This window comes from Elephas maximus, chromosome 19, assembly GCF_024166365.1.
Source record: "Elephas maximus indicus isolate mEleMax1 chromosome 19, mEleMax1 primary haplotype, whole genome shotgun sequence".
Lineage (NCBI taxonomy): Eukaryota > Metazoa > Chordata > Mammalia > Proboscidea > Elephantidae > Elephas > Elephas maximus.
In genome coordinates, this window is record NC_064837.1 from 37,004,720 (window position 1) to 37,060,875 (window position 56,156).

A 56,156-nucleotide genomic window follows, 5' to 3' on the forward strand; every position below is an offset into this window, starting at 1 on the left:
GATTCATCTATGTTGTGAGATGTTTCTTGGATTCACCATTGTTGTTTATCTTTGTGTAGTATTCCACTGTGTGTATATATCATAATTCATTTATCCATTCATCTGTTGATGGGCACCTAGGTTGTTTTCATCTTTTTGCTGTTGGTGCTGCAGTAAATGTGGGTGTGCATGTATCTGTTGGTGTGAAGGCTCTTATTTCTCTAGGATATATTCCAAGCAGTAGGATTGCTGGATCATATGGTGCTTCTATTTCTAGCTTTTAAAGGAAACACCAAATCGATTTCCAAAGTGATTGAACCATTTTATATTCCCACCAGCAGTGTATAAGTGTTCCAGTCTCTCCACAACCTCTCCAAGATTTATTATTTTGTGTTATTTGGATTAGTACTAGCCTTATTGGGGTGGGATGGTATCTCACTGTAGTTTTGATTTACATTTCTCTTAATGGCTAATAATGATGACCATTTCCTCATGTATTGGTTAGTCACGTGAATGTCTTCTTTGGTGAAATGCCTGTTCATATCCTTTGCCTATTTTTTAATTGGGTTGTTTGTCTTTTTGTTATTGAGGTTTTGCAGTATCTTACAGATTTTAGAGATTAGACGCTGATCACCATCTGCACTTTTGAGGACCATTCTGACTATGGTTCTTCCAAGACAGAGTTAGTTGTTCATTCTTCTGGCAATCCATGGTATATTCAATATTCTTCACCAACACCATAATTCAATGGCATCAATTCTTCTTCAGTCTTCCTTATTCGTTACCCAGCTTTCACATGCATATATGAGTATCAGTAGCCCTGAGCATTCTTTGGTTCCTTGATGTTTCTTAGTTTGTAGACGATACTTACTTAGTGTCTTTCTTCCCAGTGTATGTGTCTCTGGGTCTATTTTGGTTTTTTTATAACTTAAAAGTGATTAGGTTTAGAATCCACCTTGTACTGGTTTGGCCTCATTACCATAACAAAAGAAAAAACCTATTTCCTAATGGGATCATACCCACAGGTACCGGAACCAGGACTTCGATACAGACATACCTCAGAAATATTGCAGGTTTAGTTCCAGACCACCAAAATAAAGCAAATATTGCAATAAAACGAGTCACAGAAATTTTGGGGGGTAACTATGAGTCAGCATCAACTCAACAGCAATTTTTTTTTTTTGGTAGTTTATTAAGTGTACAGTAGCATTATGTCTTAAAAAAAAAAGTACATACCTTAATTAAAAAATGCTTAATCATTTCTAGCTTTTGATTTAAAAGCTAGATGTGTGACTCTTCCTTACACTTGAACACTTAGAGGGCACTATAGAGTTATTAATTTCAATATTGTTGTGTCTCAGGGAATTGGGAGGCCCAAGAAAAGGGACAAAGATGGGGCAATGGCTGGTGGGTGGAGCAGTCAGAACACAGACATTTATCATTCAGTTTGCCGTCTTATATGGGTGCAGTTTGTAGCACCCCAAAACAATTACAATAGTAACATCAGAGATCACTGATCACACATAACTGTAACAGATATAATAATAATGAAAAAGTTTGAAATATTGGGAGAATTACCAAAATGTGACACAGACACGAAGTGAGCACATGCTGTTGGATATATGGTGCCGATAGACTTGCTCAATGCCGGGTTGCCACAAACCTTCAATTTGTAAAAAATACAATATCTGTGAAGTGCAGTAAAATGAGGTATGCCCGTATGCATTTTTGAGAGATTAGAATTCAAGCCATAACAGCATCCTTCCTCTGTCTCTTCTGTTTCATCTCTTTTATAGGATGCATACAGATTGGCTTAGAACCCACCCTACTCACATATGACCTCTTGTTAACTTAACTGATAACATTTTCAAAGCACCCTATTTAGGCAAGGCCATACTGAAAAAAACAAAATATTCTATCACCACTAGCCCATACAGTGCCTTTGTACAAATTAAGCCACACGTGTCCCTTACCCCAGGCAGACACAGCTTTGTGCTAGGCTCCATGGTGAGAGCAGTGCTATAGTGCAGCCTGGAGTTTAGCCCTACTTGCCCTTCGGCTGGATGCCCTTATGCGGGGCTCAACCCGCACATCCCTCCATAGCATTTCTGCACTTGGAAGTGAGCTCCAATAGAGCTAGTAATGTCTATCATGGCACAACCAACCAACCAACCACCCTCTCTGAGTTCCGTGAACCACGCTGGAATGGCTACCAAAACCTAAACTATTGCCTTGCTCCCCACAGGTACTTAAAAATACTTGTTTGGTGATAACCGTGGAACTGTTATCAGCACTAGTAAAGACTGTTTAAGAAAGTGGGCTCTAGGAGTGTAAATTAGTACAACCACTGTATTTGTTTCCTGGGGCTGTAGTAACAAAAGTACTGCAACTCAGTGGTTTAAAACATTGGAAATTTATTGTCTCAGTTCTGGAGGCTAGAAGTCTGAATTCAGGGTGTTCGTAGGGCCATGCTCTTTCCAAAGGCTGTAGGAGAAGTTCTTCCTTTTGCTCCCAGTTTCTAATAACCCCAGGCATTCCTTGGTTTGTGGCAACATAACTCCCATTTCTGCCTGAGTCTTTACTTGGCCATCTTTCCCATGTCTCCTCTCTTCTCTTCTTATCAGGACACCAGTCATAAAGAGATTAGAGCCCATCAAATAACCTCATCTTAACTAATTACATCTGCAGTGGCCCTATTTCCAAATAAGGTCACATTCACAGGTGCTGGGGGCTGAAAAATTCAACATTATCTTTTGGAAGGGCACAATTCAACCCATAACAACCACTTTGCACAGAAATTTAGTAAAATCTAGCACAGTTAAGTATGTACATATTCTATAATCCAACAATTTCATTCCTGTGTGGAAACTTTTGCATCTCTGCCTGAGGAGACATAAATATACAACTGTTTATAATTGTAAAAGGGTAGTAAATAGTGTCACCTGAACCTGTCCAACTTCTGGGATGGTAATGCAAATCAACACCAGCTCAAGGCTGATCCCTGTGAGGTGGAGGTCAGACATACCTCCACTCTCCAAACTTCTTCTGACACCAGCCATCCCACCCACGGCACTCTCTACTTCTCTTCTGGGTTTAATAATCCATTGCAATGGCCACACAGAACTCACAGACCATATTTACAGTTAAATGGTTTATTAAGGAACAGGGTACAACTCAGGATCAGGATTAACAAACTACATCACAGGATCGGGAAGCGTGTAGGCAAAGTCTCCCTTCTTCAGTGCAGGACAGCTTTCTCAGTTCTTCTTGACCATGCAGGCATCCTCTCAGCCCCTAGAGGACAGGCTCCTCTCAACCCCCCCCAGGACAGGCTCCTGTTGGCCTTGCTCTCTGTCACCACTGACTGTGACTCAGGGTGTCTTCTGGGCCTGTTGCTCCTGGCTCTCCCACTGGACACCTTCTGGGCCTCTTGCTGTCTTCAGCATTACAGCCCTTGACCCACATTACAGCTCTTTTAGGAGGTTCCTTGCTTCCTCTCTCTCTCGCTGCTTCTTCTCCCTTGTTTCTTCCTTTTGTGTCTTTCTGCTGTATCTCCTCTTGTTTCTTTCTGTCTGAAAAACCTCTGTGGGGCTAGCTGCTTAAATACATAACTCGTTGTCAGTTTCAAGGCATGGCCACTCCTAGAGAGGGGTGCACAAACTGACCAATCCTCTCTCAGTAAGCCACATACACTTCATTTGCATACTAGACTATAATCACGTCATTTTATAGTCCATTGACCAATCCCTGCAAGGTGCATACCAATCACAGGACAGGCTGCAGTCCAGGACCATTCAAAAAGTATCAAAACCAATTTATTTACAGCTTACCCAGGAAATGTAAATCAACCTGGACAAAAGTAACAAGTTCTTTGGGGTAGAAAACTAGGACAAAGGTAACTCCTCAGGGCTTTGGGGAAAATCTCTCAAGCTGTTTTCCCAAAGAACCAAGGCAAAAGGCCACATAAAGGAACTCATTTCACCACAGTGATAAGAGCAAAAAATGGAAACAACTTAGTGTCCATCAGTAGGTCACCACCACATGTTTCTTGGGAAGCAATGGAGTACTATATGGCAGTAAAAAGCTACATATATCAACACGATGAATCTCAAAAATGTACTTATTTAGTGAGACTGGGTACAGAAGTGTGCAAACAGTATGATTCCTTTTATGTAAAGATTTAAAACATACACAATACTTTATGTTGCTTTTGAATGCAATTTTTGTTGAAAAACATAAAAACAAACATGGGTTTATAAACACCAAATTCAGCATGGTAGTTATCTCAGGGTCAGGGATGAGGGATAAAGGGAGGAAAAAGATATCTAGAATTGAGAGGGTAGACAAGGGACCTCAACTGAATCTATAATATTTTATTTCTTTAAAAACATTGAAAATATTTGAAGCAAATATAAAAAGTTAAGACTTTGGGGACATAGGTTTTGCCATACTAGTCTTTATACTTATTTGTATAGTTGAAATATTTTATAATAAAAAAATTTTCTCTTTGCTAAATTCAACGTCTGACATCAGACTGCTCCTGCTTGGATCTGCGCTGCCCCACTTACCAGCAGTGTCACCTTGGGCAAGTTACTTAGCCTCTCAGTTTCTTCAGCTGTAAAATGAGGATAATAATAGAACCTACTTCATGGGGTTATTGTGAAGATTAAATCAGATAATCCATATAAAGCACTTTGCACAATGCTGAGCACAATAAGGAAAAGCTATTATTCTATTTCATGTGCTTTCATAAATCAATCAAGGGCAAATCATGAAGAATTCAACAAATGTTCATTGAATCACTATTCTGGGCCAGGCCTAGTACGAGGCGTTGTGGTTACCAAGGTGATTTGTACCCAGTTTGATAGAGGAGACAGACATGTACCTAGCAAAGGTGTTCAACAGTTCGGTGCTGTGACAGAGGTAAGAACGAGGTGGGGATGTTGTTGCGTGCCGTTGGGTAGATTCTGACACATAATGATCCTGTAGGACAGAACGGAACTGCCCCATAGGATTTCCTAGGCTGGAATCTTTACAGGAGCAAATCACCAGGTCTTTCTTCTGAGAAGTCACTGGGTAAGTTTGAACCTCTGACCTTTTAGTCAGCAGCCAGCTTTGTTAGGGTTAGGGAAGAGTGAAGGCATCAACCAAGGGGTAGTCTTCCTGCATTTGCCATTTGCCAAAATAAAACCTATTGCTTCGGTTATCTATTGCTGCATAACAAACCACTCCAAAACTTAATGGCTTAAGATAGCCATAACTGATGGTTAGTCCATCAGGGATGGTTTGTTTCTGCTCCACGTATTGGTGACTGGGTGACTTGACTGGGGCTGGAGGATCCAAGATGGCGACACTCACAAACCTGGTGCCTCAGTAGTGATGGCTACAACAGCTGGGACTGGCCAGGTGTTATTTCTCTCTCTGTGTGGTCTCTCAGCAGGTGAGCTAGGCCTCTTTACATAGTGGCTCAGCTCTGTGAAGGTGAAAGCTAAAGTTTCCGGTCTTCTTGAAGACTAGGCTGACCTAGCCAACATCACTTGTATTGCACTCCATGGGTCAGAAGAAGTCACAAAGCCAGTCCAGATTCAAGAGGAAGGGAAATAGATGCTACCTCCTGATGGGAGGAGCAGCAGCAGAGAATTTGTGGGCACCTTTTTTTTTTTAACCTACCAAATTTATTATATCATATTCAACTTTACAGCCAATTTATGATTTAGGCAAGATCCTGGGCTGATTTACAAATCAATGGTCTGAAACGCAGTGTGGTATAGCAGTGGTAAATCACGGGGTTCAAAGCCTCATTCCAGTACTTTCTCACTGCATAACCTTGTTTAATCTCTCCTACCACCATTTCCTCATCTGTAAAATGAGAGGCAATAAGGTCTAACTTCCCAGGGTTATTCTGAGAATTAGTAGAATGCATGGAAAGCTCTGGAGCATGGCAGGTGAGATCACTGAGCAGCGTTCTAATACCATTGCTGTTGTTGTTAGGTTTCTTGCCTTTCTTCTTAAATAAGGTAATATGATCTATACATTTGAAGTCAGTTCTTCTGTCTGTCATGGGAAAATCCAACAAGCCTCTGGTCTTGCCTGCCCTTCCCTGAAAATCTCAGCAACCATGCCATGGAGTTGTGCAGGGCTTTGCAAATTTATTCAACTTTTGGAAAGCAATTTAGTAATCATTAACAAGAGTCATAAAAAAAAGTTCATATCCTTTGACCCGCTAACCAGATTTCCAGACAATTATCCTGAGGAAAGTGATTCAAGAGAAGACTAATATCCATATACGCCAAGTTCTTTATTGCCATTTTCTCTAGAGCAACTAAATATAGAGGAACAGCTTAAATGTTCACTAGAAAGGGAATGGCTTGATAAATTATGGTACAATTAAATACTTGTTGGAATATTATGCAATTTCTAAAATGACAATTTTATCACAATGTGGTAGCATGAAAAGTTTTTTTTATGTAAAATGCTAAGTGACAGATTCAGAATTCAAAAATTTCTCTACATGAATAAAGACCAGAGCCAGAGAGGGGAGAAACATTCACTAGTGTTTAGGAGGTGAATTTGGAATTGATTTTTTTTTTTCTTTAAAAAATTTTCCTGATTGATGTCTTCAATCAAAATCGGAAGAAACAATTTAGGCAAGACCATATTGAAAAATGGTTTATTAAGCTGGTAATAGGGAAGCCAGGGTTGAGAAGAGAGAGTGTTCCTTATATATATATATATAGTGGGGTTGTTAACCTGTGTCCCAGAACAATGTGTGCACTATTTGATGAGAAACTAATTTGTTCTGTAAACCTTCATCTAAAGTACAATTAAAAAAAAAAAAGAAAAATGGTTTATTAAAAAAGAAAGACCACAACAAAAAAAGGACAGAAAGGCCAGAGAAAGAACTGCAAAGCTTTTTCAAAAAACATATTTTTTTATTTTTGTTGTTGTTGAAAATATACACAGCAGAACATACAACAATTCAACAATTTCTACATGCACAATTCAATGACATTGATTATATTCTTCAAGTTGTGCAACCATTCTCACCCTCCTTTTCTGAATTCTTCCTCTCCCATTAGCATAAACTCACTGCTCCCTAAGTTTCCTATCTAATCTTTTTTCTTTTTTTTAATGTTTTATTGTGTTTAAAGTGAAAGTTTGCACCGCCAGTTTAGGTTTCCATTTAACAATCTTTACACAAAGTGTTCAGTAATATTAGTTACATTTTCACAATGGGTCATGATTCTCATTCATTCCGTTCTGGTTGTACCATTTCCAGTACACTAGTTTCGCTGCCTCCTTACCTCCTCATCTTTGCTTTAGAGTAATTTTTGACCCTTTGGTCTCATATAAAAAAACTCTTTGCCATCGAATAGATTCTGACTCATAGTGACCCTACCAGGACAGAGTTAGAACTGCCCCATAGGGTTTCCAAGGAACAACTGCTGGATTCAAACTGCTGACCTTTTGATTAGCAGCTGAGCTCTTAACCACTACACCACCAGGGCTCCTGGTCGCCTATAGTTTCTTTTTTTTTTTAAAGAAGTTCATTGTTCATGGGTGATATTCTTTATTTTATGAGCCAATCTGTTATTCAGCTAAAAAGTGATCTCAAGCAGGGACAGATTACCCAATAAGTAAGGTAACCAAGTGCTTAGGGCATCAACAAAACAGGGGCACCAGTTGTCCAAAGCAAAGACCCATAGATACCAAGCAGACAGGACACAAGGAAAAGCAGGCACCACAGTGGAAGGGAACTGGTGGGGCGCTAAATGAAATTGATACCATTTTATAAATTCTGTATATGTAATTGTATTTTCCTTTTCATTTCAGACTGATTGGTATAACCTCACATTCAGTTCTCTCTCCTCAACCACATAAGAAGGTGCTGATGGCACTGTAATGGCGTGATTCGTGACGTATCTGGTCCTGTGCGAAGTCAACCAAAAAGCATCTTCAGATTGAGCATAGCCTTGTGTTTGTATCATATTCTTTGTTATCGCTCTCACCTCCGTCAGGTATCAGCAGTCGTCCAATGCACTGTGAAGATGCAGCATCGAAGGACGGAAAGTGAGTGCACAAGTTTTTAAGTGTTATTTCAAGACGAAAAACACCTGTGGAGATCTGAAAAGGGTCCACCAACAAACACCTGACGACAAAAGAATGAGATTATTTCCAAATGGCTTATAAGTACTATTTCTCTTGACTATCTCAGACCTGAAGAACTAAACGACATGTTGCCAATCAATTTTTTTTACTTACTAATTTTTAAATATAAATTTTTGTGTTAAGGTCCAAAATTCAAATGTCAATTTTATTTTGTAAATTTTACTTGTTTTATAAATTTTATTTATTTTCAATTATTCAAATTTATTTGCTATGGTGGGACCAAATTTTAAAAGTGACATAATTTTACATCCAGGTAAAATGAAATGGCAACAATTAAGTGGAATGTAAAAATGAAAGCTTGTAGAAGGTAAAAAGAAAAGGATTTGTGAATCCCTAAAGACAATTCCAAAATTAACTTCCTTTTTTAAAATGTAATGAAATCAGAAAAGATTTCTTTCATTGAATGCTTGAGTTTAATGCATGCAAATTGTTGTTCTAGTATAACTGTCCTGAAATTACTACCAGCAATACGAACCTAACATCCATTTCTTGCCGTCGTAAAAAAATTAGCAATGGTGTAGAAAGTGAAACTATTTTGGAATATGAAATTGTTACATCTGCAGACCCCATAAATAACAGAAATACAAATTCTGCTTGTGGAATAATTTCTCTTCTAATAATGTAAATTATTGGATCGAAAGAGGACCAAGTGATTGTCAACATCGCAGTGGACCATATTTGAAAATCTGTGTTGAAAATTTCTGGATGGTAAACAAACAAGGTTCTATAGCCAGAATATATTTCTAGGGTACAAAGCTAGTGGTGAAAATTATAAGAGGGTATCTTAGTCATTTAGTGCTGCTAGAACAGAAGTACCACAAGTGGATGGCTTTAACAAAGAGAAATTTATTTTCTCACAGTCTAGTATGCTAGAAGTACATAATCAGGGCATCAGCTAGAGGGGAAGGCTTTCTCTCCCTGTGGACTCTGGGGGAAGGTCCCTCTCATCAATCTTCCCTTGGACTCGGAGCTTCTCTGTGCAGGAACCCCAGGTCCAAAGGACACGCTCTGCTCCCGGTACCTCTTTCTTTGTGGCATGAGGTCCCCAACTCTGCTCGCTTCCCTTTCCTTTTATCTCTTGAGAGATAAAAATCCATGACAGAGGGAGTGGCTACTGTATTCTCCATCAGTCGGCTCTCTATATTGTTTTGTTTGCAAATGATTCTGTCCTAAATCATTTAATTCTCAATTTGCTACGGATGGATTTAGTGATTGGCACAACTTGAATATGATTGATAACCATGAGAGCAGTTCAATTCACAGAGATTGCATGTTGTCACATGAACTGGAAACACAAATTAATGAAGAACTTCAGTGTTAGAAAGTCGTTTTGCAATGCCTCGTTGCCGCCATTGTAACAATCGCTGAACGTGGACTATCTTTTCGATGAAGAAATTAAGTGTTCGGGTCCCCACAAAATGGAAATTTTGTGGCTTTACTTGAACTTGTTGCTCAGTTTGATACATTTTTAGCAAGTCACATCTCAAAATATGGTAACATAGGAAAGGGCAAGCCATCGTGTATGTCTACAACAATATGTGAAGAGTTAATGAACTTAGTAAGTGATAAAGTTTGATCAACTATTTTGATCAAGTATAATTTTATATTTCAGTTTGTCTGGGGATTACACTCCTGATCTTTCTCATATAGGTCAGCTAAGTATTGTTTTAAGATACATATCTCCAGCAGATGGAAAACCTGGTGAGCGATTTACCACATTTACTAGCTTCAAAATTCATATCAGTGAAGAAATTGCAGATCGAGTACTTCACTATTTATATGAAGTTTGCAAAATTGATTTTTCTGAGTGCAGAGGCCAGTCCTATGACAATGCTGCCAATATGTAAAGGTGTTATAAAGGCCTGTAACAGAAAATTTGAGAGAGTGATGAATATGCTATGTTCATACCATGTGCTGCTCTTTCACTTAAATCTCGTAGGACATAGCGTGGTAGATTGTTGCCCGGAAACAGTTGATTTTTTTTTCTACTGTTCAGTTACTCTACACATTTTTTGCCACCTCTTCTTACTGATGGGCAATTCTTAAAACATATTTAGGCAATGATTGAGTATTAAAGTGTCTTTCTAAGTGCATGCTGTAGCAACGAGTATAATTCTGGAATCATACACTCAGATTCTAGATCCCTTAGAAAATATTGCTAAAGACCAGACATAAGAAGGAGATGCCATAAAAGAAGCTGAAAACTTCGCCAACAAAATGCAAACACTAGAGTATTTATGTTGGTTCTATGGAATAATATATTATAGCATTTCATCAAATGAGTCAAGCTGTCTGAGATTCAGGAGTAAATTTAAAGACATGCACAGACCTCCACCAGTCATTAACAGGGTATTTACATAATTTAAGAGAAGATTTTGAACATACAACAAAATACTGCCATATACTATCAAGCACTTCAGCATCACAGAAGCATTAGAAAGAAACAAGTAAATGACAGAAGTGCTCAAGAACTATCACTGAGTGCCAGAGATCAATTTCACATAACCACATACTACACCATCGTTGAGAAACTTGAATCTTGCATGAAAAGAGGGGGAAAAGTGTTTGAAGTTCTTTCAAACAGATTTTCCTTCTACACAATACTGGGGATGTCAGCACAACTTAACCAGGGCAAAGTCATAGAAGCTTCACAGACATATTCAAATGCCCTGAGGGACCAAGCTATTGGGCTGAGTGCTGGAGGATCATAGTCTCAGGTGACCTCTAGCTCAATTGGCATAATAACATAGTCTATAAACATGTTCTACATCTGACTGTGGTGAATACCGACTAGGAGTCTTAAAAGCCTTTGAGCAGCCCTCTAAGATATACCTATTGGTCCTATCCTGGCTGGAGCAAAGGAGAATGAAGAAGACCAAAGACACAAGGGAAATATTAGTCAAAGACTAATGGATCACAACTATCACACTCTCCACCAGACTGAGCCCAGAACAACTATATCATGCCCAGTTACCACTACCAACTATTCTGACAGGGACCACACAATAGAGGGTCTTGGTGAGAGCTGGAGAAAAATGTAGAACAAAGTTCAAATTCACATACACACACACACACACACAAAGATCTGGCTTGCTGGTCTGACAGAGACTGGAGAGACCCCAAGAGTATGGTCCCCAGACACATTTTTAATTCAGTACTGAAGTCACTCTTGAGGTTCATCCTTCGACAGGGCCAACAATAATCCATGAGAGGGGCGAGACTAATGGACACAGCAGCCCAAAAGCAAAGATGAGAAAGCAGGAAAGCTGAAAGAATGAAAAGAAGGAAGCTGGGGTGGAGAGGCGGAGTGTCTTAGTCATCTGATGCTGCTGTAAGAGAAATACCACAAGTGGATGGTTTTAACAAATAGAAGTTTATTCTCTCACAGTCTAGTAGGTTAGAAGTCCAAACTCAGGGCATCAGCTCCAGGGGAAAGCTTTTTCTTTCTGTCGGCTCTGGAGGAAGGTCCTTGTCATCCATCTTCCCCTGGACTAGGAGCTTCTCAGCACAGGAACCCTGGGTCCAAAGGACAAGCTCTTCTCCTGGCACTATTTTCTTGGTGGTATGAAGTCCTCAACTCTCTGCTCTCTTCCTTTCCTTTTGTCACTTGTAAGATAAAGGGTGATACAGGCCACACCCCAAGGAAACTCCTTTTACGTTGGATCAGGGGTGTGACCTAAGTAAGGGTGTTACATCCCACCCAAATCCTCTTCAACATAATCTAATCTTGCCTCATTAACCACAGGCAGAGATTAGGATTTACAACACACAGGAAAATTACATCAATCACAAAATGGAGGACAACCACACAATAGTGGGAATCATAGCCTAACCAAGTTGACACATATTTTGGGGGGGACATAATTCAATCCATGACAGGAACAGTGTTAGTGTTGACACATGGAGGGGTTGGCAACCAATGTCACAAAACAATTTGTGTATTAAGTATTTAATGAGAAACTAATTTGTTCTGTAAACTTTCACCTAAATCGCAATTAAAAAAAAAAAAATAATAATAATAAAAGGATTTTCCTTCTTAAACAGTGTGGATATACTGGATGAAGAATGCATGAAGGCATCCAAGAAATTACTGCAGGTTTATCCCGATGGCTTCAATACAGAATTTACAGAGAAGTGCACAATTTTATTCCTACAAGAGAACAGAAAAGACGAATTTTACTCATGTAGGCATGTATGATTCCATAACAGAAGATATTTCCCCATGTTGAAATTGCTTTATTCATATATCTAACTTTAATAGTCACAAACTGCACAACAGAATGCTCATTTTTATCCCTTAAGAGACTCAAATACCATCAGTGCATGACAATGTTTCAAGAAAGACTCAATTCATTATCCTTATTATATATGGAAATAGATATTGCTTAGCAGCTTAGTTGTGATGAAATCATTGAAGAATTTGTAAGAGCAAAGAATAGAAATGTTTTTAATTATAACACATTAGAGATGAAAGATCTATCTAAAAATAAAGTATAGTAATTTGTTTAACATTTGTTTTCTGATCATTAAATTTTCTTTTATGACATCTTTCCATTTGTTCATTTATAATTATAGCATTTATTATGAAACTTTTTTTTTTTTTTTGAAACAAGCTTCAAAACTGGAGTATGAGCCATTTAAAGCAAAATTGGTGAAACTCAATTTTTTGTTGTGGGAGATGAACAGAATTTTACATTATTGTTGAAATAACTAAGTTCACTGACTCATTTTCTTTGTTGTTGAATATGTGGAATACTCTTTTCGTAGAAAATGTGATACATAGTAAAAATCTTAGTACCCCACATCCACTAAAACTTTTATAATCCAGTTCATCTCATTCCACTAAAATGGCATGTGCCACTTTTGTGTTCAATCACTAAAATTATAGTTGCATTTAAAAAGAAGTTACATCATGGATAGCTAAGACACACACACACACACACACACACACTTATCTATATATCACATATCCCTTTCCAGTGTGTGAGTAAGAGGAGGGGGCACACAGAATATCAGTGTTTAAGGCCCTCACATGCCTAAATACAGCCCTGACCTCAAGGGATAATTTCAGTTTAAAGTTTAAAGTATATCTCAGGGCAATAGTTTCGGGGAGCCCTCTAGTCTCAACCAGTCCAGTAAATCTGTTCTTTTTAAGAATTTGAGTTCTGTTCAACATTTTTCTCCCATTCTATAAGGATTCATCTAATGTGTCCCTGATCAGAAAGTCAGTAGTGGTAGCCAGACACCATCTAGTTCTTCTGGTCTCAAGGTGAGGCCATGGTTTGTGTAGACTATTAGTCCTGTAGACTACTTTCTCCCGAGTCTTTGGTTTCCTTCTTTCTCTTTTGTAGCAGATGAGTAGAGACCATTAGTTGTATCTTAGATGGCTGCTCGCCAGCTTTTAAGACCCTAGACACTACTCACCACATTGGGATGTAGAACATACACTTTATGAACTATATTGTGCCAATTAACTGAGTTATCCCTTGACACTACGGTCCTGTATCTTCAAATCCCAAAAACCAATCTCGTGAGGTGTTTGGTTACGTCTAAGAAGTATACATGCCTGTGTCCCCGATGTGGTTTATTATGTATATGGGTATACATGCATGCACACACATACCTATATATACATATGCCTATAGATTCTTCTATCTGTCCATACATATGCATCCACATATTCATATTCTTATACTTACATGTATATATATATATATATTTGTATAACCATACACATACTTTTGGTTGCTGTTGGTATTTTTGCCCAATTATGTTTGTCATATCCTTTACCAAGGACACCCTTTTCTCTTGTGCACTTTTTAGTGATCATTTACCTTGGTCAAGCAGTGCGCACTTTGAACTGCAAGGCTTTTATAAAACAAGTGCTCGAGCTTCTAATTTAGAGGGTGCCATGTGGGGCCCAACTATTTATGTATTTTTTTTCAAAGATGCACACGAAGGCGAGACCCATTGAGCTAGACACTCATATTACCCTTTCAAATAATCTAATAACCATGTTGTCTGGCCAGCAATACAAGGGGAACATATAATCAGAATTTTTTTTTCCCTAATAAAATGTGTTCCTACTTGTGGACCTTTTATATTTCCATTTATTTAGTTTGTACTCTGACAGACTTCTAGCCTTTGTACATAATCCAGAACACAGAAAGGACAGGTTTTGATAAACACTTGTGGTTCTGTACAATATAAGGAAAAAACATGGCAGAAGAGCTGATGGGCTGGGGTCTAGCAGGAAGAGTAATAGAAGCAGAAAACACACCCTCTCCGGATCAGTCACAAGATATTGATGGAAGTTACAAGGTGGGTCCCCCACTGTGACCAGCTGTGGCCTTTTCCTGAGGACAGACAAGGTGGATTCCCCACTGCGACCAGCTGTAGCCTTTTCCTGAAGACAGATGTAGTGGGTAGTCTCATGAGATTTACTGTGCTTATTTCTTTCTCTCTTTCTGCCTTTTTTTTTTTTTTTTTTAACAGTGCTGGCATTAATCCATAGGGAGCTGAAGAGAAGAAACAGAAAAAGCCAAATAGAACCGTCTTCTACCCAGCTTAGCTTGCATGGAATATGGTAAAGGAGACAACAGATTCTTTGAGAAAACTGGTTAGTTTTCATGATGACTACATTCCCTAATACCATCATTTCTCAAGTATGTTTGTAAAAAGTAGTTCCTTAGAAGGTTGGAAGGTATTGCTTGAAATGGTTTTCCATGATGAAGTAATTTCAGAATGCACAGTTTACCCAAGTTTAAAAGTTTTCTTTGCAGGATTTTTCAGGGCCTTTGTGAATCTCCAAAACAAGAGTATAGTATGAAATATGAAAACCTTCTCTTGGTCCATGGTACACACTTTGTAAAACACTTCCATAGACCAATTTGATTTCCAGTAAGAGCTAAATAAATATTAGTTGTTAAAGGGTGGAAAATTAATACTGGGGAGTATAATCCTAGGTTTACATCACTTAAATTGGATTCTAAAGAAGATTACATTTTTTGTTATGGTTAGGAGACGGTATATGGAAAATTCAAGGACTTCTCTAGACAAACCCTTATAACTAATGATAAAGTTCACCAAAGTTTCTGGACATATGATCCTTGACCAAGCAAACAAAGAAAAAACTTTTCATTTCCACAATAGCAAAGAATTAGAAAATTTAATTTTTAAAAACACCACTTGTAATAGAACCAAAATCTACAAGATATCTAGGAATGAGTCTGATCAAATATGATCAATACATTTATGGAGAAAAAATTTAAACCTTTATTGAAAGATAATAAAAGAATTCTTAAACAAATGGAGAGATTATATACCATGTTCGTGGATGGAGAGACTCAATGTGATAAAGATGTAATGTTGTTAGTGTTAGCCCCTGATTCATGGTGATTTCATGCACAACAGACAAAACAATGCTTGGTCCTGAGCCATCCCCATGATCAGTTGGGAATCAAATCATTGTGATGCATTGGGTTCTCATCAGCTGATTTTTGGAAGTAGTCACCAGTTCTTTCTTCCAAGTTCATCTTGGTCTGGAAGCTCTACTGAAACCTGTTCAGCATTGTAGAAATGTGCATGCCTCCACTGACAGGGTGGTAGCTATGTATAAAGAGCATTGGCCAGGAATTGAACCCAGGTCTCCCACATGGAAGGCAAGAATTCTACCACTGAACCACCAATGCCTCAAAGATAAATAGTCTCTTTCACTTCCTTTGCTTCCTAATTGACTTACAACTCTCTTCTTACCGTTTTATTCTCTTGTTTCTTGTAAATGTCCAAAATCAAAGATAGTATCAGCTCTTTCACTCTCAGAATGTCTTGTGCCTGTCTTAGTAAGGCTCTAGTGAAATGAATTTTGGAGGTCCATTTAAAGATTCCCAGTTATGACCTGGTAGTTATTTGTAAGATTTCTAGTAAAGTGAAAAAAGCTCTCAAAGCATATTAGTGTAATGTCAGATTCTATGAGGGACACATACTTATTTGTCTTCCAACTCCTAGATATTTCTTTGGATACCTTAGCTAGAAAGGGCTTTTGTTGTGCTCAGAATTGCCCAATTTTCATCTTACTCAATGAGATGTAGATATAAACTGTGTTGCTTCCTGGCTTACAACAGTTCGCCTAGTGGCCACATTCATGCTGCATCTTCTTCTGATAACAGACTCAACCCCAAGCCCAAGAGATGGGCAAGTGACCCAGGCAGGGCCAATCATAATGCTTTGCTCCTCTGACATGTGATTGGTTCACGTGGTGGACATATGACCCAAGCTGGGTTGGTTAGTCCTTCCCCAGGTTGGGAAGAACAAAGCTAACAGAAAATGAGCAGCAGAAATAAAAGACTTATCTACTTTCGTGGATTGAACATTTGAATCAATAAAGGTCATCTTTTTTGCTTAAATTAGTTCAGCATGGCTTTCTCTCTCTTGAAATTGAAGAATCTTTACAATATGTGAGGAGGGATCAAAGCAGGTGGAGGCTTCCATGTTTGGATTTCTCCGGAGTCTACACCTGCTTCCTAATAACATGTTGTTGTTGTTACCTGCCGTTGAGTTGGCCCCCTACTTTTGATGACCCCACGCACAATGGGATCAGACCATTGTGATCTATAGAATTTTCACTGGTTGATTTTTCACAAGCAGATCACCAGGCCTTTCTTCCTAATCTGTCTTAGTCTAGAAGTTCCACTGGAACCTGTTCAGCATCATAGCAACACGCAAGCCTCCACCGAAAGATGAGTGCATTGGCTGGGAATCAAACCTGGGCCTTCCACATGGAAGGTGAGAATTCTACCACTGAACTACCACTGCCCCTGCCTAGTAACATATTAGAGGTTATTCAGGGAAGCAGAACCACTATGAGTTATGGGAAAAAGGATTTACTATGGGAATTAGACCTTACGTAATTGTGAGAAGAGCTGCGGAAATATAAGTCTGGGAAGAAAGTTGGAGGATCAGAGAAGAGGTCACCATCTGGTCAATCTGAGAAGCTAGGCACATCCAGCCAACACAATGGGGTGGCAAAGGTAAGGCTCATGGGGAGGGCAGTGGGGGAGCTATGCCTGAGTAGCTACTATCTTTGTGGATCACTGTCAAGCTGCTATTGGTCAATAGGGTCAGCAGGTGGTAAGAAGAGGTAGATAAGGAGCAGAGGATAGCAAGGACAAGTTGGAACCCACAGACACTTCTGTGCCTGCCTGTCTCCACTTCTAATCACAGCAACCTTCAGAGGTGTCAAAAACCGAAATTGCTTAGAGAAACACAAAAATTAGTGTAACAGAAAGTATTTATTGTGAGTAGATACGATTTGAATAAGGCAGCGTCACTCAAATGTGAGGAAGGCACTGTGAAGAGGACAGTGAAAGTGGATTATATAGGTCATTGTTATGTTTATTTCTCAGAAGATAACTTCAAAGCATGAGCAGGGTTTCAGGATCCAGTTGGTCGGTTACAGAAACAGAATCACCAAGGACACGCCATAAATCCTAAAACACAAACTGTAATCAGGCCCTGGAGTTCCTGCTTCCAGAAGCTGGCTGCATACAGGTAATTTTCCAGAAGAACCCAATGCCTAAGGCAAAACACTCACCACTAAGCTGCCTTTTAAGCTATTGTTTGACCTGAAGGTGACTCCAGGGAACCAGTTCCTACAAGATTTGAAAGGACACCTAAGGGTAGATGGCCTGGGTGGGTCGCCCCAGTTCCAAGAACCCAGAAATCTGGATTCCAGGATAAGAAAAATGATTTTATCAGAGGTTAATAGCTGCTGCTTCATTTCCACCTTCCAAATCTCGAGCAAATTACTCTTTTGGCCAACTCTTATCCAGGAGCAGGTTATCCAATAGGCATGTGGTGAAAAACATGCAAATTTGTTCACTACAGATTAGGAAGTAAACACAAGTAAGCCCGTGCTTACCTTGCTTACCAGGTAATCTACTTCTGTTCCTACCCAGAACCACACAGAGAAGGGGATTCTGGGAAATGTAGTTCTCAAATTATTCCAGTTGCCACATTACAAACCACCACATGCCCAAGCAGTCACACACTGAGAATCTCATGACCTAGTTCTCCAGAAAAGAAGACATTACAGCACTTGATTTGTCCAGGGGTTCTGCTGTAGTCTGATTCTGAGGAGCTAGTTGTTCTTCTCATGGGGGAGTTTTTCTTACACACACTTTTAGGCTCTCAGCTTCTGCAGCCCTCTTCCCTATACCTGAAAACCAAAAACCAAACCCATTGCCACTGAGTCGATTCCAACTCACAGTGACCCTATAGGACAGAGTAGAACTGCCCCGTAAAGTTACCAAGGAGCACCTGGTGAATTCAAACTGCCGATCTTTTGGTTAGCAGACATAGCTCTTAACCACTACACCACCAGGGTTTCCCCCTATACCTGGGAGCCCATACTTGTATGCTTAGCACTGCCACAATTTTTAGGGCCACTCTAACTTTAGAAAGGACAATTATAAAAGTTTAGCCTGTGTGGCCATCTAAGTTGCATCGATTGGTCTCAACCCACCTGGAGGAAAGGAGAATGAAGAACACCAAAGACACAAGGTAGTTATGAGCCCAAGAGACAGAAAGGGCCACATACCAGAGACTACATTAGTCTGAGACCAGAAGAGCTAGATGGTGCCTGGCTACAACCCATGACTGCCCTGACAGGGAGCAGGAGAACAGTGGGATACAGACCCCAAATTCTCATAAAAAGACCAGACTTAATGGTCTGACTAAGACTAGAAGGACCCCGGAGGTCATGGTCCCCAGACCCTCTCTTAGCCCAACACAGGGATCATTCCCAAAGCCAACTCTTCAGACAGGGATTGGACTGGACTATGGGATAGAAAATGACACTGGTGAAGAGTAGGCTTCTTGGATCAAGTAGACACAGGAGACTATGTGGGCAGCTCCTGCCTGGAGGGGAGATGGGAAGGCAGAGGGGGTCAGAAGCTGGCTGAATGGACACGAAAATAGAGAGTAAAGGGAAGGAGTGTGCTGTCTCATTAGGGGGAGAGCAACTAGGAGTATATAGCAAGGTGTATATAAATTTTTGTACGAGAGACTGACTTGATTTGTAAACTTGCATTTAAAGCACAATAAAAATTAAAAAAAAAAACATTTAGCCTGATGCTTGGGGATTCAGCACCAAGGTTGCTTTGAGGCAGCTTTGACTTTTGCCTCAGTTCTAGGTTTTGTTGTCTGGCTTCAGCCTTGCTCCTGGAGCCCAAAGTGCCGTTTTGATTATCTGCTGAGCCTTCCAGGACGAAGTCCCTGCCTTCCTTTGCCCCTCCCCACACTCCACCCAAGCCCTGCCTTTGAATTCTAGCCAGGAGCAACGGTCCTGCTCTCTGCTAACATGTTTTCCTGGTACCGGAGCCTACCAGTTTGACTTCCTATGACAGCAAACCCATGACATGCTTGAGTAATACTTTTCCAAGCATTATTAACAATGCGATCCGTACATTATTTATACAGGTGAGTCTTGTTCTCTAAAACCAAAGGCTCACCGGTTCCTCATGGATAGCCTGACATCACATATTAGCCCCCTTTGCAACTTTCACTAATGTTTAACTCCCCCTTGATGATCAGTTTTTGTGCCATACTACAACTTTATTTTCTGTACAGGGTACAGGTGGGTCTGTTCAGCCCATTGTGCCCAGCACTGCTGCATTTGACTTTCAATTATTTTATGTTCTGAATAAATTTCTCTTCAGTTTAATACTGGCATCAGCAGGTGGCTTTCTTTTCCAAAGAAAAAACATTGCAATTATTGTTATTTTTAATTACCTAAGAAATGTTTCTGCATACCTAATCTTGAGCAAAGAACCACAGAGTCAGATACCAGTCATTCACTCAACTAGTACCCATGTACTCAGGTGTTTAAGATACATGTCCTGCAAAATGTCAAATGACTGATGTCATGGATCTTTGGGGTCTCTCAAAAATATTTTAAATGGAGACTGTGGTATTCAAGAATGCCAAAGGTGTTCATTTATTACCTGATTTGTTGCTAGCCTCCATCCATCTCTTGTTATACCCGATGGCCCTGGTGCCTCTTATTTTACTAAACAACTTCCTATCATCAGTTACCCTGCTCCCAGATACAATGTTCTGCCTGCCAAACTGGACTGCCTCCTAGCACCCACACCTGTGGACTGCCTTCCCAAACATACCACACCCTACGGGGCCTATCAAGCATTATGCCTCCACCTGTCATAGCACCCTACCCCACCCCCATGAGCCCTATTTCTTCAATGCTGTAGACCAGATTGGTCATCATGATGGTCACCACCAATAACATTGAGCACCTGATATGGTGACTCATGGAAATAGTCTTACATCCCTCTGCTTGTTCCAGAAGGAGCCCTGGTGGCACAGCAGCTAAAGCACTTGGCTGCCATCTGAAAGGTCAGTGGTTTGAACCCACCAGCCACTCTTAGGGAGAAAGATGTGACAGTCTGCTTCCGTAAAGACTACAGCCTTAGAAGCCCTATGGGGCAGTTCTACTTTGTCCTATAGAATTGCTATGAGTCAGAATCGACACTACGGCAATGGGTTTGGTTTGGGGTTGGGCTTGCTCCAGGGAAATATATCAAGAGAAAATAAAGGCAGCTGTGAGATTTTCTTGGATCATTAAACAATTTCATAAGAGCAATCCTAAACTCTAGAAAGTAGAGAAAGTTTATTATTGACCATAGTATAGCCATCAAATTAGGCTTTCGTTCCAATGTATGATCCAATGGTACCTTTATGTACTTTATAGCCATTGGACTCCTTGGGTAATTATTGTGTAGAGTACATGTGAGCCATTTTGTAGAACTCAGAGCCCCCTTTTACTGTGTTAGGTGATTACAGATTTTATAATCATTCATCTTATGATGTATTTTTGACCATATCTATGATTTGTTTAGTGCTGAATCCTTGGTCAGGAGCAAAATCTCCCATTTTAATACTAGTATTCTATGAGAAAATGCAATATTTTTTTTTTTTTGTTGGGTGAATATTTTATTTTTAAATGATCCACTCTACCACTAAGCACCATGTAAGTCCTGCCTCTGATTTTTGCATTGTGTGTCTGTATGTGTGTATTGTGCGTGTATTCGTGTGTGGCAGAGGATAGTGTGGGGAGGGTTTGGGCCTGAGACTGTATGACATGGATCTGATCTTTGGAGGAGAAGCTCTATTCTAGGACTAATAACTATGACAAGTTTCCCAAATGATAAAAATTCAGGAACCTGCTAGTTGGAACAGCCCTGGCTACCTTTGGCTTCCCCTAGTTTTCCTCTTATGAAATTTCAGCTTACTTCTGCTTTTCCTCTGGACAAAACTGAGTTATTCCTTCTTTCCTGGCCTCACTGGCTAGAGGACCTGGCACACTTCCCCCCAGCCCTCCCTAAAGGCCCAGCCAGTCCTGACTGGAAGGCAGAGACAGAGTGGTTGTCTAGGGCTCTGCTGCCCAATGTGGTAGCAACTGGCCACAGTAGCTATGGAGCCCTCGAAATGTGGCTACTCTGAACTGAAATGTCCTAGAAATATAAAATATTTTTATATAAGATATAAAATACACACCAAATTTTGAAGAGTTAGTGTAAAAATGTAAAACATCTCAGTATCATTACTGTTAATAGCTGTCACATTGATTCAGACTCTTGGTGACTCCCCCATGTGTGTAGAGTAAACAGAGTTTTCAAGACTGTGAGCTTTCAGAAGTAGATGGCCAGACATATCTTTTGAGGCACCTCTGGGTGGGTATGAACCATTAACCTTTTCGCTAGTAGTTGAGCCACTCAGGTGCTCAACTTTTTTTTATATTGATTACACATTGGAATAGTAATATTTTGGATTTGGAGGGCTATATAAAATATATTCTCAAAGCTACTGTCAATGTGTTTATTTTTACTTCTTTAAATGTGGCCATGAGATGGATTGACACAGTGGCTGCAACAATGGACTCAAACATAGCAATGATTCTGAGGGTGGCGCACGACTGGGCAGTGTTTCATTCTGTTGTGCATAGGGTCACTATGAGTCAAAAGTGACTCAATGGCACCTAACAACAATAACAACAGAAAATTTAAAGTTATACGTGTGGTATGGTATTTCTAAGGCTCGGCGCTGCTCTAAAGATTTGGATGAGTCTTGTTAGTGTGGTTTCTGATGTCACTGTGAAACCCTACTGGTTTGGCCCAGGCCTTTTGCTTCCAGGTCTTAAGCCTCTGGTTCCTGTCGAGTACTCTAGGCCACTTCTGGAAGAGAGCTCGGCCTTGAACTCATCTGGTCTGGACCCTGGTATCCTGCCTTATACCATGGCTTGGGTCAGGTGCACCTTAGTCTTCAGGGTGACATCTTTGCTCTTCAACACTTTGAAGAGGTCCTTTGCAGCAGATTTACCCAATGCAATGTGTCTTTTGATTTCCTGACTGCTGCTTCCATGGCTGTTGATTGTGGATTCAAGTAAAATGAAATCCTTGACAACTTCAACCTTTTCTCCATTTATCATGATGTTGCTCATTGGTCCAGTTGTGAGGATTTTTGTTTTCTTTATGTGGAGGTGTAATCCATACTGAAGGCTGTGGTCTTTGATCTTCATTAGTAAGTGCTTAAATCCTCTTCACTTTCAGCGAGCAAGGTTGTGTCATCTGCATAACACAGGTTGTTAATGAGTCTTCCTCCAATCCTGATGCCCCGTTTTTCTTCATACAGTCCAGCTTCTCGGATTATTTGCTCAGCAAACAGATTAAATAGGTATGGTGAAAGAATACAACCCTGACGCACACTTTTCCTGACTTTAAACCAATCAGTATCCCCTTGTTCTGTCCGAACAACTGCCTCTTCATCTATGTAAAGGTTCCTCATGAGCACAGTTAAGTGTTCTGGAATTCCCATTCTTCGCAGTGGTATCCATAGTTTGTTATGATCCACACAGTCGAATGCCTTTGCATAGTCAATAAAATACAGGTAAACATCCTTCTCGTATTCTCTGCTTTCAGCCAGGATCCGTCTGACATCAGCAATGATATCCCTGGTTCCACATCCTCTTCTGAAACCAGCCTGAATTTCTGGCAGTTCCCTGTCAATATACTGCTGCAGCCATTTTTGAATGATCTTCAGCAAAATATTGCTTGCGTGTGATATTAATGATAATGATAATGAATAAGGAAGACCGAAGAAGAGTTGACGCCTTTGAATTGTGGTGTTGGCAAACAATGTTGAGTATACCATGGACTGCCAAAAGAATGAAGAACTCTGTCTTGGAAGAAGTGAGGCCAGAACGCTCCTTAGAGTCAAGGATGGTGAGGCTGTGTCTTACACACCTCGGACATGTTGTCAGGAGGGATCAGTCCCTGGAGAAGGACGTCATGCTTGGCATAGTACAGGGTCAGCGGAAAAGAGGATGACCCTCAACAAGGCGGATTGATACAGTGGCTGCAACAATGAGCTGAAGCATAACAACGATTGTAAGGATGATGCAGGACCGGGCAGTGTTTTGTTCTGTTGTGCATAGGGCCGCTATGAGTTGGAACTGACTCGACGGCACCTAACAACAACAACATCCTGCCTTATAGGGGCCCTGGTGGCAGAGTGGTTAAAGTGCTCAGTTGCTAACCAAAAGGTCTTCGGTTCAACCCATCAGCCACCCTGTGGGAGAAAGATGCAGCAGTCTGCTTCCTTAAAGACTTACAGCCTTGGAAACCCCATGAGGCAGTTCTCTGTCCTATAGGGTCACTATGACTTGGAATTAACTTGACAGCAACGGGTTTGGTTCTTGAGGGTTTCCAAGGAGTGGCTGGTGGATTCAAACTGCTGACCTTTTGGTTAGCAGCCAAACACTTAACCACTGTGCCACCACGGCTCCATATGAAAAGGTTGGTGGTTTGAGCCCACGTAGCAGCTCTGTGGGAGAAAGCCCTGGCGATTTGTTCCTGTAAAGATTATAGCCTAGAAAATCCTATGGGGCAATTCTACTCGGTCACATGGGGTATCTATAAGTCAAAATAGACTTGATGGCACCTGACAACAACAGCATCCTGCCGCAGTGGTGGCTCAGTGGTAGAATTTGTGCCTTCCATTCAGGAGGCCTGGGTTCAATTCCCAGCCAAGGTACCTCAAGTGCAGCCACCACCGATTTACAGTGGAGGCTTTCGTATTGCTATGATGCTGGACAGGTTCCAGCGGAGCTTCCACACTAAGACAGACTAGGAAGAAGGCATGAGAATCTACTCCTGAAATTCAGCCAGTGAAGACTCCAAGGATCACAACAGTCTGATTTGCAACCAATCATGGGGATGGTGAAGGACCAGGCAGCATTTCATTCCGTCGTGCATGGAGGTGGAACGAGTCAGTGGCCGACTCGAAGGCAGCTAACAACAATGACAACGTACCTTAAGTTTTTTCCAACAAGTTTTGAGAGCAGGGGTACATCTCTAAGAAACTGCACATAAAATTAAGCATCGAATCTTGGAGCAACAGGTGAAAGTGAGGGGCCTCGGAGCTTAAGCTTCATTGTTGTTATTAGGTGCTGTCAAGTTGCAGACTAGAACTACCTTATAGGATTTTCTAGGCTATAATCTTTATAGGGGAAACCGTGGTGGTGTAGTGGTTAAGTGCTACGGCTGCCAACCAAAAGTTCGGCAGTTCAAATTTACCAGGTGCTCCTTGGAAACTCTATGGGGCAGCTCTGCTCTTCCTGTAGGATCTCTATGAGTCGAAATTGACTTGATGGCAATGGGTTTGGTTTTGGTTTAATCGTTACAGGAGCGGATTGCCAGGTCTTTCACCCAGGGAGCTGGTGGGTAGGTTCAAACTGCCAACCTTTTGGTTAGCAGCCGAGCACTTAACTATTGTGTCACTAAGCTTCGTTAGCGTCATGGTAAATCTGCTTTTGCTCCCTACCCCGAAATCTCACCTCGGGTGACTTCTTTCCCCCAGTCTCCAGTCTGCCAGGGAGCCTACTTTCATAGACCTCTCATTAGTTCCTAAGACAACATTCAAAATGGCCACTGCTGACGTCTTGAGCTGTGGATGACCCCACATATCACAAATGCCACAGATCCATATATTAAGGAATGTGAGGGTGCTATTTCTTGGAATCTGGCACTCAATGCTGCCACTACACAATCCATAACTCTAAACATCTGTTCTCATGGCTTATATCGTTCAGGCCCCAAGGAATTGCTTCTCCTCCATGTTTCTAGCCCTCTGTCCTTGAAACAAGAGATTGAGTCAGGATGCCATGAAGATTTGTACATCGTGCTGCTGCCGAAATAAACAGATCTTCAGAGAGCAGGGAGGAGGAGGCACTTAGGAAAAAAAGACTAATTAATTAACCTGTCAACCCTTCCTCTAAGACAGCAGGAATGCTCTAGATTTCTTGCATAACGAGGTATCGTTTCCCAGTGGCGTGTGGTTCTGGTATCTGCAACAGTTCCATGTGACAGCTGAAGAATATTTTGTAATATTAAATAATTCATATTATCCTTTAATTTGTATATACGCAGGTCCAGATGCAACACTCCCGAAACATTACAGAAATTAGCAACTAGCTGGACAAATACGATGGCAACTAGGTGCACATTAAATGCTAGAATTACGAATTTTTATAAAAACGTTAACAAGATTTAATGCTATGTTCTAAAAATTTCAATATAAATTCCAGCTTTATTTAAATATCTTTGAAAATGAATATAAATCAAGATCGACACAGAGATAGAAATTACAGAAGTGGAGCTCAGAAACAAAAAAGCTGAAAGAAATGGAACTAGAAGGCAGACAGACTGCTGACATTTCTAAAAATGAAGCAATGAAAATGAGCAGACTTCGACTGAGCATGACCCACATAAAATTTGCAGACAGGCTATTATCAATTTTTTACTTGACAAAGATTTAATTAGTAATCAAATGAAAATGAACAAAAAAAAATTCTCATCAATTTCAGTATTTGAGAAGATTGGATTAAATCCCTGCAACTTTGTATTCTTCACCCAGTGAAGACTTAATTATTGATCAAAACAATGAGAACACAGAAGAGAATTATTCATAACAAATTCATGAGTCAGAAAACCAAATGCAATTCTGACCTGCTATTAGCATATAAGAAAATTGCGTTTATAAGAGCAGCAATTGAATGAGAAAACCAAAAACCTCTAGAGCTTTACTATGTTTATTGGATGGTGATCCTGAAAAATGACCAGCACACCCTTTTGACAGCCTAAATATGTTTCTAGCAAAATGCCATCCAGTTCAATATAATGATTACAACTTTCCATTGCATGAACATGGCAGAAAATTTAGTATTTAATTTTGCACCAAAATTATTTTAGATGGAAAAGAAAGTTTCTTTATATCCAAAGCATAAAGACAAGGAGACCTGGTGGCTAAATGGTTAAATGCTCAGCAGCTAACCGAATGGTCAGTGGTTCAAACCCACCAGCAGGCTCTCTGGGAGAAAAAGACCTGGCGATCTGCTCCTGTACTGGTGATCTGCTCCTGTACAGACTTCAGCCTAGGAAACCCTCTGGGGCAATTCTACTCTGACTTCTAAGATTGCTATGAGTCAAAAGGAAACCCTGGTGGTAGAGTGGTTAAGTGCCACAGCTGCTAACCAGAGGGTAGGCAGTTCAAATCCATCAGGTGCTCCTTGGCAGCTCTATGGGATAGTTCTACTCTGTCCTATGGGGTCACTATGAGTTAGAGTTGACTTGATGGCAGCGGGTTTTGGTTTATGAGTCAAAAATTGACTTGAGAGCACACAACAAGAAATACAAAGTATTTTGTTATTGCTGGGATAGAGTTTTACTACCAGTCTTCAAGATCAGCTTTGGCCAGTGTAAGGTATTTGTGCCTGGAAATACCGAGGTTCTTGATTTAAAAAAAAAGAGAAAGAGCAAGAGAGAGGGAGGGATCGTCACCTGCATACAAAAAAAACATAATAATAATGCAATTACTAGAATTAAATTTAAAAGGAATAAAATAGTATTCAACAGAGTGTTTTTGTATGATGTATGATGTTCTTATAAAAGTAATATGAATGTCCAATATATAATCAAGCATAATGATGCTTTTTGTGGCAATGACAGGTCAATAGTTACAATAGAAAACAATGGAAGCTTTCTAGGTTTCATAGAAATTATTTCAAAATGTACGTGAGAATGTTCAACATGTAATACAGGTTAAAAAAAAAAAAAGCACCAAATGATCACAATACGGAATGAAAAACTCAAAATGAGATTATTAATTTAATAGGCTTTAAAGTAGACAAGTAATAATACATACATCATATTCAGAAGTAAGTCTTGTTACTCAGTTTAACTAGAATTTATTATGGACAAAAGTCATGTAAAACAAATAACACGTATTATATGTATGATACATTTAAATACATATTGTTGAGCTACCAAAGGGAAAAGCAACGAAATTGGAATTAATAGCTATTTCATTGGTTTTACATTGGCAATAATAATTACATTCTGTTATCTTTGATTTTTGCTGGCTTTCCATCATAAAAGCACAGCTTTCTGAATGCTTTTTTAATTTTGTTGTTATGAAGCTGTGTTTGTTTAAGTAGGAAGTTAAAACATATTTTATTTAACAGTTTGTTAGCTTGATTTTGAACTTTCAATTATTTAGACATATGGTATGTGGATCTCTATTTCTATTTTTTCCCTGAGCCTGACAAATGTTAGGGTGGGTTCAGTAACCATCCACCAGAACTGGCTTTCTCAGCTATCAAGCTCAGTCCAAGGGGCTCCTTTTGGGCCTCATGTCCTGCAGGGGCCCAGTTTCAGCCATATCAGTTTGCCGAGTGTTGGTCCAACCAATTCCCAGCTTCTTCCTCAACCTACCCAGCCAGTTGTTGAGATACCAGCGGTTCTCAGGACCAAGTGCACATGTGGAACTATAGTAACCCATTGCCTTAAGTCAATTCCAACTCATAGTGACCCGTAGTGACAGAGCCGAACTGCCCCATAGAATTTCCAAGGCTGCGATCTTTACTGAAGCAGATTTAAACTACCAACCTTTCCATTAGCAGCTGGATCTGCTGCCTAAATCTTCGGGGATGGAGCTGCCATACCCAAGGGGCAGAAGAACAGGGTGGGGTCGCCACTCAGATGAACGGGGAGAATGTTGCTGCCCAAATCAGAAGGTGCAGAGTTGGTGTTCCAGTGGGCCTGGAAAGTGGAGCTGAAGCCCAGGGCTCAGGGCCCTCCACCCAGAATCCAGAGAGTATGGCCAACACTCAGAGTCTGGAGGGCAGGGCCATTGTCTAAATGGTCTCAGAAAACACAGGATTATTTTCAAGGCTGAGGGCTAATGTAATGTGTTCTGCTGACTTGCCTGGTGCCTGCTATCCCTTCTTTCCCTCCAATTTCTCCCTTTTATAATAGAAATGTCTACGTTGTGCCTCTTCCACCATTGTACTTTGGAAGCAGATAACTTGTATTCTAGATTTCACAGACGAAGAAGAATTTTGCCCCAAGAGAATTTGGACTTGATTTAAGACTTTTGCTATGATAGGATAGGGTGAGTATGTTCTACATATGGCAAGGATATGAATTTGGGGGGGGCAAAGGGTAGAATGTAATGGATTGAATTGTGTCCCCCCAAAATGTGTCTCAGCTTGGCTAAGGCATGATTACCAATGTTGTATCGTCGTCCACCATTTTGTGATCTCATGTGATTATCCCATGTGTTGTAAATCCTAACCTCTATGATGTTAATGAGGCAAGATTAAAGATAATTATACTAATGAGGTAGGACTCAATCTACAGGATTAGGTTGTATCTTGAGTCAATCTGTTTTGAGATATAAATGAAAGAATCAAGCAGAGAAGAAAGGGATCTCATACCACCAAGAAAGAAGCACCTGGAACAGAGTGCATCCTTTGGACCGGGGTCGCTGCACTGAAAAGCTCCTAGACAAGGGGAAGGTTGATGACAAGGACCTTCCCCCAGAACTGACAGAAAAACCATCCCCTGGAGCTGGCACCCTGAATTTGGACTTCTAGCCTCCTAAACTGTGAGAGAATAAATTTCTGTGTATTAAAGCCATCCACTTGTGGTATTTCTGTAATAGCAGCACTAGGTAACTAAGACGCTCCAGAAATGACAGAATATCAATTGGGATGTTTGAACAAAAGGACGCAAGGCTGAAAGCGCTCACTCATCTATGCCAAGGAATTTGTAAGATAGCTACCCGGCCAACCGACTGGAGGAGATCCGTATTTGTGCCCATTCCAAAAAAGGTGATTCAACAGAATGTGGAAATTATCAATGTCATTAATATCACACACAAGTAAAATTTCACCGAATATCATTCAAAAGAGCAGTTGCAACAGTACATCAACAGGGAACGGCCAGAAATTCAAGCTGGATCTAGACGAGGATGTGGCATGAGGGATATCATAGCTGATGTCAGAGGGATCTAGGCTAGAAGCGGAGAATACTGGAAGGATTTAGCTGTGTTTTATTGACTATTCAAAGACATTCGACTGTGGAGAAGAATTCAAGAATACTTGTGTTCATATGGAAGCTATACATAGACCAAGAGGTAGTCATCTGAACAAGGGGATACTGTGTGGTTTAAAATCAGGAAAGCCGTGCTCCAGGGCTGTATCCTTTTACCATACTTATTCAATCTGTATGCTGAGCAAATAATCCCAGAAGCTGGATATATGAAGAAGAATGCAGCATCAGGACTGGAGGAAGACTCGTTAACAACCTGCAATACACAGATGACACAATCTTACCTGTTGAAAGGGAAGAGGACTTGAAGCACTTACTGATGAAGATCGAAGACTATAGCCTTCAGTATGGATTACACCTCAACATAAAGAAAACAAAAATCCTCACAACTAGACTAATAAGCAACATCATGATAAACGGAGCAAATTTTGAAGTTGTCAAGGGTTTCATTTTAACTCGGATCCACAATTAATGCTCAAGGAAGCAGCATTCAAGAAATCAAGAGACACTTTGCATTGGGCAAATCTGCTGCAAAAGATCTCTTTAAAGTTTTAAAAAGCAAAGACGTCACTTTGAGGACTAAGGTGTGCCTGACCCAAGCAATGACATTTTCAGTTGCCTCATATGTATGCAAAAGCTAGACAATGAATAAAAAGACTGAAGAGGAACTGATCCATTTGAATTATGATGTTGGTGAAGAGTATTGAATGTTTCATGGACTGCCAGAAGAATGAACAAATCTGTCTTGAAAGAAATACAGCCAGAATGCCGCTTAGACGGGAGGATGGCCAGACTTCATCTCATGTGTTTTGGATACGTTATCAGGAGGAACCACTCTGTGGAGAAGGACATTGTTATAGATTGAATTGGTGTCCCCCCAAAATGTGTGTCAACTTGGCTAGGCCATGATTCCCAGTATGGTGTGACTGTCTACCTTTTTGTGATCTGATGTGATTTTCTACATGTTGTAAATCCTGCCGCTATGATGTTAATGAAGCAGGATTAGAGGAAGTTATGTTAGGGAGGCAGAACTTAATCTACACGATTAGTTGTATTTTAAGTCGATCTCTTTTGAGACATAAAAGAGAAAAGTGCAGAGAAACAGGTGACTTCATACCACCAAGAACGCAGCGGCCAGGAGCAGAGCATGTCCTTTGGGGTTCCTGTGCACCTAGATTAGGGGAAGATTGATGACAAGGACCTTCCTGCAGAGCTGGCAGATAGAGAAAGCCTTCTCCTGGAGCTGACACCCTGAATTTGGACTTTCAGCGTCCTGGAATGAGAGAATACATTTATCTTTGTTGAAGCCATCCACTTGTGTATTTCTATTATAGCAGCACTAGATAACTAAAACAGACACTGTACTTGGTAAAGTAGAGGGTCAGGGAAAAAGAGGAAGACCCCCCGATGAGGTGGATTGACACAGCGGCTGCAATGATGGATTCAAACATAGCAATGACCGTGAGGGTGGCACAGGACCTGGCAGTGTTTTGTTCTATTATACACAGTGTCACTATGAGTTGGAACCTACTAAATGGCACCTAACCACAGCAACAACAAGAAAGCCAGTGCCCTGAATTTGGACTTCTAGCCTCCTAAGCAGTGCGAAAGTAAACTTCTGTTTGTTAAAGCCACTCACTTGTGATATTTCTGTTACAGCAGCGCTAGATAACTAAGGCAATCCTAAACCAAGATTATGTGAGCAAAGCCTTAGAGGTGAACTCAAAATACTGAGAACATTTTAATCAGCATATGAAGTGGTCATCATATCTTTCTCCCACTCTCTAGAATCCCAGGTGATCAGTATTTGATAAGCATTTGCGAATTGTTTGTACCAACTCTGTGGGAAGTAAAGAGAGATTTAGATTTATACTAATCTTACTTGCTCTAAGCCTAATTACATAAAGGCCATTGGTCTGTGAGAATTCAATTGGCAGTTCAGGGTTAGAAAAGTCGTTATGAATTATTCAGATATTGATTTGCTCTATAAATGAGACCCTCACCTACATCATCGCCCTCAGGATCTGAGCTGCTTTCTTCTCACAACAGCCACTCCGAACGTGGGATGCAAGCTCATTTCCATTGTCAGGGCAGTATGCCTACTGTACAGAAAAATAAAAACTGAGTACATGCAGAAGGCACCATGCGGGGTTCAATTGCTAATGGTTGAGAAGTCTTCCTCATACTTGCACCACTGCTCCTTTCCATCATCACAGATTTTTACGAGTAGCAGCAAAAAAAAAAATCAATGATAAGCTGTGCCCAGTGGGTAATGATGTCTGTCTTCTGTCTGTGCGTGTGTGTATGTGTGTGTGTCTATTCTGCTCTTTTTATAAGACTCCACTCAGAAGGGATTAGGCTTAGGACCCACCCTACTCCAGTACGACATATTTCCAAATAGGGTTATATTTACAGGTATGGGGTTAGAACTTCAACATAACATTTTAGGGGCTGCAATCCAGTCCTTAACATTTGCATTCACTCAGCAAACCTTTACTGAGCACCTACTATGTGACCATCATTGTGGTAGGCTCTGGGGGATATCAGGCTATATTCCTGACCTTGAAAAGCATCCTTCAATTCAGGGAGCACTCATCACAGCTACCTGCCATGCCACCGTCGGCTCCTGCTTCATCACAGACCCATCTATAGCCCTTATCGGGCAGTACTAGCAGAAAGCTATTATAACCATTTAAGGAGCATTTTCTTTTTCTAATTTTATTATTATTATTTTTTCTAATCTTTTTGCCTTCCTTTTCACTAGTATAGTGTGTACGAGGGCAGGCTCTAGAGTCCAGCCATAAGATTTAAAGCCCAGCTCTATCACATACTAGTTTTGTGATCGGGGAAAGTTATTTTTCTTAGCCTCCATTTCCTCGTCTGTAAAATGGGGATACAAATTTGACGTGCCTTTTATGACTGTTGTGAAGATTAAACGAGAGATTTAAAGCCTGACTGAATAGAGGGGTGGTGGCGTTACCTGCCATTGAGTCAGCTGCCGACTCATGGATGTACTAACTGTGACCCCATGCTCAACTCAATGACAATCGTCTGCCGCCCTCACGATCAGTTGCAGATCGTTGCAGATTAGACCATTGTGATCTATAGGGTTTCCTGATTTTCAGAATCAGGTCGCCAGACCTTTCTTCTTATTCTTAGCCTGGAAGCACTGTTGAAACCTGTTCAGCATCACAGCAACACACAAGCCTCCACAGACAGATGGGTGTTGGCTGCGCGTGAGGTGCATTAGCTGGGGATGAGCCCAGGTCTTCTGCATGGAAGGTAAGAATTCCACCACTAAACCAGCACTGCCGCCTGAACAGATGTTCGTTATCATCTGTCGGTACCCACTGTTCTAAGCTCCTGGTTTACCCTGTGATGCTGGCTCAGCCAGATCACTAGTGGGGGTTACAATCAAGGTTTCTGTATCATGGACTCCTTCCCGTTCTCCCTTTACTTACAGTTTGGCTCAGGTTTCTCCTTCCTCTCTCTGCAGGGGAATTGTTGCTCATCCACAGCCACTTGGGAGCACCCTCGAGTTAGGCGGGACCTGTTCTTCCTGACAGGTGTTTCAAATCACAGTCAAGTACAGTCAGAACCTTTCACTTTCACATCCTCCCATAGCCAGGAACTAGGCGTGTCCTCTCAGACACTTGGCGGGAAGCTGGTTCCCAAGGGTACAGAGGCAATAAAACCCAGGCCATGGCTGTAGGGGGAGGGAAGGCAGCTAACAGCTCAGTGTCCCAGCCTCTGCAGAGCCAATCCCATCCCATACCACAGTGTTTGTAAGAGTGGCCGCACTGATGCTTCACAATTCCCTTTCACTTACACTGAATTGCCCGATGGCCTCCCTACAGGCTCCACCCTTTGTGAAATATGAGTCACCCTCCCAGGGAACCACTAAAAGAAAACAAAGGCAGCAAATACAGAGTGGTTATGTTCAAAAAAGCTGCTGGGCCAATTGGAAGAGAGAAAGACTGGAGGGCACATCTGTACATGTGCAGAGTTATGTTATTTTGCATTTTTTTTTTTTTAGAATTTTCTTTTTATTACTGTGCAACAAGAACTTGAAGCCACTTAGAGGAAACCTGAAGGTAGCATCTTTCCAGATGGTAGCAGTTTTCCTCCAGTCATTCATAATTATCTCAACCAAATCTAATTTCAATGATTTTTTAGCAAATCGCCCTTATTGAGAATTTCCAAAACCCCTAATTTGGATTTTTTTTTCTTATCTTTTAAAAAACTCTTCATGATGGAGAATTTTGAACATATGCAAAAGCAGCTGGACGGTGTAATGAAGCCTACATGTAACCAGCACCAACCCCAACACTGTGAACGCATGATCAGCCCTGCCCTATCCACACACCATCCATTCCCCCCCCCCATATTTTAGTTTTTCAGCTAATACCTTTATTGATATATACCCTTATTAAGGTATAATTTATGTACAATGAACTGCATCTGTTTAGAGTGTACAATTTGATGAGCTTTGACAGCTACATATACCTCTGAAACTACTGCCACAATGAAAACATAGAACATTTCCATCATTCCCCCAAATTTCCCTGCTTGCCTTTGCAATTCATCCTTCCCTACACTACCAGCCCCAGGCAGCCACTCATGGGCCTTTTTTTTTTTTTGACAAGATAGATTTCCTCTCTCATACTCCTTTTTTTTTTTTTTTTTAATAATATCTCATTGGGTTTTAAGGTGAAAGTTTACACGGCAAATTAGGTTCCCATTTGTCTTAGTTATCTAGTGCTGCTATAACAGAAATACCACAAGTAGATGGCTTTAACAAAGATAAATTTATCCTCTCATAGTTTAGGAAGTGAGAAGTCCAAATTCAGGGTGCCAGCTTCAGGGGACGGCTTTCTCTCTCTGTTAATTCTGGGGGAAGGTCTTTGTCATCAATCTTCCCCTTGTCTAGGAGATTCTCAGCACAGGGACCCTGTGCTTCTTTCTTGGTGATATAAGGTCCCTTTCCTCTCTGCTTGTTTCTCTCCTTTATATCTCAAAAGAGACTGACTCAAGTTACAACCTAATCCTGTAGATTGAGTCCTGCTTTATTAGCATAATTGTTTGTAATCCTGCCTCATTAACATAATAGAGGTTAGGAATAACAAGGCATAGGATAATCACATAAGCTCACAAAATGATGAGGAACCGTACAATACTGGAAATCAGGGTCTAGCCAAGTTGATACATATTTGAGGGGGGCACAATTCAATCCAAAACACCACTGAACAATTTTTAAACAAATTGTTTGGTGATACTGGTTACATTTTTCGCAATGTGTCATTATTCTCATTCATTCCATTCTGGCTGTACCATTTCAAGCCCTTCCCCCCTTACCTTCTCATGTTTGCTTTAGGGTAATTCGTGATCATTTGGTCTCCCATAGACGATTTTTTAAAAGAGCTTATTACTCAGGGGTGATAAGCCAATCTGTATTTTAGCCAAAAGGTGACCTCAGGAATACTTCTGGTTTAAGGTTTAAAGAGTATCTCGGGATGATAGTCTCTAGTCTCAATCTGCCCAGTAAGTCTGGACTTTTTTAGAAAATTTGAGTTCTGTTTCACATTTTCTCCTGGTCTATAAGGATCCATCTAATGTGGCTCTGATCAGAAAGGTCAGCAATGGTAGCTGGGCACCATCTAGTTCTTCTGGTCTCAGGGTAGATGAGGTCATGGTTCTTGCAGGCTATTAGTCCTGCAGACCACTTTCTTCTTTAAGTCTTTGATTTTATCCTTTCTTTGTTGGTCCAGACAAATAAGGGACCAATAAATGTATCTTAGATGCCCACTCACAAGCTCTTAAGACTCCAGACACTAGTCATCGCATCGTAATGTAGAACATACGCTTTATGAACTATATTATGCCAATTAACTGAGTTGTCCCACAAGACTATGGTCCTAACCCTTCAAACCCAGAAGAATAGCCTCACGAGGCATATGGTTATGTCTAAGAAGTATCCATAACTATGTCCCCTATGTGGTTTATTATATTTATGAATATATATGTATATACACATATACATGACCTCTACATACATATACCTATAGATACATCTATCTGTCCACATATATGTACCCACATATTTATACCCATACACATATATGTCTTTAAACATATCTGTGTAGCCACACACATATTTTTTGGTTGTTGTTGGTGTTGTTGCACAATTATATTTGTCATGCCCTTTACCAAAAACATCCTTTTCTCCTGTGCACTCCTTAGTGACATCATTTGCCTTGGTCAAGCTGTATGTACTTCATCCACATTCAATAGCCAAAAATAACAAGTGTCTACTATCTCAAGAGTGCTTCCCCCTTTCCCCTCCCCATCCCTGATAACCATCAATGCACATTGGTATCTGTATATAAACCTATTCTAGTCTTCTTATAAAAATGCAATCATAAAATATTTGTCCTTTTGTGATTGACTTATGTATTTCATGTATTCTTTTGAAACAAATTTCAGGTATCATTTCAGCTGTAAATATTTCAGTATATATTTCTAAAAGTTAAGGACTCCTTTAAAAAAAAAACAACTACAATGCCGTTATCACATAAAATAATGAACAATAATTCCTTAGTATTATCAAATATCCCGTGCAGAGCCAATGTGCAGCCTACAGACCAGATAGAAGTCCCCAAGGGCTGGGGAAAGAGAGAGAAATGGAAACCTTGAGCAGATCAGGCAAGCAGTATCCTTTGCCAGCCCTACAGCGCTTGATAGAGTCCTGACCAGCTGCCCCTCCTATTGCTAGATGCTGAGTATTGCCCCATTCCCACCCCAGGGTTGCCAGATTCAGCAAATAAAAATACAGGATGCTTATGCACTGGTGGTGGGAATGTAAAATGGTACAACCACTATGGAAAATGATATGGTGCCTCCTTAAAAAGCTAGAAATAGAAATACCATACGATCCAGTAATCCCACTCCTAGGAATATATTCTAGAGAAATAAGAGCCATCACAGGAATAGATATATGCATGCCCATGTTCACTGCAGCATTATTCACAATAGCAAAAAGATGGAAACAACCTAAGTGCCCACTGACAGATGAATGGATAAACAAATTATGGGTCATACACACAATGGAAAACTACACAATGATACAGAACAATGATAAATCCTTAAAACATCTCACAACATGGATCAATCTGGAGGGCATTATGGTGAGTGAAATAAGTCAATCACGAAAGGATAAATACTATATGAAACCACTATTATAAAAACCAAAGAAAAGGTTTACACACAGAAAAAAACAATCTTTGATGGTTATGAGGGAGGGGAGAGTGGGGGAGGAAAATCACTAACTAGGTAGTAGACAAGTGTTAACTTTGGTGAAGGGAAAGACTACACAATATAGGGGAAGTCAGCACAACCTGACCAAGGCAAAGTCATAGAAGCTTCCTAGACATATCCACACACCTTGAAGGGCTGAGGTCTGGGGACCATGGTCTTGGGGTACAGCTAGGTCAATTGACATAGTACGTAAAGAAAATGTTCTATATCCTACTTTGGTGAGTAGCATCTGGAGTCTTAAAACCTTGTGAGCGGCCATCTAAGACACATCCATTAGTCCCATCAAGTTGGGAGCAAAGGAGAATGAAGAAAGCCAAAGCCACAAGGAAAATATTAGTCCAAAGGACTAATGGGCCACATGAACCACAGCCTCCACGAGCCTGAGCCCAGAAGAACTAGTTGGTGCCTCGCTACCACCACCTATAGCTCTGACAGGGATCACAGTAGAGGGTCCTGGACAGAGCTGGAATTCAAATTCACAAAAAAAGACCAGACTTACTGGTCTGGCAGAGACTGGAGGAACCCTGAGACTATGGCCCCCGGACATGGCCCCTGGACATCCTGCTAACTCAGAACTGAAGCCACTCCCAAAGTCCAACTTTCAGCCAAAGGTTAGATAGGCCTATAAGACAAACAATAACACATGTGAGGAATGTACTTCATAGCTTAATCAAGTATACAAGGCCAAATGGGGAGTACCTGCTCAAAAGCAAAGATGAGAATGCAGGAAGGGACAGGTGAACTGGATGAATGGACATGTTCTAAAACACAATAAAATTAAAACAAAACTGGATACCCAGTTGAATCTGAATTTCAGATAAATAATTTTTTAGTATAAGTATGTCCCATGCAATATTTAGGGCATACTTACATTAAAAAATACTTTTCATTTATCTGAAATTAAAATTTAATAGGCTTAACTCTTCAGATAGGGGTTGGACTGGACTATGGGATAGAAAATGATACTAGTGAAGAGTGAGCTTCTTGGATCAAGTAGACACATGAGACTATGTGGGCAGCTCCTGTCTAGAGGGAAGACGAGAGGGCAGAGGGGGTCAGAAGCTGGCCGAATGGACACGAAAATAGAGTGGAGAGAAGGAGTGTGCTGTCTTCATTAGGGGAGAGTAACTAGGAGTATATAGCCAGGTGTATATCAATTTTTGTATGAGAGACAGACGATTTGTAAACTTTGACTTAAAGTACAATAAAATTAAAAAAAAAATTAATAGGCTTGCAAAAATGCAGTACTTTATCTGTCACTCCCACCTTGGCTCCCACTGATAGTGGAAGGATGCTCTCTGGGTCCTAAAACATACTTCAGCCCAATCTGACCCTGATTCATACGTACCTACCACCCATGTAGGTGGGTGGTAGGTAAAGCATCGGCAAGGGCTCCAGACATCTAGATGGTTGGTAATTCAGAAGACAAAGCCCCATCTTGACCAAGGTGGGACTGGATAGAACCAGCTCCAAATCCCCCAAAGAGTTAGGACACTGGTGAAAGGTCCTCAACCCATACCCCGGCCTTACCTTCCCTTCAATCCTTCCTCTCTTCCCACACAACTGCCAGCTACAAAGACTAGCTTCCCAATCCCTCTCACTATTTAACTGATCTGATTTAGCAGTCTCAAATAGACCCCAACCTAAAACGCCCCTCTGCTTTTTTGTCAAGTTCTGAGAGGAAATATATTAAAGCCTAATTAATCAGAGGTATCCCAGGAGTTAGCCTTCTCTTGCACTTTGGTACAAGACTGCTCTTGGCTTTGTAAAGATCTAAGTATTGTTACAGTACGAATCGGGTTTCACGCTTCCGTACCCCTTTCAGGAATAGAAAGTGCCAACTTGCCCTGACATGTTGTATCAAATGGTAAGATGATCTCACCAAGCACTGTCCTCCTCAGAATTTATTTTTGGTATAGCACACACTAAGAACATAGTGGTAAGTCAGGCTGCAAATCCATCTGTGTGGCTAATTTGTCAGGAGCACAAAGGCCCATCTCTAGAAAAGAAAGCTCTTTTACCTGCCTTCACAGGCACCTGGCAAATAGCTTCCCACCCAACACAATTGTTTTTTGTTATTTTATTTATTGTGGGATATACATACATAGAAGTGAATAAAGCATTATTTACAGTCTAATTCATAGTTTTTCATTAAACTTTTTTTAAAAAAAAGCTTAATGAGTCACTATAAATTAGACACGTGTATAAGTACCACCAGGTCTAGAAATGAACTCCGTCCCCACCCAAGCCCCTTGGTGGCCCCAATCACGTCCTCCTCCCTTCTTCAGTCTAGAGGTGGCCGCTATCCTAATCTCTGAAATCAATTCCTTGCTTTTCTCTTCAGTGCCACCGCTATTTGTCCCTGATTAAACAAGGTTTCATTTTGCCTGGTTTTGTGAACTTCATGTAAATGGAATTCTATTGTTAGTATTCTTGGAGACTTACTTCTTTCTCACAATTGTTCTTAGATAAGGAAAGAAGGAGGGCCCTTTGGTGCCTGGTGATGTTTTCAGGTCTTGTGGCTTCAGGAGAATCCTGTCTTCACAGTAATTACTGACCTTGAAGTCACACCCACTGGCTTTGGCTCCCTAGCTCAGCCACTTACTAATGGCATGAGCTCCCTTTTCCTCCTTTGTAAAATTCGAACGAAGTATACCTCTGGATGAAAGGACCTCAAGAGCAGAAAGCATGTCTCATTTGTCATTCTGTTCTCAGCAGCCCACAGTGCCTGGTGCCTGATGAATCTTGAGTGAGTAAAGGAGCTGTGGTGAGAACTGTAAGGCCTAAAGCCACGTCTTTTGTAGCATGTATTCAATACATAGTAGCAAACATTATGATTGGTGCCAGTGTTGTTCATTTGGCTATGTGTCTGCTTGTGGTAGGCAGAAATTCCGGTGCTGTAGTCCTTAAGAGCTACATCTGCTAACGAAAAGGTTGCCAGTTCAAATCCACCAGGCACTCCTTGGAAACCCTATGGGGCAATTCTACTTTGTCCTATACAGTCAGTACGAGTCGAAATTGACTCGATGACAGTAGGTTTTCTTTTTTTTTTTAACGGAAGGCAGAAGGTGCCCTGGTGAAGCAATGGTTAAGTGCTTGGCTGCTAACTGAAAGGCTGGTAGTTAGAACCCATCCATCATCTCTGCAGGAGAAAAATTTGGTGATCTGCTTCCATAAAGATTATAGCCAAGAAAATCCTATGGGGCAGTTCTACTCTGTCACGTGGGGTTGCTATGAATCTGAATCGACTCAATGGCACCCAACAACACCAACGACATGGTAGGCAGCTTCAAACATGGCTTCTAATTATCCCTGACTCCTAGTGTTTTTGCATTTGTGTAGTGTTTCAGTATGTGCTGGACTACTGTCTTGCTTCTAACGAATAGAATATGGTAGACGTGAAGGGATGTCGCTTCTAAGATTAGATTATAAAAGATGACGGCTTCCATCTTAGGTCCTCTTTCTCATTCTTTCTTGGATCACTCATCCTGGAGGAAGCCACTGCCATGTCACGAGGCAGCTCTGTGGAGAGGCCCATGTGATGGGGGACAAAGGCCTGCTAATAGCCACATGAGTGAGCTTGGAGGTGGGTTATCCTTCACATGAGTCTTCAGATGAAACTGTAGCCCTGACTGACAGCTTGACTGCAACCTTATGAAAGATCTTGGGGAAGAGGCACCAGCTAAGCCACACCTGGATTCCTGACCCACAAAAACTAAATAAATGTTTGCTGTTTTAAGCTACTATTTGGGGTAATTTGTTACTCAGCAATAGATAACTAATGCACTGCCTTTTCTTGGGTGAAATGAGTGCCAGCAATTTTTAGAGGATGAGGCAGACAAAGAGATGCACTGTTCAGATCCTTGTTTAAAAACGGACTCATGGCTCAGCTGAAGGAGTACAGTGAGCTCACCTTCAGGGGTCAGCTCAGCTTTTGAGCTGAAATTATGCTGGTTTTGGAGTCCCCATCCTCCATCCAGTGGCTGAGCAAGCCAGTGGTACAAAAGCCTAATCACCTAATCAGTTTCACCCAGTGGGAGACCCCTTTAATGGACAGACTTTACTTCATAGCTCCACGTTGGGCTGGCAGAGACTTCAACAGGCCTGCGCTGGGGTCTTGGTCTTTCACAGGTGTTACTTCCCAATAAACTTTTCACATTCCCATATCTATCTCAGCCTCTGCTTCCCAGAGAACTCATTCTGTTATCAAGGATAACTTCTACTTCGCAGAAGCCCAAGCTTTTAAGTCAGCCCAGACCTGGGCCCAAATACAGACTCTACCCCTGCCAGCTCTGTGACCCTAGGCAAGTTACTTAACCTTTCTGAGCCTCATTTTTCTCACATGTAAAATGGAATGATAAGTAATGTGGGACTACAATGAGATGGAGCCCTGGTGGAGCAGTGGTTAAGAGCTATGGCTGCTAATCAAAAGGTCAGCAGTTCGAATCTACCAGCAGCTCCTTGGAAACCCTGTGGGGCGGTTCTTTGCTGTCCTATAGGACCGCTACAGGCTTTATTTTTTGATTTTATTGTCTATCCACAGACTACACACAAACTAACCACTTTACATTTTTCATAAGTTTTATTGAAAATTAGTTTAATACATTGTCTAGTATAGCTATAAAACCAAACCTGTTGCTTTTGAGTTGATTTTGACTCATAGTGACCCTATAGGACAGAGTAGAACTGCCCCATAGAGTTTCCAAGGAGCACCTGGTGGATTTGAACTGCCGACCTCTTGGTTAGTAGCTATAGTACTTAATCACTGTGCCACCAGGGTTTCCAGTATAGCTATAGACTTTTTTTTTGTGTGGTGAAAATATCCACAACGAAACATACACCAATTCAATAATTTCTACATGTATAATTCAGTGTAAAGTAGACCTTTGACATTCATGACGATTACACTTGACAACCTTCACGAAATCCCAAACTACCAAACACCATTACAGCTCACGTTGTCATCTTAAAATGAAATAAAGTACAGTACATAAAACTCGAAATTATCTGTGGCTCCTTTAGGTTCTTAGCAGTTCTATAAACAAGGAACAAAAACTATAATGCTGTCTAAATATATTATTGCTGAAGTGATGCTAAAGCAGTTGGGTTTATTGTTTCTCTTGTGTTCATTGGACTTTTTCACATCAGAGGGCTGAGTCATCACCAAATGCCACTCTTATAATAAACCCAGATATCTGAAATTTATCAGGTCCGAATCTGTTCCTCCCACAGTCTGCCTCACCTTGATGGATAATTCCAAGCCAGAAAACTGGAAGCCATCCTTGATACCTCCCTCTCTCATTTCCCACCTCCAGCCCAGTGTTATGTGGTGTCTATTTGTTTTCCCTTCAAAATGCCCTAAATCTGCTCACATCTTCCTGTCTCCACTGGTACTCCCACCCTCTTCTCTTCCAACAGCCTCCTAACTTACCCTCCTCTAATCCATTCTCTACCCTAAAGACAGGGATCTTTAAGAAATGCAGTTCAGAGCATGGGCCTCCAGTGGCTTCCCCTTGTATCTAGAATAAAGGCCATGCTCTTGATGGAATTTTACAAGGCTCTGCATGAGCTGGCCCCTACTCACCTCCACAATCTCACCTCCACTCCCCAAACCCTCACTCCAGATCCAAAGCCACACTTACCTTTCGGTTCCCCAGAAGGGACAAGCTTGTTCCTGTCTCAGGGACATCCCGCAGGCCCTCCTGTGTCTGGAGCTCTCCTCCACCCACTTTGCATTTGCAGGCTCCATTTCCTCCTTCAGGTTGAGTCTAAAGGTCATCTTCACAGGCTCGCCTTTCTCAACTACTTTCTGAAATAGGTTTCATCACACGCTGCCTCCTCCCATTATTCTTAACTGTAGCACCCACAGTATTTCTTTCATCACAGGAGTCACAGTTCGTAGTGATGTATTTATTTGTTTGTTTACTGAAGGTCTCCCTTAGTTATTGCACTTGCTTTGAGTGCAGGAAACTCGTTCATCCAGTGCTAAGTTCAGTGCTGGCCACAACACAGGCTTAGTAAATATCTGTTGGATAAAATTCTCTGGCTAATAATATCACTTTTAATTTTACTGATTATTTTTTCCTATTGCAAAAGGCAGAAGTCATTGCAGAAAAGATTAGAAAGTACAGATTAAAAAAAAAAAATCACGTTATCCCACACTTAGAGATAGCTACCCCTGGCCTTCTGATCTATTATTCCAGGGCATTCTCAATACATTTCTGTTTTCGTTTCCTAGGATTGCTGTAAAATTCCACAAATTGGATGACTTGTAAGAAAAGAAATTTGTTCATTGTCACAGTTCTGGAACCTAGAAGTCTGAATTTAGAGTGTTGACAGGGCTATGTTCTCTTCTAAGGCTCTAGGGGAAGATCCTCTCTGGTCTCTCTCTCTCACACAAACACTTACATACACCTTGCTACACACTCCCAATTACTCTCCCCCTAATCAGACAGCCTGCTCCCTCCCTCCACTCTCTCTTTTTGTGTCTATTTCACAAGCTTCTAATCCCCTCTACCCTCTCATCTCCCCTCCAGACAGAAGATGCCAACATAGTCTCAAGTGTCCACCTGATCCTAGAAGCTCACTCCTCACCAGCATCCCTCTCCAACCCATTGTCCAGTCCAATCCCTGTCTGAAGAGTTGGCTTTGGGAGTGGTTCCTGTCCTGGGCCAACAGAAGGTCTGGGGGCAATGACCACCGGGGTCGTTCTAGTCTCAGTCAGACCATTAAGTCTGGTCTTTTTACGAGAATTTGGGGTCTGCATCCCTCTGCTCTCTTGCTCCTTCAGGGGTTCTCTGTTGTGTTCCCTGTCAGGGCAGTCATCAGTTGTAGCAGGACACCATCTAGTTCTTCTGGTCTCAGGCTGATGTAGTCTCTGGTTTATGTGGTCCTTTGTCTCTTGGGCTTAAAATTAGCTTGTGTCCTTGTTGTTCGTCATTCTCCTTTGATCCAGGTGGGTTGAGACCAATTAATGGGTCTTAGATGGCCGCTTGCTAGCGTTTAAGACCCCAGACGCCTGTCTCCAAGGTGGGATGCAGAATGTTTTCCTAATAGATTTTATTGTGCCGATTGACTTAGATGTCCCCTGAAACCATGGTCCCCAAACCCCCACGCCTGCTACGCTGGCCTTCGAAGCATTCAGTTTATTTAGAAAACTTCTTTGCTTTTGGTTTAGTCCAGTTGTGTTGACCTCACCTATATTGTGTGTTATCTTTCCCATCACCTAAAGTAGTTCTTATCCACTATCTAATTAGTGAATACTCCTCTCCCACCTCCCTCCCTCCCCCCCTCGTAACCATCAAAGAATATTTTCTTCTCTGTTTAAACTATTTCTTGAGTTCTTATAATAGTGGTCTTACACAATGTTTGTCCTTTTGCAACTGACTAATTTCACTCAGCATAATGCCTTCCAAATTCCTCCATGTTATGAAATGTTTCACAGATTCCTCACTGTTCTTTATCGATGCGTAGTATTCCATTGTGTGAATATACCATAATTTATTTATCTATTCATCTGTTGATGGGCACCTTGGTTCCTTCCATCTTTTTGCTATTGTAAACAGTGCTGCAATGAACATGGGTGTGCTTATATCTGTTCGTGTAAAGGCTCTTATTTCTCTAGGATATATTCCAAGGAGTGGGTTTCCTTTGACTTTTTGTGTCTCTTCTCCTCTTTCATAGAGTCACTCAGATTGGGTTGGGACCCACCCTACTCCCGTATGACCTCATGTTAACTTAGCTGATACATTTTCAAAAGACTCTTTTTCCTAACAAGGCCACATTCATAGGCACCAGGGATTAGGACTTCAACATATCTTTTGGGGGGACATGACTGAATCTGCAAAAATCTGTATCCACAAATATGGAGGGATATATATGCTCCCAGGTCCTTCAACCTTCTGTGGTTCCTCTTTCCTTCAATAAACAAACAAAACATCTTGATCCCCATGCTACGATGCACTAGGGGAAATCAGGCCTTCCCCCAGTATTACCTTACATTCTCAAGGGCTTTTTTTTTCTTTTGGTAATCTTCCAATTCCTGCTTCAGTCACATTACCACACCTTACCTCCTAAAGCTTCTATCTTCTTCCCTGATTTGCCCCTTCACCTGTCTACACCTCTCTCCTCCTTCATCTCCTAAAGCCCCTCTAGCCCAAGGCCCACCAACACAAAGTGGGTAACAGACTCTTCTTTACCGAAGGATTGAGGATAATGGAAGTAGACCTTAGCCCAGGACAAAATAGGAGACCACATAAAGCTCAGCACTGGCCATTGCTGCTAATGACGGGCATTTCTCTCTGGACACCTGCTGCAAAGGCCCTGGCCCACTGCCATCTTGATACTCTGTCTTCCATCACATCAGAGGGCTGAGTCATCACCGAATGCCACTCTTTTAATAAACCCAGATGTCTGAAATTTATCAGGTCCAAACCTGTTCCTCCCACAGTCTGCCTCCTCTTGATACACATTCTGCTACATATTTGAGGGCCCTCAAACCAGGATCTGCCTGATCTGCCAGGAAAAAGATCAAATTCCTGGCATGTCTGTTATGTAGAACAGTTGAACTTATATCTCCTTCCTTTCCCTGATAGAAAATGCCCAGGTACCTGCTCTTTTACAATGGGGCAGGAGGAACCTGACATATCAAGGAGTTTTCCAGAACAAAGAAAGAAAGTACACCACAGGTCCCCAAGACCACCCTCAGGTTTAAAGGTTTGCTATAAAGACTCACAGAACTCAGAAAAGCTGCTCATAGTTATGGTTTATTACAGCAAAAGGACACAAATCAAAACAAGCAAAGTCAAAAGGCATGTAGAGAGGAATCCAGGAGAGACCAGGTACAAGCTTCCAGTTATCCTCTCTCAGTTGAATCTTACAGACAGTGCTTAATTCTCCCAGTAAAAAATGTGTGACAATACATATGAGGTATTGCCAGCCAGGGAAGCTCACCCAAGAATTGGTATCTAGGGTTTTTATTGGGGTTGGTCAGGTATGCATGGGGCATCCTTGTGACCAACCTTAGTTACTCTGTCTTCAGCCCCTCCATAGGTCTAACTGATACAGCCTGGCCCGAGGCTGGCATCATAAATCCAATGTTAGTGCAAACATTTTGCCTGCCATTTAGGAGACCTGGGTTCAATTCCCAGCCAATGCACTTCCATCAGTCATTGGAGGCTTGGGTGTTGCTATGATGCTGAACAGGTTTTAGCAAAGCTTCCAGACTCAGATGGGCTAGAAAGAAAGGTCTGATGGTCTGTTTCCAAAAATCAGCCAGTGAAAACCCTACGGGTTACATCAGTCAGATCAGCAACTGATCATGGCAGCATTTCATACTGTTGTGCACGGGATCACCACGAGTCAGGGGCTGGCTTGATGGCAGCTACCAAGAAGCCATCCAACCAAACAACCAACATTTACTGAGTATTTTTTAGGGCCCAGTCACTACGTTAAAACTTTTACGTATATAATTTACTTATCCCCCAACCCTCACCAAAAGAACCTATAAAGAAGGTACTATTATTGTCTTGTTTTTTTTAACATGAGGAGAATGAGGTGCTAAGAATCTGCATAACTTGTCCAAGGCCACAGAGCTAGTAAATGGCAGAGCTGGCGTCAAACCCAGAGAGTCAGGCACCAAAACCCATACACTTGGGCCCCATGCTGTATACCTTCTACTAGAAACAGGAGCCAGCAGCTCTAGGGAGCAAATTCCAACAGTTCTAACATCCTTGTCCAGAGGTAGGAGTGTTACCGGAATAAGGTTCTTGCCTCTCACTGGTCAAGAATGAGCAGGTAAGGCACGTAGTTTTCCACACGAGCAAAGCTTTATTGAAGAGGCTTGCAAGCAGAGATGAGGTGGGCCTAGAGCAATGCTTACCCTCATATTGCAAGACAAAAGACAGGCCCAGTTTTTAAAAGTTCTTGAGCGGGAAAAGATTCATGTTTATTCATAGACACAGGCAGGGATATGTTAACTAAGGTGTGCGAGCAGCAGCTTTCCAAGATGGCTCCTGTCCTGGAGGCCTCTGGGATTTGTAGCAGAACTTATTATAGGGTGTCACACCTGCGCAGTCTCCCGCTCTCTGGGTTGGATTCCCCAGCTGGGGCCGTAGCCCCTCACTGCCCCTGGTGGAAGGTCACACAGTGGTCACAGGTGGATGTTCTGCGCATGTCCCTGGGCCTGGTTTTCTCCAGCTGCTTCTGAAAGGCAACTTTAAAGAAGTTTGTGGGCTATTTTTAGATACCCCATTGTTCTGTGGACTGGCTTTGTTTCTGCACCCTGGCTCATTTCTTGTCGCTTTGTTTGCAGATTTTGGGGACCCTCTGTTCCTTGTCTTACTAAGTCTCTAGGTTCCACACTCAACCCATTACCTCCCTTATAATATAGTCTATTTCTCTTTTACTTGTTTCTCCTCTAACCAAACCAGTCTCTTCGCTATTTCTCAAACAGGCACCCTCCAATCTCAGGGCCTTTGCTCCCTGTCTTAGGAGGAGGGATGTCATCATTAAGGCAGGAGTTCTGAGTCAGGCAGTGCTAAATTCACCCTTAGCCTGGAGACCTCACCTTGACAGCTACTCCTCAGCTCAGATTAGAGTCTCTATTTCTCCACCCAAAATCAATTGTGCCCGTCATCTCCTTTCTCCCGTTTTTTAGGATTGTGATGTGAACACACAGAACAAAAGTGCCGCAAACCAGCCAGGGCTCCCCTGCTTCCTGCATCTAGCTGCATCCCCACTTTTTTTCACTCAACATCAACAGACCACAGAACTCAGCACCTCCTCACTTTCCCCAAAAAGAACACATTCACCCACACTCACAAAAACAGTGAACAATGTAAACTTTACCAGAGACATCGAAACAGAGCGGGGAGAGGGGATCTACACAGGTTATGACTCACAGAAAACAATTTTCATTTTTATTCTCTGAAACTTCCTTTTGCAGCCTGCATCTGGTTGTTTGTCTCCCCCTCTGGCCTTTTTCCCACACACCTCAGCCTGGAGAGGGGAGTTGGCACACGGAGAAAACTTCTCTCTTCTCCGTGTCTTTTCTTCTCATTTTCCCCAACTCACACCCTGGACACATGCAAATTCTTCTGGGAACTCACTTGGTTCAGCCGCCATTTTTTCTCCCCCTCCCACCTTGAGGTGCTACCCTCTAACCCAGGTGGTTTGTTGAACTCTTTCTTCCAAATTAGTTCTTGCCCCATGAGGAATCCTGGTTCAGGGATTAGCTCCCTGCCCTAAAGTCCTTTACAGAAGCACTTTAGGAAAAGGAAAACAATCAAATATCTGTTATGTGCAAAGCTGCTGTGCCTGTCTGGGGGAAAGTTCAGCTGCCTTTGCCTGCACTGCCCTTTCCTCCACTTCCTCCACATACAAAGGTCATTAGTGTCAAAAGTCTCAGCTAGTCTGTCCCCGAGCGCCTACCTTTCCATCTGTGAGTTTCTAGCTCCTCCTAACAGCGAGAGGGGTTCATCTCTGGTGAAGACTGCCAAAGGTGGTGGCAATTACCTTGAGGGGCCTTCCCTGGGGAACAGGCTCTTTCTTTTCCAAAAGGGAAAATTCTCACATCATGCCAATTAGTCCAGAGGGCACTTGGAAATTTACCAGCTGAAACCCGAACAACTCTTAAAGGGCAAGTGAGCAAGGAACAAAGGCATCCTTTCAGGGGCTGTGGCAGAGCCAGGTGGCTTTAAAAGAAAAAGCACAAGGTAACAACCAGCTATTACCCTGATAAATATACTGTTAAGTCCATTTTAGAAACAACATCACCGATTAAAGTTAAATGTTGTATTTTGTTGTTGTTGATGTTTTGTTTTCAAGAGAGTGTAGATTTCATCGCAAAGTTCTACAACCAACCCCTTTACCCTAGACGTGAAATGTCTAGTCTGAAAAGGACTTAGAACATTGAAAACATATTGAAGTCCACTTTTAAATGGATTATTTGACCAGAGTATGGTTAATTATTGTTTTTTTCTCTCAAGTTTTTATTGTGGTAAATATATAGGTAACAAAACACTTGCAATTTCAACAGTCCTTACATGTACAGTTCAATGACATTAAATATGTTCGTCATGTTGTTCGACCCTCATCATTAACCATTCCCTAATTTTTCTATCACCCTTGGCAGAAGCTCAGTGTTCCCTAAGCCGGATGCTTAAGTATCTGTCATAATAACAGAATGGCAGAGGGTGGCTGCATGGTTGTTTTTCAATCATGTTGGCTTTAGGATACACTGTAATTTCTTTGGTAACTGATTTGTTACCTCTGATAGGCTTTGGCTAGGACGATATACCATCTGTTGTTTTCTTCAGGTGAGCAGCAACTCAATGTTTGGAGTAGTGCAGAGGTGTGCAGGCTGCAGGAGGAAGCTGACTGGGGTTAACATCTCGCCATGTGTAAGCACAAATGTCAGCTAGGTGGGGAGGTGACAAACATGCACCTGAAACCTCAATCCAGGATCAGTAAGAGGGAAAGAGGGTATTACACAGAAGCTGGCAAGACACATCACACGTGGTTTGGCAGAGAGGGTAATGGGAAGTGTGATCTGGTCCAGCAAGAGAGAGCTATGAACACCAGAGGAGACCACGCTAAACTGCATCGTTGATGATGATCTTTGATCCCCGAGAAGGCCAGCAGGAGGCAGCTCTTTGCTGTAGAGTCTGACCCTGATTTTGACTATCGAAACATTCCAATGGCAGGAAAAATCAAGAGGCAACATCCATAGGTAAACAGCAAAATATTACACTCACTGCGCCACCCCCATCCCCCAAAGTCAGCACATTTTTGAAGAACAAAAAAACCGATACTCCGATTCATGTTGTCACGGATTGAATTACATCCCCTCAAAAATGTGTGTATCAACTTGATTAGGCCACGATTCCCGGAATTGTGTGGTTGTCCTCCACTTTGTGATAGTAATTTTTTGTTGAGAGGATTAGGCAGGATTGTAAGGTCACCTCCCTGATCCAAGGTAAGGGGAATTTCCCTGGGTTGTGGCCTGCACCACCTTTTATCTCTCATAAGATAAAAGGAAAAAGAAGCAAGCAGAGAGTTGGGGACCTCGTACCACCAAGAAAGCAGCACCAGGAGCAGAGCGCATCCTTTGGACCCGGGGTCCCTGCACCTGAGAAGCTCTTCGACCATGGGAAGATTGAGGACAAGAGAGAGAAAGGGCCGACAGAGAGAGAAAGCCTTCCCCTGGAGCTGACACCTTGGATTTGGACTTTTAGGCCTACTTTACCGTGAGGAAATAAATTTCTCTTTGTTAAAGCCATCCACTCGTGGTATTTCTGTTATGGCAGCACTAGATGACTAAGACACATGTTGTAGGTCTGAGCCTCAAAGTTTCTGTGTTCTCACTAGACCTGGTTTACTGTCACCAAAGTACATTCTAACACAACTTTCTTTTGGCTCAGCAGTTTTTGCTTTTCTGTTTTAGATGGGCATTTTTATTTTAACATATTTTCTCAGTGGTTTCTGTTTCCTAGCCCACATGAAATCAAGGCTTGACACGGGACTTAGCAAATTACAGCAGGTTATACTTCTGGGAGCAGGGTTAAATGTGTTCCCCAGAGAGGTGCCAATGCCACTTTATTTTTGGTTGCAGTTCTCTCAAGAGAGCCTTTTAATAGCTCCTGGAATAGAGGCAGTAATCCCGGAAACAAGATAAACTGGGAGACGTTTACCAGTCCCCCTAGGCCCCAACTCCCTTCTTTTCCTTTTCACTTGAGGCAAATAAATTAGAAGCTGAATGTCATGAATCCTATAGTATTACTTGAAATTCCTTCTGCTGACACTAAAGTTTTCTTTTTTATTGGGATCGGGAACATTTAAGAAGTCATGCATAATGACATGATCTCAATGTACCTTGTATGACGCCAGCAATAACAAGAAGTACTGATACCTGCTACAACATGGATGAATCTTGAAAACACCATGTTAAAAAAAAAAAAGTCTAAAAACCAAAAAACACATATTGTATAATTCAATTTATATGAAATGTCCAGAAGAGGCAAGTATGTAGAGACAGAAAGTAGTTTAGTAGTTGCCTAGGGCTAGAGGACTGAGGGAGAATGGGGAGTGACTGCTAATGGGTATAGGGTTTCTTTTGGGGGTTGTAAAAATGTTCTAAAATTAGATTGTGGCAATGGTAACACAACTCTGTGAATATACTAAAAACCATGGAATTGTCCCCTTTAAATGGGCAAATTGTTTGATACGTGAATTATATCTCAACGGAAGTATCAAAAAAAAAAAAAAAGACAGGAGCTAGCTTGAAAAGTCTCCAATTAGCCAAAGATGGGGTAATTAAGCATCAATAAAAATAATAACTACACTCAATCGAAACACATCAAAATGTGGAAATCCATCAGTTAATTATGTTACTTAAAAAATGAATTGGTTACCTTTGGAGGCTGCAAGATTTTATGGGTTGAATTACGTCCCCCAAAAAGATATGTTGAAGTCCTCTCTGGTACCCAGGAATGTGCTCTTATTTAGAAATAGGGTCCTTGCAGATGTAATCAAGTTAAGATGAGCTCACTATGGTCTGAAGACCTAAGCCAATATGACTGGTGTCCTTGTAAGAAAAGAGACAGACACACACACAGAGAACGCCACATGATGATGGAGGCAGGGACTGGAGTGATGCTTCTACAAGCCAAGGGATGCCAAGGATTGCCAGCAATACCAGAAGCTAAGAGGAAGACATGAAACAGATTCTCCTCTAGAGCTTTCAGAAAGCATGGTCCTGCCAACACCTTGATTTCAGACTGTGAGACAATAAATTTCTGTTGTTTTAAGCCACCCATTGTGGTTATTTGTTACAGCAGCCACAGGAAACTAATACACCAGGGAACCAACACATTATTTAAAAAACTGGCAAATAAAGTATTAGAATCAAGCATCTATTTTACCTGTTCTCTCTAAACTATACCTTAGGATAATCAATTAGATGATTAGGGGAAATTTCTCCTGTAGAATTATTCCAGCTAAGAGATGAAGAACAAGGAATACATTCAGAATATTACATTTTGTAACCTCAAAAGAAATAATGGATTTAGGCAAAATCACAGAGATGATGAAACGTTGTATATCTCCTGATCCCACCAGTATAGAGGCTCACAACACTAAGAAGTACTGTATTTTTATACTTTCTACGTCTGTTTGCCAACCATGCCCCCAAGGCATTTTTATAAGCTTACTTTGCTAATTTTTTTTACAGCAACATGTAAAAAATTGGCATAGAGGTGCTTATGAAAACCCTCACAGGGTGGGGTGGGTGGGTGGGTGGGTGGGAGCAGTTGGCAAACAAATGTAGAAGGTTCATGTTATTTGCATAAAAATATGGTAGTCTTACCCCTAAAAAAATGAATCCTAAACTTGTTCAAGTTATTAGATTTAACAACCAATTTACAGGAAATACAGGGGATAATGGAACATGTTAAATGACACTACAGAAATAAAATCAGCCAAATCCTGACAGTAGGAAGTTCTCTAGGATAAACAACCTGTTTTAAAATGTCGGTGGAAAAGAAGAGATGGAAGAGAATCTTAGTAAAGGGACCTAAGAGTCATTTTAATCAATTGCAATGTGTGGCCCTTAGTTGGATCCTGTTATTCAATCAAATCAATTTGGAAAAACATTTATGAGACAATCAGGAAAATATGCACAACTGTCTGGATATTAGCTGATACTAAGGAATTTTTTTGTTAATTTAGAGGGAGGATAACAATATTGTAGTGGGCTTTTTTGTTTGTTAGTTTTACTTTGCTTAACTTTTAGAGAGGAGCCCTAGTGACACAGTGGTTAAGAGCTTGACTGCTAACCAGTAGGTCAGCAGGTGGAATCCATCAGCCGCTCCTTGGAAACCCCATGGGGCAGCTCTACTCTGTCGTATAGGTTCGCTATGATGGCAATGGGTAGCTTTTACAGAATCATATAGAAATGTTTCTGGATGGCATGATATCTGGGATTTCCTTCAAAATAATGTCGGGAGGGGAGAAAAAGGATGGGGTTGTGGATGGAGAAGGCCTGACAATGGTCGGTGGTTATCAGGGCTGGGGGTTGAGTACCAGGGGGCTCATTACACTACCCCATCTACTTCTACTTCAGTGTATGTTCACAATTTTCCATCACAAGTGTTTTAAAAAATTAAAAAGAAGTCCTTATCTTTTAGAGATCCATACAGAAATATTTAGGAGATGAGATGTAGCACAGGGTATGCTTTAATGTAATCCAGTCAGAGGAGGGAGGACAGATGAAATAAGCTTGGTCATGAGTTGATAAAGGCTGAAACTGAGTAATGGGCACACAGGGGTTCATTATACTATTCTCTCGACCTTTGTATTTGTTTGAAATTTTCCATTAATTTTTTTTTAATACTTAGGTTTTACTCGTTTCTGCTAGCTATACAACTTTTCCGTTAATTTGGCATTAACAACTATGAAAATGGCAATTAGTGAATTTTAAGGTAGGAGACAAATACTAGTTATCACTTGCATCATTTAGGGAATGTTTCAGTTTTAAGGGAAGGGAAATCTAACTCAAACTGGTTTAAACAATTTGTTGGATCCCATATCAAAAATCTGGAGGCTGCTTCTACCTTCAGATGCTATTTGATCCAGGGCTCAGACACATCTCATTAGGACTATTTCTGTCCATCTCTTGGCCCTACCTGTTGCCAAGTTAGCTTCATCCTTGCACTTCACAAGGTGCTTCCCCAGGCTCACATTTGCTCTGGTTTAAACCCAGCAGAAATAAAAGTGTAGCAGTTGCTGTTGGTGTCCCAGAGTTATCACACAAATACACACATACACACTCGCGTGCATATTATGTTGCATTCCTCTTTGTTTCGCAACCATCACCAGACACATGGAAGAGGTTCAACAAATGGTTCTGTTCATGGAAACTTTTCGCCAGTGCATGACTCCAGGCCCAGCTAGACAGGCTAGGCAGGGCTCTTTGACAACCCTAGAGAGGACCGTTTCTCATCAGGCCTGTCTGATGACTAATGTCTGTTAAACCCATGAAGGAAAATACCATTTGCTGGATTTCCCAAGGGATTAGCCTTCTTCCCCACCTCCCCGTCCCCATCCTCCCCCACCCCCGAAAAAAAATTCCTCCTCTTTCCATTGAGTGATTAATAATAATAACTGGTGCTGGTTGAGTTTACTGTATGCCAGGCCCTGGCCAAAATTCTTCATGTTTATAATCATCACAATAACCCTCTTTTTAGTCCTACTTAACAAACAAGGAAGTGGAGGCACAGAACCATTAAGTCAATTGCCTAAGGCCACCTGGTTAGTAGTGATCCAGCCAGGACTGAACCCAGGTCAGCTGCCTACAGAGCTCTTGGAGATATTTCCCAAGTACTCCTTTTTTAAAAACTGGTTTCAGGTGTTCTTCTTCTCTAAGTTCCTTGTAAGTCAGCCTCTTCTACCTAGCCGTTAAATGTTACAATTTCCCAAAGGGTTCTTCCTAGGCTTTCCTGCCTCCTCTCTTCTCACAGTGTAGACTTTCTCCCTGGGCAATTTTATTAAGGCCCTTGGGTTCAGTTGCTATCAGTATCGGGATTACATTTGACTACATCTAATAGAAAAAGTGCTACACTGGTTTAACAAAATGGGGGCTTATTTTTCCTGTAAGTCTAAAGGTACACACTCCAGGGCTGGCATAACAGCTCTGCAATGTCATCAATGTCATAGGGACTTTTGACTATCTCCACCATTCTTTGCTTTCATTCTCATGTTTTTTTTGCCTCATATAATAAGATAGATGTTCTGCCTCCTGCCTCTAGCCCACGTACAGGCAGGCAGATGGGGGGAAGGCAAAAATGCATACCAGTGTAATTTTTTTCATTAAGTTTTCTAGAACTCCTACCCCACTACTTCTGCTTACCTTTCATTGGTCAGAGTTGTATCACTGGCCATCCTTAGCAGCAAGGGAGTTGGGAAAGTAACTGGGCACATTGCCACCCTGAACAAATTCAAAGCTCTGATATAAAGAAGAGAATACATACTGGGTAGGCAGCCAACATGCCATTTATATACCATTAATTCCAAACTTATAATTCTATCTCAGATCCCTTGTCTAAGCTTCAGACACATATATATATAACTGCTTGCTTGACATTTCTCCTGGAGTGTCTCAAATGCAATTTCAACATGTCTAGAAACAAAGGCATGATCTTACACTCCTTTACCCCCAACACCCTGGCTTTTCTGGAGGTCTCCATCTTAGTACTCTCGTAGCACCACGCCCCTATCATTCATCATCATATTGATCAGTTATAATTGCACTCGTTTGGGTGATGCTTTGGTTGATGTCTCTCTCTCTCTGTACTAACCCTGAGGGCAAGTACTATGTTTTTCTCTTTTTTGGTCAGTACCTTCTTCCCAGGGCCAGCATAGTGCCTGACTCATTGCAGGCAGCAGTCAATAGAGGGCTCCTACCACAGAGTTAAGAGAATGCCCATCCAGAACAGGGAAAGGGCATTGTTTGGTTAAGAGGCAATGGGTTGGATCTCATGTTGGAGTCCCATGGGTTGGGCTTCCTAGTGTTGGTGCCTAGCTGGAGGTGCATGTCAGCTCCTCACTGCTGACCTTACTCCTCTTTGAATGAGCCTTTCTGTTCCTGTCCCGCCTCACTAAATTCCCTCAAGGCCATGTACTACCCATCTGCCCTCACTACCTCCAGCCTAGTTGGCCTTATTTATTTATTCTGGGGCTGAATAGTTTGGGCCTCCTTCCACGCTTTTTCCCATCTATTGTTAAGGTACAAAGTCTCTGCCCTTTTCCTTCACCGTCTTTTTGATTCTCAAACACCTTTGCTTCCCTATCAAGACCTACCACCACAAATCACATGGCAAGTGCTCAGTAAATATCAGCTGTTAGTACGGTATTAAGAAATACAAATTGCTGAAGATGACAAGGCAGGAAGGGCTACTTATTTATTTATTTATTTTGTAAATTGTTTCAAGATTAAACATTTTTTACAAAAGCATCGTAAGAAAACTTTTTGAGCTGAAAAAAAAAAAAAAGTATCTGTGGATCACAGATTCCTGTGTATCTCTAACAAGATCTGACACAATACAACCTGGAAAAAATTCTCATCAGAGCATTGCTGACTTTCCCCTGCTCTTTTTTTTTTTTTTAAATATTTTATTACGTTTTAGGTGAAAGTTTACACAGCAAATTAGGTTCCCATTTAACAATTCTTATACA

At 41.3% G+C, this 56,156-nt stretch overlaps 1 long non-coding RNA gene across 2 annotated transcripts; it reads right to left on the reverse strand.

The window, feature by feature from the left end:
* Positions 1 to 11,534: 11,534 nt before the first annotated feature.
* Positions 11,535 to 33,593, reverse strand: LOC126063129 (uncharacterized). 2 transcript variants are annotated; one of them, XR_007514218.1, is made up of 4 exons: positions 33,074 to 33,593; positions 31,616 to 31,714; positions 30,730 to 30,885; positions 11,535 to 12,298 (listed from the first exon to the last, which is right to left on the reverse strand). It is a non-coding gene; the product is annotated as an uncharacterized LOC126063129 (long non-coding RNA). The 2 variants fall into 2 exon arrangements; XR_007514217.1 differs by lacking the exon at positions 11,535 to 12,298 and adding an exon at positions 27,626 to 29,868.
* Positions 33,594 to 56,156: the final 22,563 nt, after the last annotated feature.